The sequence below is a fragment of the Cetorhinus maximus genome, chromosome 35, assembly GCF_964194155.1.
Source record: "Cetorhinus maximus chromosome 35, sCetMax3.hap1.1, whole genome shotgun sequence".
Taxonomy (NCBI): Eukaryota; Metazoa; Chordata; class Chondrichthyes; order Lamniformes; family Cetorhinidae; genus Cetorhinus; species Cetorhinus maximus.
The window spans coordinates 11,135,725-11,207,813 of record NC_135913.1 but is presented as its reverse complement, the minus strand read 5'-3'; the positions used below and the strand labels follow the sequence as shown (position 1 = coordinate 11,207,813).

Genomic DNA, 72,089 nt, shown 5'->3' with positions numbered 1-72,089 from the left:
CCATCGTCGATCATCTTTGTCACTTCCTTGAAAAATTCGATCAAGTTAGTGAGACACGACCTCCCCTTCACAAAACCATGCTGTCTCTCACTAATAAACCCATTTGCTTCCAAAAATAAGTAAATCCTGTCACGAAGATTCTTCTCCAATAATTTCCCTACCACTGACGGAAGGCTCACAGACCTGTAATTTCCTGGATTATCCCTGTTACCCTTCTTAAACATTGGAACAATACTTACCATTCTCCAGTCCTCTGGGACCTCCCCCGTAGCCAGTGAGGATACAATGATTTCTGTCAAGGTCCCAGCAATCTCCCCCTTGCCTCCATCAGTTATCTGTGGTAGATACTATCTGGCTCTGGGTACTTATGCACTTTAATATTCTTCAACACGCCTAACACCCGCTCTGTTTTGGTCTCAATATGATCCAGGCTATCTACACACTCTTCCCTAGACAAATCGCTGGCTAAGTTCTTCTCTTTGGTGAATACTGATGAGAAGTATTCAGTTAGTATTTCTCCGATTTCCTCTGGATTCACACAAACAGATTCCCAGCTCTGCCCCTGAGTGGGCCTACCCTTTCCCTGGCTACCCTCTTGCTTTTTACATATTTAGAAAAGGCCTTGGGATTTTCCTTAATCCTGGTTGCCAGTGACTTATCATGTCCCCTTTTAGCCGTCCTGACTGCTTGCTTAAGTTTCTTCCTACTTTCTTTCAATGCTCCACGGGCTTCATCTGTTCCCAGCCTTCGAGCCCTTACAAATGCTTCCCTTTACTTTATTGACTGATATCAGAATTTCTTTCGTTATGCAAGGTTCCTGAAACTTGCCATGCTTATCCTTCATCCTAGCAGGAGCATGCCGATCCTGAATTCTTATCAACTGACGTTTGTAAGCTCCCCACCCCCCTTCCCGCCACCCCCACCCCCCCCCCCCCCCCCACCCCCACATGTCAGTTGTTGATTTGCCCTCAAACATCCGCCTCCAGTCTAGATACCTCAGTTCCTGCCTAATATTGTTATAATTTGCCTTCCCCCTATTAAGCACCTTAACCCGAGGACTCCTGTTATCCTTACCAACCAGTACCTTGAAACTTACTGAATTATGGTAACTTTGCCCGAAATGTTCCCCGACTGAAACTTCGACCACCTGGCGGGCTCATTCCCGAATACCAGGACCAGTATTGCCCCTTCCATAGTTGGACTATCTACATATTGTCAAGGAGCCCTCCTGGGTGAACCTTACAAATTCTCCACCATCCAAACCCCTCGCACAAAGTGATTCCAAGTCAATATAGGGAAAGTTAAAATCACCTACCACAACAATCCTATTGCTTTTACATCTTTCCAAAATCTGTTTACATAACAGTTGCTCAATCTCCCGCCGGTAATTGGGAGGCCTATAGTAAACCCCCAACATTGTGACTGCACCCTTCCTATTCCGGAGCTATGCCCTTATTGCCTCGCTGCATGAGCGCATTGAGGTGTCCTCCTGTCGTACAGCTGTGATATTCCCCTCTACCAGCAGTGCAACTCCCCCACCTCTTCTACATCCCTCTCTATCCTGCCTGAAACATCTAAATCCTGGATCGTTTACCTGCCAATCCTGTCCGTCCTTCAACCAAGTCTCTGTAATGGCAATAACATCATAGTCCCAAGTACTAATCCATGCTCTAAGCTCATCTGCCTTGCCTGTTATAAATCTCACATTGAAACAAATGTATTTCAGACCCCCAGTCCCACTGTGTTCAGCAATTTCTCCATGCCTGCCCTTCCTCTTAGTCCTATTGGCCATATTCACTGGTTTCTATTTATTTATTTCACCTGCTGACCTATTGCTCTGGTTCCCACCCTCCCCCCCACCCCCCTCCCCCCCTCGCCATACCAGTTTAAAGCCTCCAGAGTGACACGAGCAAACCTCGCAGCCAGGATATTGGTGCCCCTCCAGTTTAGATGCAACCGGTCCTTCTAGTACAGGTCCCACCTGCCACGGAAGGGATCCCACTGATACAGATATCGGAAGCCCTCCCTCCTACGCCATCTGTTCAGCCGCGTGTTCAGCTGCACTATCTTCCTATTAATGAATTCCACTCTTCAAAACCAGCTTAAGCATTTTATTTTGTAGTCATGGCCTTACCATGGAACCGCTTTTTTGAACATTTCAATCATTCTTGGCTCTTCGTGATCATAGTTTCACTTTTGCACTGACACAGATTCCTCAAGATTCTGGACATCAGAATATTCAATAAAGAAAAATGCTCTCCTTTCTGGCCGACTAGGGGAATATATCAGGGGGGGCGGGGTGGGTGGTGGGTTGGGGGCGGTCTGACATTATTTGTTTTGGAATCTTGCCCTCCATTACCCAGATGATTAGGGTGCTGTTCAAGTTATCAAGATAATGTTCGCATTCATCAGAAAACCAATATAATATCCGTCTACAAGACAGAACTATGAATGAACTGTTTTAACACCACTTCTCTTACACTCACTAGTTTGCTTATTGATATCAGGTTGATTTTATGTATCCAGTCGTGCCCATCTGGTTTATATTCAGGAGGACTGGATAAATAGGCGCAGATAGCGCCCGTCAGTTGAGGGGTCAAGAGCTAAGCGCCAGATATAAGATATTCAATGTCGGAACGATTTAGAATTGTTGGTGAATAAACATCTTTCCGTGGAAAACTGGGAGATGGTGGAATTCGCAGATTCAGAAATTATTCCAAATAAAGAGGAAAATGAATAAGCTCGTGATTAAAGATAATCAGGTGATGTTCATACAAGGCGGGAAAAATTATTGGGACTATTTTCTTGGTTGGAGGGTAAACGCCCAAAAGGTTTGGCTGTTTGTAATGATCTGTTTCCTTGTTATAAAACACCGACATGTTCACGACGAATTAAGAGTTTAAGTTGATACGATGATCCAAGTTCTTGCTGCCGTTATAATTAGATACTGATCAGGAGACATGACGCTCGTATCTTACCCCCTGGAAACAATGGATAGTGAAACCTGATTGGGAGTCCAGGATTTGTAACATTCACACCAATATTACAGGAAAACTATAAACAACCAATATTTCAACACACACTTCGTTGCCTCTATTCTAAAGGAATACATCGATTAATATAACAGAGAGTATTATTCCTGTAGCTGGAGTGGAGGGCAGTTAGCGTTGACTCCCACATGTTCGACTCCATATCTGAATCTCAATCATGACTGTTCCCTTTCAATCTGGGGTGGAAAACGGAAGGTTTCAGCTGGAAATTGAGCTGTACAGTCTCGGAGAGCAGTAGACATGAAACACACGGAACTAAATTCATGAAATGTTTTCTGATGCTTGTTAATTTTCAATGACAACAAACTCATTTGATCGAAACGGAAGGTGGCCATTCTACACGGAATCACGGGCTGTAATTGTGCTCTGACTAGCGCAGGACGTTTGGCTTTGATTTTTCAAATTTTTACCCAATGACAAAATAAATTTCCAAGGCGATTTCACCACATTAATGAGCTCTTCACGGAACTTCGTTTGTGTAGCTGCATAAATGCACGTGTTTATACAAGACTTCAACTGGGTGAGCATATCTGCAGTCTCATTGGCAATATATGCAGCATCTGTATATTCTGGTTGGATACGTAGGGCCAGGGCATCAGTCCACTGACTGACCACCGATGTCAGACTCAACAATATAAAATTGGCCGACACAGCGAACAGTAAAATAATGGATTTCCTTCGGTTCTCCATCTCTGGATCGCGCTGATTCCCAGACCTTGAAGCCCGGAGTCTCCTGCGGGCAATATTGGTTACTACAATGCGCCTGACCGTTAAACAATTACACAGCAATATCAATGCAAAAGGAAGCAATGAAAATAGAACACTTTGTAATCTGAAGTAGGCCCTGCCTGCAGGCGATCTGAGAAAGGAAATACTGGGGATGACATCCCACTGAGTATTGTTAATTATTAGTTTATGTTCAAATGCAAACCAGAAAGGAATGTTCTCTAAGCACATTATCACAGAAACAATTATTATGACGATGGACGCAGTTCTAGCTGTACAATACCTGGTTTTCAGTTTCTCACAACATATAGCTACAAACCGGTCAAATGTGAAGCAGACAGTAAACCACACGGACAAGCCGACGTTGGTACAAGTCAGGTACATCATAAGTTTGCAAACGAAAGTGTAGGACAGGAATGAATATGGAAAGCGTTCCCTGAGAATTTGATGCGCAAATCTATAGACGAGCGTGGCCAGTAGATCCACTGCTGCCATGGCCACCATATGGATGGAGATACTTATGGAAAGGTGGCACTTTCCTCTGCAGAGGGTCACTATTGTCAAAAGATTCACTGTAAGAAAGAGGAAAAAGAGTTAAATAAGGCTGGATCGTGGGGGTGGCACTCAGAAACCTCCGGTCACAATTCGTGGGGCAATGTACAGATTTGTTGCTACTTTCAATTGGTAACACGGTTTCCTTTTAGAATATTCGGCCAGCATTGATGACATTTCTTTTGAGTCAAATAAATCCTTGAACACTCAATTACCTTCATACACATTTCATTTCGTTCGGATTCATGATGGGAGTTGGTAAAAGAGAGCGGTCCACACCATCGAGATCCAGACGCTGATAACACATGGCAGGGGTCGGAAGGGGCTGCAATCGTGGGGTTCGGCGGGAGAAGGGGAATGGTTGACTGTGGGGTGGTGGCGGAGGGTTACAGACTTGGGACGATATTGTAAGACATGAATCATCAGTCAATCAACTGTCATTTTTCTGCAATGATTTGTTTTCCATGGTTAACACCATTAAAATGCAACAAAAAAAAGTCCACATATCTTCCATACCTGTGCGATTAAGGAAAGATGGAGTTGAAGTAGCAACAACTACAAAATAAATATTTATATACCGCGTTCAAAGAAGTGCCGTAAAAGCAAACTAGACAGGGAACACGTGGGGAGCATTTAGGGCGGTGGCCGAAAGCTTGGTCAAAGAGTGAAGATTTCAGGAGTATCTTTAAATGTGGACGAGACATAGAGAGGCGGGGACGCTTTGGTGGCAAATTCAGAGAGAAGGGCCTAAGCACCAAAAATAAGGGTACGAATGGTGGAACAATTAAAACTGGGGATGTTCAAGGTGCCAAATTTAGAAGTTCGCAAATGTCGCCGCGGTCTGAGGAGCTGGAGGAGATTTCAGATTTAAAATTGGCCAGGCCATGGGGTAATGGGTGTTGAGGTTGGGGGGCGGAGGGGAGAGGCGTGAAGGTGGCGGTTTACAAACAAGGATTATGATTTTAAAATCGAGGCATTGTTTAACCGGGAGATGATGTAGGCCAGCGAGCACAGGCATGATATGTGAAGACGATTGGCTGCGGATAAGGATTCGGGTACCAGAGATTTTTATGGCCACAAGATAATGGAAGGCAGAATGTAGGAGGCCAGGCGGGTGTGCATTGGAATAGCAAAGTCTGCAGGTAACAAAGGCTGGAATGAGAGTTTCAACAGCAAATCAGCTGAGGCGAGGCCAGGTCGTACAATGTTGCGGAGATGGACAAAGACTGGTCACGAAATACTGTGGACCTGTGGTCAGAAGCTTATCTCACGGTGAAATCTGACACCCAGTTTGCAAACTGTCCTGTTCAGCCCCAGACAACTGCTCAGCAGGGGAAAAGAGTCAAAGTTAGGGAATGGAGTTTTGAAGGGGGCGGAAACAATGGTCTATGGTTTCCCGATATTTAATAGGAGAAAATCTCGGATCATTTAGTACCGAATGTGGGATGAGTAGCCTGATGATTCAGTTGAGGTGGAGCAATCTAGAGGGACGATTGCGAGGCAGAGCTGGGTGTCATCAGCGTGCATCTTCTATTCATTCATGGGATTTGGCCCTCGCTGGATAGGCCAGAAATTGCTGCCCGTCCCTTGTTGTCCTTGAGAAGGTGGTGCTGAGCCGCCTTCTTGTACCGCTGCAGTCCACGTGGTGTAGGTGCATCCACAGTGCTGATAGGGAGGGAGTTCCAAGATTTTGACCGAGTAACAGTGAAGGAATGGCGATACATCTCGAAGTCAGAATGATCAGTGTCTTGGAGGGCAACAAATCAGTTATCCATGTCCTTCCAGATGGTCGTCGATTTGCAAAATGCTGCCGAAGGAGCCTGGGTGAGCTCCTGATTGAGTCCCTGTTCATGTGAAGCCAATTGCTACGTTTGAGGGTGATGTCGATGATTGGCACTGTTGATGGGAAATAGGAAGCGGGCAGGGATATATCCTTGCGGTGGTTTCAATATCAGAGGTAATGGCGCAGAAGAGGGAAGATAGGCCCTTGCAATCGGTAGACTGGCAATGATTAAATGAAAAGGAATCGCATGGAATCACAGAATTGTTATAGTGCAGAAGGGGACCATTCATCCCTTCGTGTCTGCACCAGCTCTACGAATGAGCAACCCATCTATTATCATTCTCCGCACCCCACCTGTGTCCACCCACCCTTCTTCCTGTAACCCTGCACATTCTTCCCTTTCAGTCTAATTCACTTTGAGTGCTTCAATTGACTCGGCCTGCTTCAAAGCCTCAGGCAGTGCACTCCAAACACGAACATTCGCTGCATAAAAAAATTTCTCCTCATGTCACTTCTGATTCTTTTAGTAATTACTTCCAAACTGTTCCCTCTCCTTCTCGATCCTTTCACGAGTGGAACAACTATCTACTCTGTCCAAACGCCTCATGATTTAGAATACCGCAATGAATTCTGTCTCAATATTTATTTCTCTAAGGAAAACAGCCCTTACTAATCTATTCTATCTTCATAACCAAATTTCCTCATCCCTGGAACCATTGTCGTCAATCTATTCTGTACCCTTTCTAATGCCTTCTTATCCTTCCTGAAGCGTGGAGCCCAGGCATGGACGCAATACTGTAGCCGAGGCTGAACTAAGGCCTTGAACAAATGCAACATTAACTCCTTGCTATTGTACCCTTTGATGAAGCCCCAGATACTATTTAGCACTGTCAACATGTCCTGTTTCCTTCAATATTCAGGAACAAACAGTCGCTTAGTCGTAAAGAACCTGAATTTTGTTGTAAAAAGCTATTTTTTCCGAAACTTATCGTGTTGCACTACTGTGGACAATCAGGTGAATACCAATGTCAGGGAAATATTTCAGCAAACGCTATCCAATCGCAGAATCACATCGAATGTCGGACACTTTGTTTTGAGTTCTACAAGCACCGTCTTTAGGGTACAGTCTATACCTTGCCCGTTGCGGCAGCAGAAGTGACGTGCTGTTTGGTACGACCTAATAGGTCTCCTATTGAAAAGCATCTCCCTTCTGCGGTACAAAATGGGCAAGGCACACACCGTACCCAACCAGCCCGTGCTTGCAAAACTCAACACACAGTGTCCAAATTAGATGTGATTCTGCGATTGGACAACATTTCCTAAATATTCATCAGTGAGAAAAATTATGCTGACAACCAATTTAAGAGTGTCAGCTGGGCTCGCAGTGTGGCGCATCTGTGTGAGCGCAGAGCGACATATATCAATACCCAGAGCAGTGTTCTTAGCAGCAGAAAGAAGCTTCATGAACAAACAGTCGCTTTATTGCGCCATTTTCAGCGAAACTAAAGATGTGATAGCCATTCGCTCCCCCTTTTCTCGGGGCAATGCCTCGATGAATTCCAGGGCGCGTTGTTTAAATTTTGAAACAATTCAGTAGCCATCGACTGGTGCTTTATCCACGGCAACTCCTCTGCCATTCAGAGTACACTTGCCAGCAAATCAGCACTCTCTTGTCATACAGGATAAAGTTGATGCTTCCCCAACTTTGGTAGTCTTGCGATTGTCATTATGAGTTGTCTTTGGCAAAATGCCTTTTTTCAGCAATAACCAATTTATGAGCACATACACCCAAGTCCGTCTCTTCCCTCGCACTCTTTAGAATTGTGCACTTTATTTTATCATGATTCTCCATTTTCGTCCTACCAAAATGCAGCAGTTCACATCACTCTGCATTGATCTTAATCTGCCACCTGTCCGGCCATTCCACAAACTTTTCCACGTTCCTTTGATGCTATCCTCCTCACGTTTCAGAATACCACAAGGTTTTATATATTTGCAAGGTTTAAAATTTTGCCCTGTACACAAGGGCCAAGGTCATTAATGCATATCAGGGAAAGTAAGTGCCCCAACGCTGACCCCTGGGGAACTCCAGTTCAAATTTTCATCCATCCTGAAAAGAAATCCATTCACCAAAACTTTTTTTTTCCCTTTGACTCAGCGAGTTCCGAATCCACGTTGTTACTCTCTGATTGCGTGAGCTGCAAACTTGCTCACAAGCCAGTTGTACGACACTGCATTTTGGCTTTTGGAAGTCCATACACACCATTCCAGTATTAGTGCCCTTATCAACCGGCTCTGTTCACTCTTAAAAAAAAAACTCCAGCAAGTTGGTTGAACAAGATTTCCCATTAATGAATCCATCGTAGCAAATTGAACCAAGAGAATGCAGACCCAGTTCAGAACAAGACAATATAAAACGTTGGAGGAGGATGGCTTGGTGAACTGTGTCTGCAGAGAGGCCCTGAAGGATGTGGACAGATTTTCACAGTTACACAAAATGTTATTAGTTACTTTGATAAAAGCCAATTTGGTACTGTAGTTGGGGAGGAATCTTACTCGAGGGACTCAAACATGGAATTATGAAACATGTGCACACAGATTAGGGAGGCAAAAACTTTTGCGGAGGAAATGGACTTCGGAGATGGGGCAGCAGTTTGTCAGGGCCGTGAGTGAAAGTGCTTTTTTGAACAGAGATGTGGCCACGGAAAATATGACCTCACCTGGCGAAACAGAACCTTTAACGAAATTAGCTAACACGCTGGCGAGCCGGTTAGGTTTGGGGGTCAGCAATTTAGTCGGTATAGGATGCAGGAAGCCAGGGAGTGGTTCTGATGGACCAGATAACTTTGGAAAGGAAATGATAGCAAACAGGGATATTACTGTTCTGGAGGAAAACAAATCTTAAAATTAAACCTTGGAAGGTTCTATAACTTTGTTTTAGTTTTAGGCAGAAGGAAACGAAAGATCCGACATATGTTTGAATACATCATACTTTGCTCTCCTGAGCGCTAAAAACATCGTTTCGTGGAGCTTGCACACTCAGACCCACCGCCCCCATTTTCTCAGTTCCCACTGCGGGCCCATTACATTTGGCTCCAGCGATTTATTTGGATGCCAGGGTCGCGAGACCGCAGGAATAGATGCTCATAACGGTCAAAATAAATTCCCAACAAGAAATACAAAACAAAATCAATTCAAATGAAAGATTCAGCAGAGAGAAAAAAATCCATTCAATGTAATTGAAAACGATGCTCTCTTTCTATTTACAATGTCAGGAGGGAGCTGCTCGGGAACTGAGCGGGTGCTGATGGAAACGTAAAAAAACGCTCCAGCCGAAGGTTGGGAACCAGTAAAATATTGATTAAAATATATTTCGATGTCGCTGTCGATTTTGAGAGTTTGCAGTCAGAAGAAGTGTCAACTTAAATTAGTCAAGCACCAACAGACCGACGAAATGATAGAAAGATCACCTAAACACACTCAACCAACACCGATAGGGATACAAATGAGGTGCTTGCCAGCAGCGCCCACATCCCAGGAATGAATAAATCAATACACTTGATTTTATGATCTGCTAAATTGTTGGAGTGGCGCCAATCAGCCTCGGCATCTCTTAGCACGGAGGGGAAACCGATTCTCCCAATTTGTCCAGCAGCAGAGACCGTCACCGGCGAGGTGGACTCCTAAATGTCCCGCTTATGTTCATCAAGTGGTCCCGCTGGACAAGTGGCAAGGCAAGGAGGGAATTCACATTCTGTTACATAATCATTAACAGTGAGATATTCAACAGCTATCAGACAGCAAGAAAATACTGACTTACCAAGAGTACCAATGGCTACGAGCACAGGATAGTAAATAGCTTTGATCTGTAGAATTATTGGCCGTTCCATTCTTTAGAAGAATCTTCGCCTCCTGCCCTGTTTTGCAGTTCCCATTGGAATGTATGTGAGATCCTTAAGTGATCGCCTTTATATAACACTCCGTGCCCAGCTTGAGAGAAGCAGCTTGGATAAAGATTGGCGTTACTTCCAGTCACTTAACAAACAAACAGCGCTTCCGCTTCAGTGTATTCAGAACGGCAATGGCAAAATTGAGCAGGTCAGTCTACGAAACACCTGCCATTGAAATTCATCATCAGAAAGAAATCCCAGGGGAGATGTGCCTCAATGTATACATGATAATTTTATGGATCAGTATGTCAACGACCCAACAAAGGTTATGCATCTAGTTTAGATCCATTTTAGACCTAGTATTGTGCAATCAGGACTGTTTAATTAATAATATAATAGAAAATGATTTCTAAGGGAGACTGAAAATAATATGGTAGAAGTTTAGATTTTGCTTTTGTAAGTGATTTGATTTACGCTGAATCTTGGATGATGACTCTCAAGATAGCAAACAAATAGCTGTTATGTTACCCTTTCCACCACACTGTGGGCAGTACTATTCTCCAGTCTCACGTTAACTCTTGCTATGCCGAACACACTTGTACTACCTTTCCCTCCGCTCTTAACCAAACTAAATTGCAGTACAATATTTATTTACAGCTACCATTTGTCCTTATTCAAGCCTCTGAGTTTATAATTTCAGATAATCGGGAGGCCTGACAATTCTTCCAGATCTCGTCCTGGTCACATCTGGACGGTTGTAGGCTCAGTTGTTTTGGGCCAGCTTTGTTGGTTTGGAGCTGAAAAATCATAATATTATTTGTACCTGGCACATTATTTTATTCATTCCTGGGGTTTGGCAGTCGGCTGGCTAGGCCGGTATTTATTGTATATCACCAATTGCCTTTGATAAGGTGAGCTGCTTTCTTGAACGTCTGCAGCGGCTGTGATTTGATTGTCTCTATCTGATTAGCTCAAAGGCATCTGAGGGGGTTCGTCTCAACGGATGAGGAGGATAATCCTGCTCCGCCTGATTGCACATTCTGTGTTATTATGGAACAGGTATGATCTTGCTTGATGATCACGCCCCCAGACAATGATGCCCTCTCCTTCAAGCACCCTGGTCCAAACCTTGTCACTTTTGTATAACTAGTGCAGGTTCTTCGTGCAGAATCTCCTACTGTAGGCAGAGGTCTTTTTGTCTGTAGGACCTTTCTCGGTCCTAAACTTCTTTGAAGTCCCTGGCTGCCAACATAACATAGAGATCCAACCTGCCAGAGCTTCAGCTTCCTTACCTATGGAAGAACACACATCAGTCACAGGAAGGACAATATATCTTACTTCGACTGGTTCCTGGGAGGAGATGATTGTCTGTATAGAGATACTGATAAAGTCAGGCTGATATTCAGGTAACCGGCCTGCTTTCAAAAATTTATTTTCAGTGTAATTTGAATCTCAGAACACTCCAGCTTCGACACTAAGGGAGACCCCAGAGTCAGGAGCTGCAACATGAGACCCATCATCTCAGTGCCTACCAGTAGCTCAATCGGATATCCAGCTGCCAACATTATAACTGCGGCAGCTTTAACTAATTCCAGCGTCCAATACCTCGACTGCAGGTAAGAGACTTACTATCAAATGGCTCCTGATTAATAAATTACTGGCAGATCAGACAGTCACAATAGCATAAGGTGTAGACAGCCAATTAACAGAGCCGCCTGAGTGATGGGTAGACGTGATACTGCCGTGTGCTAAGGCTGAAAGTATAAATGTTTCAGCATGGGGCAGGCAGCGCAATAACCTCACCACCAAACCTTATTACAGATTTGGTGAGGAGCTGGGTGCACGACTTTTCTTTCTAACTCTTCACAAAGATAAGGTGACAATTCATCTGCGGCCTCCATCTTATCCATGCTCCACCAGCCCTATGTTTATTCACCTGCCAAAGTGAATTTATCTGACGTGATACAAGAAATTTATCCGTGGTCATTTTATGAAGGAGCACAGTTTGATGTTGAACTGAATGAGTCACAGACATCAATCCATATTCTCTGAGTTATCCGTTTCCCCCTCCACAGAACACTGTAGCTTCTAGTGTCACAGGGTGAATTGGTAAAATGAAAGAAAAACATAATTATAACACTCTATCTTTCTCTTCCTCCAGCTCTCTCTCCCTCAATATATCTCCACATCTCTCTATCTCTCTCTTTCCATATTTGCACCCTCTGGCTCTCTATATATTACACTTCCGCCACCCCCCCAACATCCCTGCTCCCATTCTACCCGTCTGTCTCTCTCTCACACACACGCGCGCGCGCACACACACACCCACACGGATGCCAACACTCATTCTTCCCATTCTGGCCCAATTGAATTGAAACGAAATATTCTCAGGAAAAATCGCAGTGGAACAAGGGGTTGCCTTCTAAGAGATGGTTTGGGTAAAGTCGTGGTACATTCCCACGATATGGAAAGGATGGTCAGGCAAGACCAAAAGGTTTCGCTGAAGAAATATGTATAGAGCAAAATGAAGGAAGGTAAAGGTCGACATGTTTTGTATTTATTCATTCAAGGGGTGTGGCTTGGCCAGCCTATTTTGCCCATTCCAATTATCCTTGAGAAGTTGATGGTGAGCTGCTGTCTTAAACCGCTGGTCTTCCTGTGCTGTAGGTGCACCCACAGTGCCGTTAGGGAGGGAGTTCCATGATTTTGACCACGCCACAGTCAAGGAACGACGATATATTTCCAAGTTAGGATGTTGAGTGACTTGGACTGGAACGTCCAGATTTTGGTGTACCCATCTATCTGCTGCCCTTATCCTTCTAGACGGTAGTGGTCGTGTGTTTGGAAGGTGTTGCGGAAGGAACCTTGGTGAGTTTATGTAGTGCATCTTGTAGATGGTAAACACTATGCTGCTGCCGCACGTCAGACGTGGAGGGAGTGAATACGTGGGCATGGGGTGTCAATCAAGTGGGCTGCGTTACCTGGACGGTGTCAAACATCTTGAATGCTTTGGGAGAAGCACTCGTCCAGGCAAGTGAGGAGTATCCCATCACACTCCTGACTTGTGCCTTGCAGATTGTAGACAGGCTCTCAGGGAACAGGGGTGAGTTACTCGTCGCGGGGTCCACAGCCTCTGACCTGCTCTTGTAGCCACAATATTTATATAACTAGTCCAGTTCAGTTCAAGGTCAATGTTAATGCCCAGAATGTTGATTGTTGGGATTCAGTGATGGTAATGCCGTCGGACATTTAGGGATGATGATTAGATTTTCACTTGTTGGAGATGGACATTGCCTGTCACTTGTGTGCTGTGAATATTATTTGCCACTTGCTGGCCCAAGCCTGGACATTCTCCAGGTTTTGCTGCATTTGAACATGGACTGAATTGGTATCCGAGGTGTCATGAATGGTGCAGAACATTGTGCAATTATCAATGAACACTCCTACTTCTGACCTTGCGATGGGCGGAAGATCATTGATGAAGCAACTGATGATGGTTCGGCCGAGGACACGACCCTGAGGACACAACGCTGCAAGTGAGAACCATGGAAAATATTGACAGTTCAGAGGGGAAGTGAAAAATAAATACAGGCAAAGAAAGAGCGACTGGGAGAATAGATTAGCAGCAAAAATGTTGCTCTATAGAAATAAATATAAAAGGTTGCCCAAGTAGGTAAGGGTCGATTAGGGACTGAAACGTGGTTACACGCCTGGAGCCAGAGGACTGATATTGTGTTTACCAAGAAAGAAAAATATTGCCAAAGGTAGAATGAAACACGAGGCAGTTGCGACATTGAATGGGTTAATAATGTAGAAAGAGGGGGCATTAGAAACCTGGTTGTGCTGAAATGTTGATAAATCGCCTGCATTGGCTCAGGGACAGGGTATTAAGGAGAGTAAGTGTGGAAATTACCGAGAGCAATGGCCGCAAACTTGCAATCCTTTTTACCTATCACGGACGGTGCTAGAGGATTCTAGAATTACAAATGTTATACCATTGTTCACAAAATGGATTCGATGATCATTTAGTAAACAACATACAAACCAGCTCAACCTCGAGTGGGGGAAGAACTTTTGGAAACGATATCTAGATACAAAATGAATTGCCACATGGATAAGTACGGATTAATTAAAGAAAAAAAGCCTGGATTTGTTAAAAGCAGGTTGCATTCAGTTAACTTTATTGTTTTAGGATGAAGACTGTCAGTGGAGCATGGTCACAAAGTCAACTGAATGATAGGAAACAAAGAGTCGCGGTGAATAATTATATGGTAGGATTCTGCAGACATCAGTATTATCAGCAATGCTGTTTTTCGTCTACATCGGATCTCGGCGTCAGTGTGGAGAGCACAATTTCAAAATTTATGGATGACACAAAACTCAGAAGTGTTGTAAAATTCGGAGGAAAATAATGATATACCAACAGAGGACATTGTCAGGCTGGTGGAACAGATGGCATGAGGTGAAATTTAATGTGGAGAAGAAAGGAGTGGTTCATTTTTTCAGGAAGAGAGAGGAAAGGCGATATAAGGTACACTAATCAATGCTAAATGAGATACAGGAGCCGACGGGCCTGGACAAATCTGAGCACTAACTATTGAAGATGGCAGCGCATGTCGGGAAATTAGTTAAATTAGTGACCGGCGATTCAGCGCAAAATCAAGTGGGTCACCGACTGTGCGTTGGATTTTCAATTCACTCCCAGAATTCGGCGGAGTTGCAGGGAGAGGGAACTGAAATCCCTTTCTAGCTGGCTTTCATTCGGAGATTTGTTGTGTTTATAGCAAATATGGTAACAAGTAGCCTCCAGGAAAAAGAATCCAACTGCAGTCGTCATTTATGCGTTGATCTCAGTGCCAGCTTGTGGCAGCACCTCTTGACAGAGGAGAAGACAACACTGTGGAGAGTTCTCACTGCTTTCCGCTAGTATTTGCGCTGCGCTGAGTGTTCTTCATAAGAATTGAAACCGAGTTAAATTTAATTCAAAAACGTTATACGGGGAAAGCATTGGTTTCTCAGTCAGTGAATTATTTGTCGCCGACAAATTTCTGGGCTATGACCTATATTTAGCAATATTGGTGTTTTGTTTCACTCGGATGTGTTTTATAGCAATTCACAATGAATTATTACCCTGTTGTACGACGCTTGTAAAGCAAATAGAAGCACATGATTTTAGTGCCGTCAGCTGAACAGTCGATGCAGAGCCAGTCATAAAGGATGTGGGGAATACACAAAGAGCAGATATTTCAGGCACCAAATGAGCAATGGGCATATTTCCTAGGTGGTGAGAAACAGAGGAACAAATAGATGCAAAAGGTTTTGGGCCTTCAGGTACATCGCTCACTAAGCGCCAGTGCACATGTACAAACAATCATTTTAAGATCTCAACTTCCAGGTTGTCATGTCCGAGGTACCACTCATTCCAATAGATATTTACACAAGTGTCTTAAATTTGCTGCTACACGGATCTATGTAACAGGCATAAAACCTACAAAGGAGTTTTGTAATGCAATGTCGCGAATTACATACCACCATTTTGCTGTAAACATGATTGTTCACCACTTCTGGCGTCGAAAACTTATTAGGAATTGTTTATATGTGATGACGATGTATGACGGTGCGAATTGAGAATTCTCAGGATGGTACAATTGAGGCAGCAGATCAGGCAGAAAGTTCCTGAATTTTTGTGAAGCCGTGAAACACACAATACATCTGTCCCTATTTCTCATATTCTTACAGGCGCTGCTCAGACGAAGCACCAAGATTACATTGACACTGGATTGGAAGCAGTGCTTATTCCCGAGGTTAGTCAGTCACTTTAGGAGTTCAATTCTGATAATCCTAGATTTGTATAATTACAGGAAGGGTAAAGCAGAGAAGGTGCCCGTCCTGTCTTTGCTGGTTCACTGAAGGGGACATTCACCTAGTGACAATCCCCCGCCGTTTTCTGCATCTTTTTCCCCCCCCTTTCAGGGCTGCTACCTGTTTCTAATCTCTCGAGAAAAGAAGAATGAAGTGTGGTCTGATCGAGGTTTCTACCCTGTTAGAATCTAGTGTTAGATTAAATAGGGAGAAACTGCTTCCGCCGGCGGGACGAATGGAGTTGAATCAGCACATATTGTTGTCACTGATTCACAGCGACAGTCCCTCGGCCAACCAAGGGAAAAGTCCATAAGAACGTATCACACTTAGAGCAGCTGGGAATCTAGAAATAATTCCTAAAAATTATCGAGCACGCCGAAATTTCGAGAAAAAAATCTTTATTTTTTGCAAACCGAATAAACATATCCATCTCTTCTGTTCTCTTGAATAAGTCAGCATTCTTTGTTTTTTTAAACTGTCATTTCACTGGGACTAAGCCGTTTGACCCAAAAGGCTGCACTTGGACTAGGTCTGGAGCCATGGGCCCTCAGAATAAATGCCTGATGCTCTACCGACACCGCTCTCCGGGCTGTATTGAACGTGTTTCCCATCGCTGCCTTCACTGTCTAACAAGAGTCTTCACAATGTTTATATCTTTTCCATTTCCTTCTTTGGTATTTCACTGCCTGCAGCGCATTTCCCCCCCAGACAGACCGGCAGCCTCCCTTTGGCTTCACTTCACAAATCATCTCACTTGCATCAACTATTTGTTTTAACCAGTGGCGTGGGACGTGACAATTGTTGTTATCCTGGTCTGTGCACTGGACCTTCACAGCTTTGAAGGGTGTATTTATTTCAGGGAGCTATTAAGTTGCAGAAATTGAAAACGGAAGCTCCAAAAGCACAGAGATGGATTTCACGAGTGGGTAAACCATTTATTATGGTGTTTGTTTGGGGAAAGTGTGATACCATTACCTTGAAAGAAATACAGCTCACTCGGAGTAACATTTACATTGCGTGAATCAATAAGTGTAGGGATGTAAATGGATCTGCCAGCCCGCGACCATAAACAAAACGATCCACCATTTAACCCTCCCCACTATTGCATAACGTGCAGTAACATAAACCGGTCAATCTCCTCCCTTGGTCTGCTAAACCTGTAATAAATCAAAGTGCTTCCTTAAGTAAACACCTCTAAATGTAATATTGGTCCTTTCGGGCTTCATAATATCGGTACGTAAACGCAAATGTTTTTTGCGGACATTGTTACGTTGATGTAACCTTCATATCATCTGCCTCCATGTTATTTCTTACTGGGCTTAACAGGTTTAGTTTCGTCACGTTTCTATCTTTGCCCCTTCATGTTACATTCGGACTGTTGCTATGCAGCCATTCTCAACCCCATCTGGACATGTCTTTTCATTCTTTACCATAACCATTACAACCCTCGATAGATGTTGCTTCATGAAACATTTTCTCTCCCTCCACCATCACAGACATTCGCCTTTGTACATCCTGCCCTTTCCTGCTCTCCACGTTTTTAAAACTTGGTATGTTGATATATTTCTTCATTTCTGATGATAAGTCATCGACCTGCACAGTTCAATTTGATGCCACCACAGGTGCCCCCTGACCGGCTGAGTATTTCCAGGACTTTTTTTTTAATATTCCCAGCAATCACGCTCCGTTGTTTTACTGTCTGAAAGGTTGGTGGAATGAGATTCAATCTGAATTATGGGAACTAATTTACAGGGTGACGTGGGAAGCTTGATTGTGGAACAAAATTACTCTTTCCAAGAACCGGTGCAGAGTCGACGGGCCGAAAGGCCTCCTTCTGAACTGCAGGATTTGATGAATCGCGGCTTTAATTTCTGCGTTGACCGGGAGATTAGAAAATGGCTGAAGACGGGAAGGTGATGACCGAATGGTTCCAGCTAATTGTCTGATGTTTTGTGCCGAACATGTAATACATGTAAGAGGATTTCTAGCAGAACATAGGTCTATAAATTACTACTATATTAACTCCTAAAACCCCTAATTAACCTCGCTTCCACTTACACTCCCGTTAAGGAAACAGTAAAAACAAATATATTTAAACAGACCCAAGCAAGTCCACACAATACCCTGGGCAGAAGTAATCAAAGTGGCTATTCCAAGCTTCGGTCTGTGGAGACAGCAGGCTTAATACACAAATACTGAAGGCTGTTTGCACATCCAGTCGACCTTAGAATACCTTCCCTGCCATTGTTCTCCTTTATACATGTTTGTCCTTTTTAATGTAAGCCCCATTGTGCTCACATGTCTTTGAAACTTTACCTTCATAATATGAATCATATTGCTAATCATAATGCTAATATTATCAGGAGCATTTGGAAAAAAAAATGCTGATTGCTTGCCTTCTCTGGTTAGGTGTAACATCCAACCATCTCTTTGAAATTCAAACTGCTGTGATTTATCTAAAGCTGCAAATTCTGCTCACCTCACATTCTAAGACTTCAGCCATGTTTTCCCATTTAGCATTTCAAACCGAGCTTCAGTTGATGAGTCAAAGCCTCCAGACTAGCTGTTTTCAATTCAATTAAACCCCACACACACTCAGAGAAACTAATCAAATCCCACTATTACCTACTTCTACAATAAATCACAATAGTGTTATGGGAATTATTGAACGTTCGTGACATCTGGAATTCCCTCCGTTAAGCTATGTCCCCCTTTACCTCTCTCTTCTTCTTTCAAACACTCGTTCAAATCTATCCATTTGGCCAGACAGTTCGTCATTTTCCTAAATACCTCCTTGTGAAACTTCGTTTTAAATGTTGATATATAACGCTCCTTTCAAGCACATTGGCAAGGGGAGGGCTGGGGAGTTTGTGAAATGCAACAGATACATAGAAGATTCTGTTGTGTTGTTCAGTTGAGCGGACTTAATTTGTGTGGATCCGTTAAAAGTTAATATATGCCTCCGGTCAGAGCTTGGGTTGTGGAATATTGATGAGCGTCACTGCTGAATCTCGGATGACGAGTTTTATCTAACGTTGGGTCACATTTTTAGCAGCAGATACCACCGGCTATCCACGTTCATCATGCCGGAGCTCCACCATCGATTTTTAATTTGGTAATTTCCATGAGGTGACCAGGACTGCACACAGTACTCAAATTGTGGCCTTACTAATGATTCATACAGCTCCACCATAACCTCCCTGCCAGTATATTTCAGTCTCGTCTAAGAAACGAAATGATTCTACTTGACACCTCATCTGCCTTTCATGTAACAATCTGGAATCTGTGGAGATTCGCTCCAATGTCCATCACTTCCTCTAAACCTCCCAATACTCTCTTCATTAATTGTGTATTCCCTTCGACCTGTTTGAGCTCCCAAGATGCATTACATCGCTCTCCCCCAGGTTGAATTCCATTTGGCACTTTTCTGACCATCTAACCTGTCAATTGATATCTCTTTGCTATCAAACCTCCTCACTATCAAACACAGCCACTTTTCTCCTTGCGTGAAAACTTCATGAAGATTCCCGCTATATATATTTCCAAATAGTTAATATATGCCATGAAAAGCACGGCTAAATATGCATGTGGCTTTTTTCAGGAGAGAAACCTGGTTGCTACAAACCCATCTCCCAAATACCCTTAACGCTGATGTTTTCAGGATTTACGTCGGTGCTCGGGCGCTGTTTTAAATGTAAGTTCTCCATTCGCTCTGCCATGCAGCCTGATAAACAATTCCCAGTGATGTTTGCAGCAAAACAGTGCAATGGATTTGAAACCTTTGCATTATAGCTGTGCCCCGTTGATTGGTGACACATAACCTCCTGGGCTCAGAAATCAATGCCGCCCAGGCCTAATTCCAACCAATCTCCAACGCTTCATTATGAAGACAGCCAGAAGAGGGTAAACCCGAGGCAAAACAAGAATGAGCTCCCCCCAACAATGTTGTTCTGAGGCTTGTGAAGCGGCGCTGCTGTATGACTGTTAATCAGATAAATACATCAATCACAGCGGCAGTTGGCCTGTTACTTACCGCTTTCCCAACTTGTTCTGATCGCCTCAAGTCATCGATTGAGGGCCAGGCGGAAATTTATTTCAGTTCCCTGACATTGCAACTCCCGCGAATAATAGCACCAAATATAAATTTCAACAGGCACTCGGTAATTTCTTGTTGAAGCCCCCGTCGTGAGTTTTCCCGATTGTGAGCAACTTCCTCCTAATTCGCCATGAAATCCACACGCTGCAATTCCAACATCCTGGAGATACAGCAACATTTCCACACTATTTTTACTTCAGTGTTTGAAGTGCTTATATATTTTATATAATTTAGCATCTTTCCGAAGGCAATTGTGAATGAGCAACTTGCACTGGTCATGCGCGACATGCCCACACCCCATGAAATAAATAGAAAAGAGATTGCATAGATACCAGTCTATTGTTGACGGGAGATTTTGCAGCTTAAGGTTTGCTTTTGACAGGTTATTTTCATCATTGACAAGAAGCAGATCGTATCTGTTGCTGAACAGCTTTGTGAAGATCGGATCATTCAGCAGCTCTGGGAGAAACATACACTCACAGCTCGCTGGTAACCTGAACTTTCAACTGGGCAAATCCGAGATTTCCAGCCTGTGCGCGATCAATCAGCGAGGAAGATTGCGGAATCCGCCACTCACTGCCCCTTAAATTTAAAAAACAGATACTAGGGAAATTGCTCCAGGTGGCCGGTTAGCTCAGATGGTTAGAGCTTGGTGCTAATAACGCCAAGGTTGCGGGTTCGATCCCCGTACGGGCCAACGTATTTTACTCGATTTAGAAGTAATTAAATCCCGGACCCGTTTCAGTTGTTATTCCTAATCTGTCACATTGAAAAAGCGTTTCGAAAAGTTCTTCTGCAGCGTTGCAGGCTGTGTCTTTTTCCATCCATGCTTCTTGCGTCTGGGACATTTCTGCCTCTAGTTCTGACAAATCCGTCCTTTTAACAATTCTGTGCCACAAATTTGTTGGCGACAAGACAACAAAGCTTTGCTACTGTACAACGGAACACATGCAAACGACGCTCTGCTCAGCATCTCTGGGGCAAATATATCCTCACAGCTCCCTGGTAACCTGAAGCTTTGACTGGGCAAATACGAGAGTTCCAGCCTGTGCGGGATCAGTCAGGGAAGGAAGAATGCTGAATTCTCCACTCACTGCTAGACTGAATTTGAAAAGCATTTGATCAAACTAGGAAACGTGCAGCTTGGCGACCAGTTAGCTCCGAGATAAAGGCAAAATGCTGCGGATGCTGGGAATCTGAAACAGAAATAAAACATGCTGGAAAAACCTCTTCAGAGTCATACGGACTCGAAATGTTAACTCTGTCTTTCCCTCCACAGATGTTGTCAGACCTGCTGAGTTTTCCCAGCACTTTCTGTTTTTGATCAGTTCGCTCCAATGGTTAGAGGATGGTGCTAATAGCGTTAAAGCTCACGGGTTCGATCCCCATTGAACAACGAGACATGGGAGATGTATGGTAAGTCGGTGCCTTTTCCAGTTTAGTTGCAGTCCTTCTACTGTTCCATTGTTCGAGGTTCAGTGGTAATTCCTATACTGTCACATCGGAATAGGTTTTCGAATAGGACCGTGTTCTCCTGCGGCATCGCAGATTGAGCCTTTTTCTCTTCCACACTTCTTGCCTTTGGAAAATTTCTGCCTCTTGTCCTGACAAATCCGTCCTTCTTTTCACACTTCTGTGCAATAAACCTGTCAACATCATGGCAACAAATATTTTCTCCTGTACAGCGGAACACTTGCAGACGAGCAGTGACATCGCTGTTAACTGTGCCCATACCTGCCGTTCGCTGCAATGCTGCAGGCAAATTACCTCGAGACAACTTGCAAGCGTCAGTGCGACCAATCATACTAGCCTACCATAAAGTGATTGCATTGAAGCTATCAACAGTCCTCTACACGACAACAATAACTCGCTTCACAACAATTTCACGCAAATTCTGCATCTGTCAGCAAAGTCTATCCATTATCAAATTTCTCAACAGTCAGTCAGTTGCTGGCGAGGCCAAAAAAACATTTGCTGCTTCGAGATGTCTTTTAAAAAAGCAGCACAATATACTCCTAATGTGTTGTTAATTATTCTCCAACATGCCCGGAACGATTTAAAATACTGAACTGCGCAAAGTCTACTTCATTGCTGAGCTACTTGTAAGCGACGGATAAACTAGGTCGCTGAGAAACCAATGTTTTCCCGTCTAACTTGCCGTAATTCCAATCTCAGATTCAGACAATTTAGCCACGAAATCACCCAGCAGAGGGTAAACTCAATGCCAAATAACTGTGAGCTCTCCCCACGGTTTAGTAGTTTTGCTGTATGACTGTTACTGGGATAGATTTATAAATCACCGAGGGCAGTTGGCCTGTTATTTGTTCTCTCATTTACTGGTTCCGCAACTTGCTCCAATCGCCTAAAGCCGCTGATTGAGAGCCAGGTGGAAATATCTTTCAGTTTCCTGCACTTGCAACTTCCCCGGCTTTTACTACCAATTTTAAAATTCAACAGGCACTCGCTCATTTCTCGCTAAAGAACCAGTGAGAAGTTTGCAAAGCTGTGACCGTCTTACTTCTCATTCGCAATTCAGTTCCAATTCCAAGCTTCACTTGAATCAACCTGAGGACAGGGCAACATCTCAAAACTAATTTTACTTCAATGTTTGAAGTGCTTTCACTTTGTAAATTTAGCAATCCTTCCCAAGGCAATTTCGGATGAGCAACTTATACTGGTCGTGGAGGCATATCCATATCTCATGATATAAATAGAAAAAGAGAGATTGGATAAGATATCAGCCTGTTGATGGCGAGAAGTTTTTCAGCTTGAGGTTTGCTTTCGGCGGAATATTTTGAACATTCAGAAGGGGAGCGCTGATGTTGCTGATCAGCTTTGTGAAGATCGGGACAATGAGGCAGCTCTGGGGAAACTCATTCCCTTCCAGCTCGCTGGTAACCTGAAGCTTTGAATTACAAATACGATAGTTCCAACGTTCCGGTTGGTGCGCGGTCAGTCAGCAAGGACTGAGTGTCGATGGTCCTTGGGTCGTTCTTCGGTACCATTCCAGACACAGAATCCGAGTGACCCCCGCCCCCTTGCTGCCTTGATACTGTCTCAAAGAAGTGTACTGGAAGGATATTGAGCGTGTATTGTTTTCATGTTGTGAAAAAGTGTCCGCATGTATGATAGGAAAGAATCAAGGCGCATAATTCTCAGTCGGAGCACATCTGAACATTCCCCCTACATACTGTGATATTTATCTGGCTGTCGCTATCACTGATCTCGTTTCCTTCTTTCTTTTGGCGAACCTATTGACAATCATGATTATCGCCAGAAGAAACTCCGGCCTTTCCAAATGTATCTCTGTCTATATGGTGTCTGGAAACAGCAGATCTACTGATCATGTTTTTCATATATTAGAATAGCAAACTTTCAGCAAAGTCTTTACACATTCATTCCTCTCCAACACTGTCATAGTTATGGCAGTATCAAACTTTAAGTTGAGCCGGCACTCCGTCATTTCGCGCTGAAACACCCGTCATAAGTTGGCACTGAAGTGGCCGCCTTACTTCTCATTCGCAATTTAGCTCCATTTCCAATCTTCAGTTGTCACTCTCATGGCCAGAATTTTAATGCAAAGTATGTCACTGTGAAAACTGCTACAGTGAGCATAACAGCGGTCTCTGTGCTGATCTATTGGGAGAATATGCCATTCTGATTTGCTTAGGAACACAAATGTTCATTTCTCAGCAACTGAACAAACTGCAAAAACGGGTGATCAACAAACTGATCATTAACAATGTTCACTAGTGTTCCCGCCCTGGCGCGGATTTTGTTTCCATCGTCTTCCAGGGTAGCGGACTGTTCCCATGTTTTCAGGTGACGTTCCAGGCAGCAGAATTTTGGATGAGCACAGGTATGTGTAGGGTGGAAGATGGGAGGCCGGCCAGGGGAACACTGGAATAGTCAAGCCGACAGTGAACAAAGGCATGGATGAGGGTTTCAGCAGCAGATGAGCTGAGGCAGGGCCGCAATTGGCCGATGTTTAGGATGTTCAAGTACTGAGTGTTCATCTGATAACAGCCTGCCAGTCTGCCTAATATCATGCAGTTTTATCAGAGTCATTAGGGGTAAAATGGGTACAGCGTCAGCCATTATTGTTCAATATTAGGATTGTTACTGTGTCTGTATCTCTGGAACATTATGTCACTGCGGGACTTTTCACATTTCAATGCAATCAGAAGCTGACCAAAATGTCCCAGACTGTGGCCAAGGACTGAGACCCTTTAAAGCTGAAGTTTGCCCCTTTAGCTCGTCCAATTGGGATAATTCCCTGCAGGATATTTGCTGTTCATGAACCATTAATATCAATAATTCCTGGCACTGAGTTCAGTGAGAGGGATGAAGAGTCAGTGAACAGAGCGGAGTGTCACAGCTGTTCTGTTCCTGACTCTCTCCCTCCCGGTCTTTTAGTGAAGATCCGGTCTCCCAGGGAATGTGTTGTCCCCAATTCCGCCCGATTCCCGTCTTTTAACACTGAGAGAGGTGACAGCTGTCAGTAACTCCAGTATCGGGATCCTGGTGAGTTCATTGTGGTTCAGTGTTTAGACAACACAATAAGAAGGAAAGTTCATGGAAACTATGATAACTCAGATTCAGGAGGGGATCAGACACGGGGGCAATGGGCGCTCTCAACCTTCTGATTCAGGTTCCTGAACGTTACGGAAAAAGACATGATATTTGTTGCATTGTTGATGTTGTGGTCGGAGGGCCTATTAGATGAGGCGTTTTACTTCCCTGTGTCGTGCAAGGTTATCAGAAGATTGTAGGTTGCAGTCCTGCAATTTGTCCTATGATCATTTGACGCAGATAAATTGTCGTGTACAGAAGTTCTCGCACACTTTGTGTGTAGAATTCTTTTTTCTAATTCCCTCGGTAAAAACTCTGGCTTTAACTCTTTGACGGTGGCACTGGGTCCGAGATTCCCAGTCAGCGGGAATAGTTTTGGGCTGATCTTACTTGTTCAAATTTACAAAAAAATGCATCGAATCCCTCCTGCAATCATGAGGAAAGATCTCGGTAAAGGAATAGTCAGTGGGTTAAATGTAGGGACTGAGCTGTGGTTAGGTGCCGGGAATTGAAGAGGGTTAGGAGTGAGTTCAAGAGACAAACAGATTTACAGAGGAAGAAAACTGAAAGATTGGCGACGAGGAAGAGAGAGGAATATGAACGGTCTTCACCATCTTTCAAATTTTATTCAATGAAAGATCAAAAGAGAAAATAATCTCTGTGTCAAGGAGCTGCTGATAGTGCAGTGACCAGAAAATAGAACTGGAATTAGGAGAATCATCGTGTTCACTGAGGGAGAGGCGATGGGATAAGAAAAGAAAAGTTGCGAGGGGGCGGGGATGAATGCCAGGATCCTGAATAGCTGCCGTCCAAAAGCAATGGAAATAAAGGGAAAATACGTTTGATAAATTAATAAATTGGTGGCAGATGTTATAATGTAAGTTATTCTGTCATGTTACACTCACTGTTTACAAGATACTCGTTTACTGTCAGGTTACCAAGATGCGCGTTTACTGACAGATTACTAATGAATTCTGCCTCTTTAGTCATTACTAATTACTAAATCGAGTGTGGCCGGTTCCTCTCGGTTTTAAAATTCCTTCTTTTAGCAAGCTGTCCTGGGTTCAAGCTACCAATTCACTGATTTCACTGAAATTCCGATTCAGCCCAGTTTTAGTGAAAGAGCCAGCGTCGGGTGTTCGGACACATAGGGAACGGTCGACTGACTGTTGGTGTGAAGGGCCTTTCCTCTCGAGGAACTTTAATATTCCAGGATCTCTAAAAACTACCGCTGTTCCTGAATCTCTGAGACGAAATCTGCACTCTCTCCTGTATATAAAACAATGCTCAAGACATTTCCAATTACGTGAGCGCCCTCTTATAAAGGACAACGTTCACTCCCCGTCGGGGAATTGAACCCCGGTCTCCCGCGTGACAGGCGGGGATACTAACCACTATACTAACGAGGAACTGCTGCACTTTGGCACAGAGTAGAGAAACCTGGGGTTAACGTCACTCAGTAACAAATGAAAATGCTGAAGTGGCAAAATGTGGGACTGGAGGGGGCTTCCATCAGTTGTTTCCGATACTTCTGATTGAAGTCGCTGTTGTTCATATGCTGTCAGGAACTTATGATGCTTAATAACCCACAAATTGATAGATTTGTAGAATGAAAGAAATTGAATTATCCTCCGATCAGCACGTTCATATCGTGAAGGATTCCTCTTTTGTGTAATGTCTCGGTTTAGCAATGGGAAAATCTGACGGCCAGTGAGATCCGCGGATGTAACACTCACACCAAACTTCCAGGGAAGTTGCCAATATGGGGAATTGTCAGTAAATACACGGCAGACGCCTGTGCTCAATAATGCGCACGACTGACGAAAAAATGTAAATCCTGTACCTGCAGTGAAAGTCTAGGAGAGTTCAGAGACAATGAAAATGTCATTAATTCAGGTTATCTGTTTTGTGGCAAATCCTGGCAAAATAGCACTTCTTCTGACCCCATTTTGGGACTTATAATAATGATAGGGATTTATTTTTCCTCTTGAAACATTTCCCGACCAAGAACCCAATGAGGGGAAAAATTACCCAAATGTTAAAATGAAAGCTGAGTATATTTATGTTCACCCTGCAGTGACGGGGGAATCCCCCCGACCCCTCTCATTATTGGGTCCAGCCTCCTGCTGGGCCGCCGTCTTGCATTTGTGCAGCAGCTGTTTATTATTCGGTTCAGCTCTGTCTCTCCCGTCACTGGCTCTCCATCCTGTCGATGGTGCTGTCTCATGAACTCCGAGAAGGTAACGCATTCGCTTATTAAAATCACAAGACAGAGGCTCTTTGAGTGAAACATTTGGACCCAGACCGAGTGTTTAGTTCACCACCCAGCAGCTCCTGGGAATTACATGCACTGCATTCAATTGCTTTACAAATAACTGGTTACTGATTGATATATGCACCCATCCTTGACTGTATCAATGACCTTCAAGGGAAAAGGCTTCCTCCCGTCTGCTGTTGAAGCTGCGCCCCTGGAGCTTCAGTTGTGCAGGACATCACTAGTGAAGAGTGCATGCACCAGGCGGCTTATAACCAGGTTTCTCTTTTCTAAATTTTTCAGAGTATCCAATTGTTCCGGTGCTACAAAACACATTTGACGATGTTGCAGTTCCACCTTCTCGTGCCTAGGGTTCTGAAAGTTAGGGAATTAATTTGAGACCCTGATAGTCCGATGGCTGCAAATGTGTGTTGCTGCTAAAATACGATGGGATGTGAAAACTAGACAATGTGATTTCATTTCCTGAGTGAATTGTACTTGCCTCAAATCTCCTTTCCCACTCCCATTCTTCAATCCTGCCTCCAGCAGGTATCCTTTGTGTGAAAATGGATTCTTGAGGGCCCTGCAACTTTGTAATTTGGACATTCATGTGTGGTTGATTGGCAGTGACCCCCTGAAGTCTGCATAATGCTAGGAATAACTGCTGGTCTGTTTGCAAAATATTTTTTTAAATGTTTCAATGATGGACATTGAACCATCATAAAGAGCGAGTCAAAACCTGATCTCTGCGATTTCTCATTTAAATTCCCAACCTGGTGACAAGAATCACTCATTGGCATCGATCAACCTCAAAGCTTCGAGGCTGAACTAGGCAGGCCACTATATGCCTTACAGAGTGGTAGAGCAAGGACTTTCTTCATTCTCTCCAATGTAACATCCCTGCCAAGGCCGGCATCCCCATCCCTTGAGAATGGTTAAGAGACAACCACATTTCTGCAGGCCAGACTGGGAAAAGACAGCAGATTTCCATCCCTAAAGGATGTTTATGAACCTGATGTTTTTTTTTTATAACAACCGATGATAGTCTAATGTGAGTCAGCATTATTTAAATTAGTTTTATATCCCAGAATTTCTCAATTGATTTGAAATTCGATCAGCTGCCGTACTTGGATTTGAACCTGTATCCCCTGAGCATTAGCCTCTCTGGATTACTAATCCAGTGATATGACCAGAGGAAAAGACCAGTTCATTGATGTAGCCCCCATTCTCTCTGATCCATTGCTTGTGAGCATATTCTCGGGAAAGTCGAGGGTGAGAACATGATGTGACCTCTCAGTTTGACCTGAGTTCAGGTAATGGAGGGAGGGTTCCACAAACACTCACCCACTTTCTTAAGTTAGGTAAATATTCTCATTGGACATCTCACTCATGACTTCGGCTCAATGTATTGAATGACTTTCGTTGGCATTGCTCATTGTCTCCTGATCCGGAGTGCACTTGTGTTGTACTATACGATGAGTCTGAGAGTGGAGCAGAATGAGGGACACGTCATGGACAGTGAACAGTGGGGCTTCGCCTGTGGAAATAATGCAGTGAGTTTGGGGGGGGCGGGGGGGGGGGGTGTTTGTGAGGGGGTGGGGTGGTGGGGGGGTGGGGTGGGGGTGGGTTGGTGGGGGTGGAGGGGGAAGGGACGGATTGCAGATCAGGAGATTTTAGAAGTCAATAAGCCGGATTCAGAGAACTGAAAGAAGGAGTGGAGAGGTAAGGACGAGGCAAAAGTAGAAAATGTCAAAATCTAAAACTGTTAAATTAACCATCGCTAACAAAGTTATTACCAATTAAACCTACACTGACATAATGTTTATGAAATCATTTCCTGATGGTCACTTCAGGATCACTTCCTTCTCCTGATTTACACCTATTTCCAGTATGTTAATTGTGCCTTCTCTAGTGAAGACATAAGCAAACTGTCTGGTTAATTCATCTGCCATCTCCCTACTTTTCATTTTCAATTGCCCAGTTTTCATTTGCCCTTCTATAGGACCAAAGCTCATTTTGATCATTCTTCTTATTTCAATAGCTATAGAAACTCCTACCTCATTACGCAATACCAGTATAGCTTGCTGTCTGGTTGGCACCAGAAAGTGCACTTCGAATCAATTATCCTGTAACCATGCTATCAACTCCTCATCTACGCGACAAGTGCTCATCCGATTTTTCCATCATCAGGTTCAGACCCTCCCCGGGTTCAGAAACTTATCAGTTCCGGATCCTCCCCCGTTCCAGGCCTTTACCAGGATCGGACACGCCCCTGGTGCGGAAGCTCACGAGGTTCAGATACTGAACAAGTTGGGACTCTCCCTAGTTTCTGAACCTGATCACTTTCAGATGCTCCCGTATTTCGAACCCTCACCAGGGACGAACGCACCAGATTTGAACGCAGCCAAGGTTCAGACCCTGCCCAGGTTTGGACCAGCCACAGATTCGGACACATCCCGCGTTCAGACGCTCTTTGGCTTTCAGCAGGTTTGGATCTTCCCTGGATTCGTTCCTTCATCAGGGGCGGACTCTCACCAGGTTCAGAACCTCCCAGGTTCGGACCCTTCCCAGTCCAGAATGTTCTCAGTGTTCAGAGGCTCAGTAGATGGCCCTATAAGCTGACGAATAATTAAATAATTTCATTCGCACTGTTGTGGAAAGTAGCATCGTCAGAAAAGATGGAACGCAGGTGGGGATACTGGGAGATATTGTAACAGAGTATTTCCATGAAGTAGGGAGGGAGGAGGTACAATCAAGGGAGCTTTGGGAATCGGTAACATTATCGTTGATATTGGTGAACAACCCATTCTATGAAATGGAGGTAGAGAATGCGAGGAAAGAAAGGGAAGGGAAATGCCAGAGATGTAGTCTGCCAAGAGAACAATTGTTGAAATTAGGAGAAACGTTAATGATTTTTTGAGCTGAAATCTAAGGAAGGAAATGGCAACAACACAGTTATCAAAATACTCAGGAATCTCAGAAGGGTAGCGACAAAAAATGGTCCATGCACCCTACACAACGGCAGCATAGCCAGAACACATAGAGATCCCTCAGTGATACAATTTGAGTTTAACATCCATATGTTTGAACCCGAGGAAGACACACCTACACATTGCAATTGCTCCCCTACCCAGAAATCGTGTTGATGAACGTGCGACTGCTTTCATTCCTAGAACATGAATATTGAGAGACAGAGGAGTTCCAACTGGAATGGAGAGTGTATGAAACTGAACGATTCAATTATAAATGGGATCATTGGAATTTTCCAGATGAAGATGGTGGAGGGGAACTGGCACGAAAATTGCCTCAATATGCCTCTTAGGAAAAATATTGTCCACTTTGCGTTTAAAGAGAACTCGGATTTGTTGCAGAACAAACTCGACTTCCAGAGCATAGTTCCAAATTCAGGACAGAGGAAATCACTCCGGTTATGGGACAGCCGGGACAGAATGAGGAAGTGAATGAGGATTCAGAACCTGAAGAAGGGAGGGAGTTCTGTGATTTAAGGAAATAATCAGCCAATCGGCAGTGAGTAAATTCAACCCAGAAACTTCAACATGTTTAAGGCTGATTTTTCATAAGGTGATGAAAGAGAATGTAAAACCTTCGGGTTGGATGGAATGCATGGATACGTACTGAAAAGAAAACAGGGAGTGGCAGCAGGAATATTATTATATATGCCATAGAGCATGATTAGAGGACGCGAATGCAGCTAATATAATTCATGTATTTAAAACAGAACATAGACCAAGTCGAAAGAACTAAACACCAGTCAGCACAATGTCAGTGGCAGGAAAAATAAGGGAATCAAAAATATAATAGAAACGCATCTAGAATCACACAACATAAGAAAGAGTAGTCAGCATATATTCCAAAAGCAAGGTCATACTTGACTAACTTCATTTGATTACTTGATTTGTCATCAGAAATTGACGATCAGATTAGTACAATAGATGGGAAGCATCTACTTTTATTTTCTCAAGGCCTTCGTTAAGTTACAATAGCACAGAATCACGAGTAATGTTAGAGCAAGTGGGGTTAGGGGACATGTAGCAGAATGGACAGCAAGCTGGGTACAAAATCAGAAAACAGGGAACACGGGCTAAAGGGGTTTACTGAGACTGTTGAAAGTTGGGAAATGGTGTTCCACAAGGAACAGCGCTGGGATCACTACCTTTCACCATTTACATAAACGTTATGGGATCGGGAGCAGAAAAAATAATTTCAAAATTACAGACAAACCCAAACTGAGAGAACATTGAATATAGAGGGTGAATAGAACAAAATACCTGAGCACATTAATGATAATTAATAAACCTGCACAGTGGTCATTTCAATGGGAAATTCATTTCAACATAGCTGAGGGTCAGGTGCAGCATTTTGATAGAAAGGTCCAAAAGGGTCCCAAATGCTCGTTGGAAATTACATATCCCAATCGGGTCGAGTTTCAGTGGTTCAGGGGTTCAGGGTAACCGATTCAAGAATCAATTAAAGTAGCAATATGCGTTGACAAAAAGATCAAAGATCCAACCAAAGCAATGGAGTTCATTTGGAGACGAATGGAAGTGAGAGGGAGAAAACACAAAGAGGACTGGAATACTGTACCGATGCTGTCAAATGTCACTAACTCGAAGAAGCCTGTTTCTGCCCAAGTAGTTCAATGAAAAACAGATAAATATCGAGGGACAAGGCACTCATTACCAACCACGTTCAATGGACAGAAAAACTCTTCCTGTTTTCAATCTATTACATTGATAAAACACAGAGGCTCCATGGAATGGAGAGGTCACTCGCCAAAAAAGGACGGTTTCAAAACAAAACTAACTTATTTCATTCTGGTTGCTGACCCAAATTTCAGGACAATTCCAAAATGACAGATACTCCCGATAATAATATCTCCCCGGGGTCAGGTATTCAGCTCTGATTAGTGACCCAAACCCAGTGTCATTTTTTTCCGTCTTCCACTAATACCTTCCTTCAGAGATCATGACTTCACTGAGGTCTGGTTCAACATTACACAATATTCCACTAAATTCAATAACTTAATAATTCAGAAATTCTGTAAGTTACAAACGGAAGCCTGTTAGCTTTTAAAGAAATGAAGCAAAACTGCACAAAATTCAGGACATTTGACTTAAGCGAATTATATGTCTGATCAGGTGCCTTTTTTGCGGTGACCACTAGATCAGGGTGTAAAATTATCAGTCACAGTGTATAACCAAAGACAAGCTCACACGCACATTACCACAAGTTAAATGTTTGTTGACACTTACCGGGAACACGAATAATGCCAGTGTCAGGTAATTTATTTTATTAGCCATTTGAATTAGACGATGCATTTTCAGAGTGGAGTAATGTGTCCCTTCGTGCTGCAGACAATCTCTGCATTAAACTCATTCACAAAACCTTTAATTTATGCCGTGTGCGACCACCTCTGCGGATATTGAGATTGCAACATCGTTCAATTTTTTTTTGAACAATCAAGAGACAGAATACGACATCGAGTTCGATGATGGAACATGCTAACTTCTGAGATTGAGCTGCCACGTTCCAAAGACTCGACAATAAGGATCACATTGTTTGAATAATAAAGTTAGAAGCTGTATTCTCCCACCAATGGCGCTGTCATCTCAAACACCACATCATTTCCCTCTCATATTTTTTCAGTGATGTCCTTCACTTGGCTGTGACTATTCCATAATTAAATTCCAAATATTCGGGTGTCTCTCCAGTGCTGCTTCATTGCACCCTGAAATGTAGCTGCCCTCTTTCAACGTGGGCATTCTATAAAGTGCTGAAAGTGCGTTTTGTTTTGACTATTCGTTTCAGAATTCGAATAAATTTCTGAAAAAAAATCAACAAAACAAAATGCTTCCAAATCTCAATCTAATAAAGCAGCTCAAACTGGTAAATGTTTAATCCAATAGAACATCAAACAGTACAGTCCCTCCAACAGATTATAAACACGTCAACTGATACAGCAGAAGAACTGGTGAAGGTCCAACAACGGCTGCAAACCGTCCAACGATGACAGTTTTAACTGACTTTTCTGAGATTTCTATCTGAGATTTTCATTCTGATATCTTCTTCTGACTCTTTCCTTGTGGTTCTTCTTTCCTGGAACTTTTTTTTTCTGCAGAAAGCAGTCTCAAGGTGTAAACAAGATTCCTCGCCTTCAATTGCAAAATAAATGTATGATACATAAAGAAAAGTGTCCATATTTGGGGAGTTATAAGTTTTCTGGCTCGTTTTTCTGATTCCTAATTCTTACTTTTTTTTCCCACTTCTTTATTTTCTGTCTTTTTTTCCGACTGTATGGTCCAACTTTGCATTGACTCTCTTGCGTTTATTTTCCGGCATCTATTCGCGATTTTTTTTCTGTCTGACTTTATCAGTCTTTTTATGACTCTTTTTTCTGAACTTTCTCCTGACTTTTCTTTTCATCACAATTTATCCCTTGCCTCAATTTATCGGTGGCCCCTGTCAATATATCTTTTAGTGTGCACAATAATTTTGGACTACTCCCTCAATATTCCTACTCCTTCAATATTTGGTGTGCCGCATCAATTTTGGAGATCCCCTCCTAAACATCCACCAACCACACCCCCACCACCAATTTAGCGCGCCTCACTAAATTCTGTAGCCTTCCCTCTCTGCCCCCCAACTTGAAGCCCCCATTTTATGTGGCCATCCACATTTTTATTGCTCCCTCAATTTAATTGCACCCCCACGCCTTCAATTGTTTACTGACCTATTTTTCTTGTTTACAAATTCCCTCGCCTCAATTTTTCCATATTCCCAGACTCAGTGAAGGGAATCCTCCTCAATTTTGGAGAGCTCTTCCTCAGTACTGCCGTTCCTCTATTTTTGGGTGACCGCCAATGTACAGGGGTTCACCCCAATTTTCGCCATCCTTTTGATTTTGACCTGTCCTCCAATTTGGCCCCGCCCTCAATTTTGCCTCCCCCCCTCCAAGCTAGTGATCCCATTACCTCACCTACCCTTGGGCACGCTCAATATATGCAGCATTTTTCAGGCTTGCTCAATTTAATTCCAACATATTTTTTTGACAATTTATGATGCCCCCACAGTTTTGGGGTGCCCCCATTCATTTTCAGCGTGCCACCTTCATTTATTTTTAGATGCATTGCAATTTTTAGCCATCCTCTCAATTTTGCTCTGCACTCAATATTTGGGGTGCGCACCTGATTTTTTGGGATACAACTCCTCAATAACCCCCTCAATTTGCTGCCTACCTTATGCACCCGACAACCCCACCCTTCATCCCCACAATGTTTGCATTAGTCTGCATTTTTCAGGCTCCCTCAATTTAAGCCAGTCCCCTTAATTTTCTCCTGTCCGCTTTCTTCCAGAATCTTTGCTTTTGATTCTCCTCTGTCTCGATATTATGGTGCCCCCACCCAGCATTGTGCGTCTGGAGGTGATGGCGTAGTGGTATTATCGCTGGATTAGTAACCCAGGATACGCCCTGGGGTTCCAATTCCTCCACGGAAGTTGGTGGAATTTAAATTCACTAAAAACCTGGAACTAAGGACTGATGATGAAACCATTGTCTATTATTGTAAACGCCCATCTAGTTCTCTAACGTCCTTATCTCTCGTCCTTACCTGATCGGGCCTACGTGTGCGTCCAGACCCACGGTAATGTGGTTGACGCTTAAAATTTCCTTTGAAATGTTCTAGCCGGCCACACACAAATAAGTCTTTACAACTCACAAAAAAGCACTGAAACCGGGCGGACTGGCCTCATTCAATCGACAAAGGCTACGGAAACGACAATGGAAATCTCTGAGCTGTCCACCCTGCAAAGCCGTCCTTACTAGCTTCTGGGGGCTAGAACCAACATTGGGGGAGCTATAGTCATACAACATCCTGACATAGCCATCCTCACGTTATCGTAACTTGTCGATAATGTCCCACACACCACCATCACCATTCTTTGATATATCCTGCCCACTGACAGGGAAGGCCTAGCAAAGTTGGCGGCACCGTGCTGTACAATCGGGAAGCATTTCCCCTGGGTGTGCTCAACATCGACTCTGGACCCAATGAAGTTTCATGGCATCAAGTCAATCATGAGCAAGGGAACCTCCTGCTGATTACCACGTGCCGCCAACCCCCAACCCTCACACACTCAGCTGATCAATCATTGCTCCTCCAGGTTGTACACCACTTTGAGGAAGCACCGAAGGTGGCAAGAGCGCAGAAAGTACACAGGGTTGTGCACTTAAATATCTATCAGCAACAGTGTTTCGGTAGCATCACGACTGACCGAACTGTCAGAGTGCCAAATGAAATAAATGCTGGACTGGGTCTGTGGCTAGTGATGAGGGAAACAAGGGGGAAAATATAATTACCTCATCATCACCAACCTACTGCCGCTCAATGTATTTGAACATGATGGTATCTTTAGGAGTGGCACAGTTATTGTGCAGATGAAGCTTCACATTTATGATACACTTCATTGTGTTTTGTGGCACTACCACCATGCTAAATGGAAGAGCTTTTGAACAGATCTAGCAACTCAAGGCTGGGCATCCATGAGGCTCCGTGCAGCAACGAAATTTTACCCGAACACAATATGTAACCTCGTGGCCTGCAATATACGCCGCTCTATCATTACCATCGGCTCAGGGCATCAACCCTGGTTCGATTAACATGCAGGAAGGCATGCCAAGAGCAGCGCCAGGCATCCCTAACAATGAGGTGTCAACCTGGTGAAGCTATAACATTGTATAAATTCTGTGCCAAATAGCATAAGCAGCAAGTGATACACAGAGGTAATCGATCCCACAACCAACGGATCAGATCTAAACTCTGCAGCCCTGTCACAGCCAGAAATGAATAGTGGTGAACAATTAAACTATTCACTGGAAGGGATGTCTCCACAAATATCCCAATCACCAATGCTGGAGGAGCCCAGCACATCAGTGCAAAAGACAAGGCTGTAGCATTCGCCACAATCTTCAGCCAGAAATTTCTAGTGGATGATCCATCTCAGCCTCCTTCGGAGGTCTCCAGCATCAGTGATACCAGTCTTCAGCAAATTCGAATCACTCCACGTGATATCAAGAAACGGCTGAAGGCACTGGTTACTGCAAAGGCTACGGGCCCAAAGAATAACCCGGCAACAATATTGAATGCTCGTACTCCAGAACTTGCTGCGCCCCAAGCCACAGTGTTCCAGTCTAGCTACAACACTGCCATTTGCCTGGATATATGAAATATTGCCCAGAAATGTCCTGTACATAGCATGCAGGACCAATCCAACTCATCCAATTACCGCCCCATCAGTCTACTCTCGATCACCAGTAAAGTAGTGGAAGTGTCATCAACAGTGCTATCAAGCAACACTTGCTTAGCAATGACCCGCTCACTGACGCCCCGTTTGGGTACCCCCAGGACCCCACAGCTCCTGAACTCATTACAGCCTTGGTTCAAACATGGACAGAATATATGAGCTCCCAAGGTGAGATGAGAGTGATTGCCCCTGACATCAACGCCATGTTTTAAACAACGCGTGGCTTCATGCAGCCTCGCAAAACTGGAGTTAATGGCAATCAGACGGAGAGTTCTAGGCTAGTTGGAGTCACACCTAGCACAAGGAAAGATGGTTGTTGGATGTCAGCCATCTCAGCTCCAGGGCATCACTGTAGGTTTTCCTCAGGATAGTGCCCTTGGCCTAACCATCTTCAGCTGCTTCATCAATGACCTTCCTTCCATCCTAAGGTTAGAAGTGGGGATGTTCGCTGATGATTGTGTAATGATCAGCACCATTCACGAATCCTCAGATATTGAAGCAGTCCGTGTCCAAATGCTACAGTACCTAGACAATAACCAGGCTTGTGCTGGCAAGTGGCAAGTGCCATTCGCATCACATAAGTGCCAGGCAATGACGATCTCCAACAGGAGAGAATTCAACCATCGCCTTTTGATGTTAAATGGCATTACCATCGCTGAATCACCCACTATCAACATCCTGTGTGCTACCACTAACCAGAAACTGAACTGGACGAGCCATATAAATACTGTGTTAACAAGAGCATGTCTAAGGCTAGGAATTATGTGACGAGCAACTCACCTCCTGACTGTGCAAAGTCTGTTACCCATCTGTAATGCATAAGACAGAAGTGTGATGGCATACTCCCATTTGCCTGTATGCGTGTAGCTCCCGCAACACTCAAGAGGCTGGACACCATCCAGGACAAAGCAGCCCGCTTGATTTTCATCACAATCAAAACATTCACTTCTTCCACAACCAATGCGCAACAGCAGCAGCCTGCACCATCTACAAGATGCATTGCAGGAATTCACCAACTACCCTTCAGCAGCACCGTGCAAACCCACGACATCTATCATCTAGAAGGACAAGTACAGCAGATCAGTGGGAACGCCACCTCCTGCAAGTTCCTCTCCAAGTCACTCACCATCCTGAGTTGGAAATATTTTGCCGTTCCTTCACTGTCACTGGGTCAAAATCCAGGAATTCCCTTCCTAACACCGATGTGCGTGTGCCTACACCACATGGACTGCAATGGTTCAAGGAGGCAGCTCATCACCACCTTCTCAAGTGCAAACAGCAATCAGCAATAAATGCACGACCAGCTAGGAAAGCCGACATCCCGTGAATGAATAAAACAAGTTCAAGAATCGCAAAAGTCTAGTGCGCAAGCGCAGAATGTAATTACGAATGGTAATAGAGCGTTATCGTTTGTAGGAGGGGAATTGAATACAATGGTAGGTATGCTCCAGTTGTGCATTGCTCTAGTGAAACCAAATTTGGAGTGCTGTAGACAGTAATTCTCACCTTATTTAAGAAAGGATGTAAATGCGTTGGAAGCAGTTCAGAGACTGTTTACCAGTCTAATGCCTGGAATAGGCAGATTGTCTTATGAGGAAAGCTTGGGCAGACTAAGCTTGAGTCCGCTGAATATTAGAAGAGCACGAGGCGACTTCATTGCAACATATAAGATTCCGAAGGGTCTTGAAAGGGTTGATGTGGAGATGATATTTCCCCTTGTGGGAAAATCGAGAACTAGGGGTCAAATTTTATGAGTAAAGGGTCACCCATTTAAAACAGAGGTGAAGCGATTTTTTTCACTCAGACGTCCTTGAGACTTTGGAGCTGTTTTGATTAAAAGTGCTTGAAGCAGAACATTTGAATATTTTTAAGGCAGAGGTGAAGAGATCCTTGATACGCAAATGGATCATGTGTTATCGTCGGTATGTTGGATGCAGATTTCCGGTTACTATCAGATTAGCAGTGTTTTTATTAAATGGTGAAGCAAGTTCGAGGGTTTGAATGGCCAAATCCTGCTCCTTGTTCGTATGCTCGTGTGTCAGGTTAATAGGTGGGCAGTTACCCTCTTCCCCTTTCTTAAATAATGGAGCAAAACTTGCTATCTTCCAATCTGCAGGCCACAGAATCTATAGAATTTTGGCAGATGACATTCAGGACAGCTCTGGAGCCACCTATTTCAAGTCTCTGATGTGTGGGTTATCAGATCCAGGGGAATTATCAGCATTCAGCCCTATTAAGTTGTCATGTCCACATATTCATTTATTTTCCTTCATCATTCTAGCCAGTCTCTTGGTTCTCCACTATACCTGGGAGAATTTCCCCATCTCGCACACACGGGTTTCATGGCAAGCTAGAGCAGAGAATCTAGCGGCAGGCAAAAAGTCACAATTCCGCCGTCATAAATTAGGTTGCAATTCTCCCAATGGGGTACTCATGGTGCGTCTATTATTCCACCAACTAATGGCATGAATTCATTTTGCATTTATTAGCATATCACGAATGTTCATTAAACTAGATTCACACTGGAATCTGGCCACGCCTTCAGCCTTCCCTAACGCCAGTGGGGACGTACGTCGGCGGCAAATCCATTTGTAAAATGGTGGCGTGCACAAATCGGACTTCAGTTCGCTGGTAAAATCAAGGTGAGTGGAGCATAACTGCTGGAAAGCTGTTGCGATGGATGCCACTTTGCTGCGGCTATCGGGTGGGCCGGCTCCTCCTCTTGCCTACATTGTCCGGAGAAACACCACTGCACTGCGATACACATGCATTCTTCCAATTTTAGTGACCGCAACATCAGCCGGGGGTGGGCTGTGAGCCGAGGGCCGGCTTGATGAACAAAAGGGGGGATCGGGGATGGAAGCTCGTGTAATGGCATTCAGCGGCAAGGGCGAACACGAGGGCGACAGTTTGGAAGGAAGGTTGTGCAATGGCCGCCAGGGGAAAGGGTGAATACGAGGGCAACAGGCGGACGGGAAGGCTGTGAAATGGCAGTCAGGGGGAACACGAGTGTGCCCTTTCTGGGATTGCCCTCTAAACTTTTGTTGCCGCAGGAGTGAGCTAAAAAAGAAAGGAGGGAGACTTCCTTGCAAGGAAAGGCACTGAAAGCCAATGGCTTCAGTAGCAATGTTAAAGAGTGACGCAGAACTCAGTGGCTTCAAATCACATTCGCTGCACCTCAATAGTAGCACATAGAAAGAGAATTTGCGAATGCAAGCAATAGTGAAGAAGGAACAGAGGCATCATATATGCAATTTCATCAATGAAGGCCTGCCACGTGTTCACCAGATTTGACTCACCTTATGGGGCAAAGGTCATCCACTCATTGATTGCTTGGTCATTAAATGTGACATCAGAGATTGAAGCACAGAGCTAGGTTGGAACAATCATCTCTCTTAATCTTTAGCGTCCCACCAAGGGCTCAAGACTTACCATATTCTCGATGCCACCTTGGTCACCTCAGTGTGTGTGCTTGTATCTCAGGGGCAAGGTAGCTTCAGCCACCATGAAAGTATGGTAGAAAAATCTATGGACCCTTACATTTCCCAAACGTGTCATCCTCACAGGTTAAATTTGTTGCCCCTTGAAACGTTAATGTCTTCAAAGTTCCCTTTCGGAGAAAAGGCAAACGTTGATAAGGATCCTGGGCTCAATGTTGCCTTTGTCATGGTCCTAATGTAATGGAGGAGGCAGGGGACGGAGAGGCGACACCGCGTGCATCCCGAAGGAGGTAAATGGTCAGGCAGAGCCGGAGCATCATCAGCAGAATCAGTAGCGGAGAGCCAGACAACGGGGTGGCTCGCCAGACCTAGGGTAAATCGTAGAAGAGTATCCTACTTAGAAATCAAGTGAGTGAAATTGCCATGCACGCCTGCCCTTGTCCCGAGCTCTGGTACGTCACATTTGCCACATTCTTGGTGAAGATATGACGCCACGTGCAGTTGGATTCTATGCCCGGCCAGTGGCTTTGGAGGTGACCGCTGCACTCAATTTGTTGGCCTGTGGATCCTTCCAGGGATCAACAAGCAGGCAGTGTGGCAATACTCAGTCCATAGCACATCGTTGCACAAATAAGGTGGCAGATGCCCTTTATTGGAAGGCCCGTCATTAGGTCTGTTTCGTTCTGGACGAAGATTGTCAGGCTGTGAGATTCACCGGCTTCGCCAGCATCTCAGGCTTCGCAAAAGTGCAGCGTGAAATAGACTGCGCTGTTATGGCTATACGGGATCCATGGTAGCAGCCCCTAATATGTATACACCACAAGGACTATCGTTCCATCATTGTACAACTGGCGTGTGATCACCCAAAGCACATACTGCACGTTTGTTAAGGTTACCCAAGGAGTTGCCACAAATCCTACACCCTAAGTCAACCCTGGGTGCCTGAGATTTTCGAGGAGTCATTATATCTGCAGGGATGGATGCTTGGAGATAAGAGGTGCCCACTGAAAAGCTGTCTGATGACATCAGTGCTTCGCCTTCAGACTCGTTCCGAGGAGAGGTGAAACACTGCTCAGAGCTCCACATTGTCCCGATGGAGCAGACCGCACAGCTTCAGAAGATACCTTCAGATCGGTGAACCGTTCAGGTGGCTCACCCTAATGCACTCCCAAGAGGGTTTCCCACAACATCGCAGCGGTTTGCCCTCTTATCAATCAGGCTATGCAAAGAGGTGAATCCCTGCCAGAGGATAACCTGAAGGAGGATGAGACCTCATCGGAAGATGTAGATCCGAAGACCCAGGGGCCTTTGGGGGCTGCTGATGGTCGGTGTGAGTGTGATCACGCCATGTGGGAAGGAGGACTTGGGAAACGTGCCTGTAATACATTAATCGCTGCAAGTTTCCAGCAAGGGTAAAGTCAAGAGAGGGAATATGGCTACATCTGTCCTTGACCTCAATATCATTTTCTTTTAACTGAGGGGATGTCCACCTATTTGCAGCGAGAACGAGGCCCGCATTCACACGTTCGTGTTCTAGCCTCATAAATCACCAGGCTATGACCTATGCTTTGGTCTGCGTCCCCAGTGAGTGAGCCACTCTCGGTAGTGAGAGCCCACTTAAGAACACGATAAATGCGAGAGAAGACTTGAAAACTTCGCTGCTATCCAATCATGTAAACAATGCTGCGACTGAGATGCAGACATGCCTAGGGAACTTATCCTCCCCTGCATGTATATTACCTCCCACCAACACTGAGGAGATACAAATGCCGGTAGAATATCAATGCTGATGAGCTGCCCTCACTCAGTGGTGTTTCTTGAGTAAGAAATGTTGGAAACGTTCACGTCACGCACTTCCAATAAATATTTAAACACAACTCCCTGACAACATATAAGGGCTTTTATACGAGTTGAAATGAGCTTGACATCACATGAACGTGACTCTCACAGTGTGTCAATATCACCGAGTGGGAGGAAGGGTAATCTCGAAATAACAGGATTCCAAAATGGTCATTCTCAGCGCCTTCAGTTGAAAGAAACGTTCACATAAGCATAAAATGTATTCACAAAAGTTCAAACTATTTACATGTATAGCACACTCGTGGCCCAAAATCGACATCAATTTTTCTTAACTTTACGAACTAGACTGCGCCTAGGTGCAGCACCGACATCCGCAGCAGAGGTGGGGGCAGCCTGCTGACTGCTACGTCCTGATGTCTGCGATGACCTTGGCAGACCCCTGGTGCCCCAGGCCTGGACGCCCCGACCTGATAAGTTTCACCTGCTCAGTGGAAGAAGCGCCCTCGGCGGACTGAGAAGCTGGAATGGATGTTGTCACAGGCAATGTGGGCTGTGAGCGGCGGGACACCCTTGGAGAGTCCAGAGAGGAAACCACTGGTTAGTCCAGCTGGCTCCCGTCCTCCTTGTGGGTGTCCGAGGGCCCCACACTGACTCCCGCAGGATGATGCCTCATGTGTAGGGGGGTCAACCTGCCTCCTCGCCATGTTGCCTACATCTTTCTGGTGCCCACCACGGTGTCTGCCCATGTAGTGCAGGGCTGAGCACAAATCTGTAAAGACCTGCTCGACCGAAATCGCCATGGTGATCACCAGCCTACCCATGGTGACCTCGAGGCGCATGTCTGTCGGAACAAGGACTACAAACTGAACGGTGACAGACTCTTCCTCCTGTCGCTCTAGTCTGCTGAGTAACTGCCGAACCTCTGTCTGATGTTCTGCGGCCTATCGCTGAAGCAATGTAGTTCAGGTCAAAAAATCCTCTACAATTTCCAAGCAAGCTATCCTGGCATGTTTTCAGTGCTGATTTGTGACGAAGTAAAGTTCTATCTGCACTGCCTCGTCAAACATTCACATGGCCAGAAACAGCACGTCTGTATATATATATATATATATATAAAGATTAAATGGTCCATCTACATTATCCCATCAAACAATTGCAAGATGAACGCTGCAATAGGTCCAGATTGATGTTAATTTGACACTATGCCCTCATGTACTGCAAAGACAGGAAGGGTACCGGCTTGGACACAGATTAAGCATCCCTGTACAATGTCCATCGAACACTACAATGGCACGTACATCCGAGGGTTAGGTTCAGAAAAAACGTGTATGTATGGTGGGCAAAATTCGCCCCGGGATTATTATGTTGTCTACCATCTGATGTACTCCGGCCCGCCGCTGTGTCCAGCAAATTATGAATTAAAAAATAACTGCTGTATAGGTATCACTAGCGTACATTGAAATAAGAAGCCTTCTCTCTGATGTCCATTATTTCTGGGTGATTTGTTCCTCATTGAGGTTCGGTAATTACTATATGACTTTGGCAGCGTATTGCCAAGTTCGAACAGAAAAATGTTCCAAACCTAAATCAAAGCCAGCAATGACTGCCTTAAAGAAGAGAAAAGCAGGCGTTGAGTGCCGTATATTCAATAAGTGTGGACTTCTACCTGCTTTTCACAAATGCCCTTGAAACATCTGCGTGCTTCATTTGTAAAGAAGATGCAGCAGTCGGCAAATATTACAATTTGAAGTGGAATTAAGTGTATAAACATGCATTAAAATATTAAAAAACAAAGATTGTCTGCCGAAGGGAAAACTAAGAAAACGGGTGATATGTTTGCTTATATGCAAAAAAAAAGCAGATTATTTTATCACAAAATTGTAAGCGGAGCTGGATGGAATTGCAAGCACCAGTTATGTGATGCACATAATCTTGCCAAGGACAACAAACAGTTCTCTGAAATAGAATTTATAAACAAATTGATGGTTGAATCTGCTTCAATTTTGCCCAGATTAAAATGGGCAGTTCGCGAACATTTGCTTGTCGAATCCAAGAATTGTGAGAACTGTCGACGATATCAATGAAGCTCTGGACTTGCAGCTGGAAAGTAAGTCAAATCATTTCTCTTATTTATTCCTCAGACTTTGCATTGGTGCTTGCTGAGAATTGTAATGCCCAAGGCAGTTGTATATTTCCATTTGAAGGATAACAGAAACGTGCTAAGCTCACCGAAGGATTAGTCTCAGTTCTAAAACAAGGAAGGGTTTCATCGAGGCTGTAAATCAGGAAATGTCAAATGAGCAACTGAGTGGAAAACATTGGCAGTTAAATCATCGAGAAAAACGCAAGCCTGACACAGCCAAACATAATGGGGTATTGAAATGCAAATAATGACAAATTCAGAGTAATAAGTCTAGAACAGGTAACTATTTTTATGTATTGCAACATTCACCAAATCTGTTCTAAGATCAAGCCATGGAAACGCTTCTGCACCAAATGAATACCCCAAGGATCTATCCCTTCCCCCTTCCTATTTCCCATCCACATGCTGCCCCTCGTTGACATCATACAAAAAAGGAACAATGTTTTCCCACATACGCTGATGACACCCAAATCTGCCTCCCAATCCGGTCTCTCGTATCCTCCACGGTGGTTAAATTGTCAGACTCCTTATCTGGCATCCAGAACTTGAAGTTATGAAATTTCCTCTCATTAAACATTGGCAAGGTCTGGTCCCTTTTCCAAACAGCCTTCCCTTCCCGTTTCTGAGGAATTGTCAGGAACGAAGTAAGGCTGTAAAATTAGTGTTTAGTGAATAGCTGGGGCACAAGCTTTGAAACTTGCTTTACCCCGCAGGTCAGAGCCTCTCAACCTGAAAATCATCCGTTCATCCCTACGCTCTGTTTTCTGTCCATTAACCAATCGTCAGTGCATGCCAGTATATTTCCCCTACCGCATGGACTTTAATTTTGCTGTCTAACTTCCTTTGTGACAACTTATTGAAAACGTTCTGAAAATCCAAATCCATCGCATCCACTGGTGCTCCCTTATCTCTCTTGCCAGCAACATCCTCGAAAATCCAATGAGGTTTGTCAAACATGATTTCCCTTTCATGAATCCATGTTGACTCTGCCCAATCGCATCAGTTATCACAGACTTTATGATAGGTTCCAACATCTTCCCTCCGCTTGATATAAGGTTAAAAGGCCTGTTAATTTTTTCTCTCCCTGCTTTCTTAATTAGTGGGGACATATATGCTACCTTCCTATCCTCAGGCACCATTTCCAATTCTATCGAATTTTGAAAGATGCTCAACAATGTATCCATTATCTCTAGAGCAATCCCTTCGAACATTGTGGGTTGTAAATCATCAAGCCCAGTCCCTACAATTTCTCCAGCACTACATATTCACAGATGCTAATTCCATTCAGATACACGATCTCACTAGTTCCTTATCTCCCCAATGTTTAAGGAGGATTCCTTTTATCTTCCTCTATGAATACAGACGCAGAGTATTTGTTTACCTACATGTCATTGTCTTAGACTTCATTAATAATTATCAATTCTCTGTCTGTGATGGACACACACTAAGCTTCATCAAACTTTTAAATTTACATACCTGCTGATGATTTGCAGTCTGCTTTTATATCAGTCGCTAATATAATCTCATAATATATTTTCTTTTTCACTATCAATTTCTTTCCACTGTTTTGATGATTTATAAAATCCTCCCAATCTTAAACCTTACGACTTCATTTGGCAAATTGATATGCCTGTTCCTTTTGCCTGATAGATTCCTTAACTTCACTTCTTAGCCATGGTTACATCTGTTTTGCAACTTGCTTTTTTACCTTAAAGGAATGTAAACTGATGGCAAACCGTGTATTATTTGTTTAAATGTTGGCCATTCCCTCTCTGCCATCATAATTTGAATTTACTTCTCCAATCTACTTCAGCCAGATTGCCCCTCATATCTTCACTGTTTCCTATGTTTAGATTAAAGGCCTAGTTTTGGATTGAAATACAACACTTCCAAACCTCATTTAAAATTATATCATATTGTGGTCACTCCTCCCTAAAGCATCCTTTACAGTGAGAATATTAACTAGCCCGTTCTCACTGTACAATACTAGATATAAAATAGCACATTCTTTAGTTTGTTCCTCGACATCCACATGTAGTAATCCATCACGTACACATTCCAGGATTTCATACACCCAGCATTAGTGCTAATTAGGTTCACCAAGTCCATTTGTAGATTGAAACTTCCCACGGTTACTGTGTTAACCTTATTACATGCACATCTAATTTCGTCCTTTATGCAATGCAATACACTACTACTACAATTTAGTGGCATATAAATTACCAACATTTTCTCCCACTTGCTTTATTTTAAGTCCAACCAAACTGGATCTACATTTTGATTTTCAGATCTAAGGCCTCATCTTTCTAATGTACTGATCCCATCTTTTATCAATAGTGCGACCCCACTTCCTTTTCTTTTTTGCCTATCGTCCCAAAATGCGGAATACCCTTGACTGTTCAGCATTGGCAGCCCAGTTGCCACGTCTGCATAATGGCAATTTGATCTTACGTTTGTTTCTATTGGTGCCATTGTGATTCCTAATTTAACACAGATCCGCCCATACTGTCCAAGCAGAACCTTCTTCTTAGTCATCCTCATGCCGTTGATACCAACGTGGACCACAAACATTGGATCCTCCCACTCCCCTGAAAGTTCCTCTCTAGCCTAGAATATATGCACTTAATGCTGGAACCAGGCAGGCATCACAGCCATCTGGACTCACGCTCTCGACAGAATAGCCCCAGTACATATCTCCTTGACTATGCTGTCCCATATCAGTACGGTATTCGTTTTAATTCTCGCCATTTGAATGGCATCCTTCACATGCTACCATGTTGACTTTGCTCATTCACTTTGGGGTCCTTATCCTCACCCACCCAGATAGAAAGCAATTGATTCCTATTGGGTAAAGTCAGGGGCCGAGGCTCCACCATAAATACAGGCTGGTTCACCTTACCAGCCTGACTCGCATTCACACTCACCTGCCCCTGAACACTGACCACTTTCTGGAACAAAATGTCCGGGTAGCTCTCCCTCTCCCTGATGTCAGCATCTCCGAATGCAGCTCATCAACTCGGAGCTGTAGCTGCCTGGGCTGCAGGTATGGTTGTCCGGGATTGCTGCGCATTCCACAGATTCCCACTTGCTGTATTAATTGCATACCTTCAGACCTGCCATTTCTGTCCAACCATATTTATTTCATTAGTCAATAATTTACACAAGTATAGGAAGAGAAAGTTGCACTCACTAAGCTTTTGGACAAGGGAGCAAATCCACCAACTGTCGAAGGCACATGAACGAAATTCCCCACTTATGACTCAAGCATGGTCTTGTGTCCGTGCGCTCCACTCTCCCTTAAATAGTGCCATTAGGTCTTTTATATCCACCATTTAAGGCAGTTGGGGCCTCGGTTTAATGTCCCACCTGAAAGTTGGTAGCACAGACTTTGCAGAATTCCCTCAGTACTCGGCGGGATGGTCAGCTTTGACTCTTCTGTGCTCAAACCCTGTTTTTGGACTTGCACCCAGAACCTTTCGGTTTTGAAATAAGATTCCTCCCAGCTAATCTATGACTGAAGACCATAACATAAAATATAAAAGGCATAAAATAAGTTATAATAAAATAAAAACAGATCATTGATGGATCTGAAAATATATAATAATCTGGAAGATTCAAGTATGAAACTATAGCCTGTGGCTTTGAGCAGTCCGGACTGTTAAATACAGAAACTGGCGTAAGTACCAGACTGCATGAGATTGTACTTATAACAACCAGGTATCTGGAATTGTACTTTAATTCGAGTATTAGTAATAGTTTTATTAATTCACACGGTGCACTTACACTGATCCCTGGTGTTTTCTCCCTCTAACCCCCAGCCTGGAAAGCAAACATCTCACTGATTCTTGTGCCAAGTATCTCGCCACCGCTCTCAGTACAAACTGGTCACAAACGGACCTGAACTTAGCAACAAAGTTCACAGGCCGATCCATCCCCACTCTGCGCCGCCTCACACTGAAATACAGGGCTCTGGAGCAGATCAAGTGAGCGTTTGTCTTCATTTTAATCTAATAAATAAAATCTAAAGAGTGGCGAGTTATATATTTTTTTAATATGTTCCTGCAATTATTATTGAAATATTAGCATTAGCCTCATCTTACTTACAATGATAATCAATCTCTTTGTTTCATGTTTAATCTTTAACCTGTTTCAAGATGTGGGAGAATCAGTTCAGGATGGCAGGATACCTTATCTAAGTGATCTGACTTAATTTCGAATCCAATCTGGAATTTATAATGCTTATGAACCCACATATTAACAGATTTGTTGAGTTGTAGAAATTCAATTGTCCTATGATCAATGCTGTGCCATGTTCAAAATGTTCCTCGTTAGTGTAGTGGTTAGTATCTCCACATATCACGCGAGAGACGGGCGTTCAACTCCCGCTGGGGCGGAACTTGATTATAATCAAATAGAGAACACATAATTGGAAAAAGGCATTAGAATTTGATATCGGTTGTTATGAAGAAGACAGTGAGTGGAGATTAAGATTATATATCCGTGACAAGAACAGCCAGTAAGCACTTTTTAAATATGTTAGTTTCAGAATCGGAGACCTCCTGGAGTTAGAAACCTGAACGGGACTGCAATCCGAAAGCAGGGAAGATATACTGAACCTTACTGAATGACTGGTCAGAAGCCAGCTGGCGTATTATCACCCATTCTTGGCAGCACGTTTTAGGAAAGATGACAAGGTGCTAAAGATAGAGCAGAGGAGATATACGAGAATAGTACAGAGACGCGGGACTACAGTTATATGGAAAGAGTAGGAAAATGGAATCTTCTCCTTCCAGCAGGAGTTAAGAGGAGGTTTAATGGAGCTGATCAAACTGCTGAAGTAAATCAGAACAACCTGTTTCCAGTGAGAGAAGAGGCGGTAACCAGAGGCTAGATAATGGACAAAATGATAAGAGGGGGAAATGAGAAGACTTCTTTGATGCAGCAGATTGTTTTAATCTGGATTTCACAGCCTGAAAGGGTAGTGGAAACAGCTTCAGTAATAGCTTTCATAGTGGATTTCAATAAATCCGTGATGTTGGGAGGTTATGGGGTTATGAAGGATGGAAGGAGCAGTGAAGATAATTGGATAGCTCCTTCAGAGTGCCCGCACAGGCATGATGGCCGAATGGCCTCCCTCTGTGCTGCATCATTCTAATACTGTATGATATATTGAGGTTCAGAAATCTCCTGATCGATGCAAAGAGCCGCATTAATCCCCCTGTTTGAGATATGAAAGTTACTGATCTGCACTCAATGTTTAATCATTATTGCATCCTTCACTTTGGGCGCAAAATCCAGCTGTGTCCTCACCAGGAGCCAGATACTTGAGCTTGGATCATCAGCGTTCGGTTCATCCAGTGTTAATCGGGCGGAATTTGGGACAGCACATTTCCTGCGAGACAGTTTCCTCAATAGCTGGAGAGTCAGGAACAGAACAACTGTGACACTCCTTTCACTGACTCTTCATTTCTCTCAGTGAAACCTGTGCCAGGAATTATTGATAGTAATGTTCTTATATGCAGCAATTGTCCTGCAGGAATTGATCCCAACTTGAACATTATCAGTGGAAACCCTAAAGCGTCTCACTCTATTGTTCAAATTCAGCTTCAGGTTACATTGAAATGTGAAAGGCCCTTCAAGGGCTTTACAATCTTAATCTCCACTCACTGTGTCCTACATAACAACTGACATCAAATTCTAATGCCTCATTCCAATTATGTATTCTTTATTTAATTATAATCACGTTCCAGAAGTACAGTTGTAGCGAAAATCGTAATGTTAGACAATGGGGACTGTGACTGTGCGAATTTCACCACTTCCTAAATCTGGCAACGAAAACTGGGCACAATACTGTACCTGAGGTCAAAGCAGTGTTTCACACAGGTTGCTCATACTTTTCTAGTTTTTTGCACCCTTTGCCCCGATATTGTTTGAAATTTTAAAATCTGCCACACGTGTGTCATTTTTAGGAATGGGGAGAGTGGGGTTGGTGGAGGGGGCGGACAGAATAAGAGTTCCATAATGGAGCATGCGCCATTATTCGGTGAGTGGAGATGTAAAGGTGCTAGGTCTGAAGCTGGTGAACAACAACTGATCTTATCAATTATCTCGACTGAATGACTGATGTGAGCTTCAGGAAAAGTCATCTGTGAATCTCATCAGATATTGCAGGTATTAGCTATACCTTTAGTCTAAGAAAAGGTGCATAATTATTAGCGCATCCTTAATATTTGATGGTGGTTGAAAAAAATAGCATTTACCAAAAAGGAACGGTTCAGTAATAAAATCTGGAAAAAAAATCGCCAAAGCTCCTCACCAGTCAACGATGGTGATATAATGGCCAGCATGGTTAGTTCCAAAGCAGTTAATCCGATTTCGATTCTCGTCCATCCTAGCCTGCAAACTCTAAATTCGTTGAAGCCGTTAACTTTAAGTGTGCAAGTACACTTCAAGCGGTTCGGCGGCATTTTACTTGGAAAATACATGCGGGTCTAATTCGAATAAAAACCTATTTAAATTTTCACTCAGGATTTTTTCGCAATTTTAATAATTATGATTTTCCGTGAGCTGCACCGTGGAACGGAAACGAAATTACTCGGATTAAGTGAAATTCACTCATTCTCGGAGCATTTTCCTCTGATGCTCCCTATTTCTTATTTAAATATCGATTGCCGCCCAAGGGTTCTTTTGGTCTTCAAAAAGCGAGATGCATTACTGCACACACTGGGATTCGTAGATAATAACATAAGTTGCTAGAAAGACTCAGCTGGTACGGTAATATCTGTGGAGAGAGAAAGGGACGATTAACATTTCAGGTCTATACAAGGACCGCAGAGCTGGTCCCCGAGATTCCCCACTGCACAGAATCTGCCGGCCCGAAAATTGACTCTTTCAATTGTCCGCCTTTCTTTCAGATTTATTCTTCCGGAATTTCATTCCCCTCCCATTTGATTGTTTCCTGTGAAAGTCTCAGCATTGCGCTTCCTTCTTTGTTTAATTGTGTTTTGGTTTTGTTTAAAAAAATGTAGATGGTATTCTGGGAAATCGCACAGAACTGCTGTTGAACCCACAGTAAATATGTAATGGAGCAAGTTTGCAAATATTGAAACAAAAAAGGCGAACTATTTTTAATAAGAATTGGTTCATTTCATATTTACATATTAATTGTGAAAGATTACGAGCGTACAGAATCTATTCCCTGACAGACTGTGAAGTTTTGCGCTTATGCTGCAGTTCTTGCTTCCGGCCAGCAGTGGTCACTAATCTGTGACACAGTTCACAGGTCAGAGAGAAGGACACAACAGTGGTTCAACTTATGTGGGATTTAGACATGGACCCAGATCTTCCAAGGAGCAGTGAAGCGGAGGCAGACACCGCTGACCACTTTTGAAATTGCGCCGATATCCGTTTCCATTGACTGCAGCCGGAACTGCCTCGACCGGCTGCAGCACTGAGTAATTGTTGAAGGAATTCGTGAGGCGAAGTTGCGACCGCATCAGTGAGCATTTTGTTGTTGTGCAAGCGATGCTTGATAGCTCTGTCAACAGCACCTCCCGTCAATTTGCTGATAATCGAGCGGCGTCTGATAGGCGTCGAAGATAAATCAATGAAGCACACGAACTGTGCTCCAACTCGGACAGGAAGCTTTGGATAGATTTTTCAAACTTTTTACCAATGACATAATAAGTATTCAAGGAGGATTCACATCGTTAATTAGCTCTCCTCTGATATTCGCTTGCGTTGAGTAACACACGAGCTGTCTAGATAGAAATGGAATGAAAGGACGTATCGGGGGAAGGCGATATGTATTTATTTTGAAGTAGTGGACGCAAGTTACAGTAATGGCTTAATTATTGATACAAGGGATAGCAATGTCGGGGATACTCCGTGGCTCTTAATTAGAAAAAGAGCAATCTAAGGGAAAATAAGAAGTCTACACGTACAAACAGGGTTATGGAATTACATTCATATGTAAATGAATGTGACACCGTAGTGTAAAGGGTTAAACATTCCATTACTTATTTTAGGTGCAGTTGACTAGACATTGATATTGATTGTAGATAGTTGCTGATTAATCGCTGCCTGACATAATTAAACCATTTATCTGCTGCCCGACGCCTGCATTAAATGGTGCTTCACGTCTGAATACAGATAAAGTAAAATGCAAATGTTGCACAGAAACAAAAGCAGTTGATCACCAGTTTCAGAAAGCAGTTGCAGAAAGCAATTAAAAGGTGTTGATATGTGTACCCCCATTGACCCCAGTTATGCCTGTCTCTTTATGGGGTAGGTGGGACATTACTTGTTCCAGTACTACTCAGACCCCCTCCCACAACTCTTCCTCCAGTCCATCGATGCCTGTTTCGGTGCCACTTCATGCTCTCGTCTGGATCTGGAAAAAAATATTAATTTTGCTTCCAATTTCTACCCCTCCATCATTTTCACGTGGTCCAACACTGACACTTGCCTTCCTTTCTTTGACCTCTTAGTCTCAATTTCTGGTGACAGGTTGTCCACCAATATTCATTACAGGCGTACCGACTCCCACAGCTACCTCGACTACAGCTCCTCACACCCCGCCTCCTGTAAGGACCCTCCCATTCTCTCAATTCCTTCGCCTCCGTGGCATCTGTTCTGATGATACCACTTGCCAAAACAGTTCCTCTGACATGTCTGCCTTCTTCCTTAACTGATGTTTTCCACACACGGTTGTTGAAAGAGCCCTCAACTGTGTCCGGCCCATCTCCCGCGCATTCGCCCTCACACCTTTCTCTCCCTCCCAGGACAATTACTGCGTCCCCCTTGTCCTCACTTATCAGCCCACCAGCCTCCACATTGAAAGGATCATCCTCCCCCATTTCTGCCAACTCCAGCATGCTGCCACCACGAAAAAGGTTTTGCCTTCACCCCTTCCTCCCACCTCGCTCCCAGCGGCTTTTCGCACGGATCATTCCTCCGGGACACACTGGTCCACTTCGCCATCACCACCTACACCTCAACCCCCTCCAACTGAAACTTCCCATCCAACCGCACATCATGCAACACCGGCCCTGTTATTCCCTCCTCCTCCTCTCTGCCCAAGGGCCAAAACACTCCTTTCAAGTGAAGCAGAGATTCACTTGCACTTCCATCAATTTAGTCAACTGCATTCGCTGCTCCCAATGCGATTTCCTCTACATTGGAGAGACCAAACGCAGACTGTGTGACCGCTTTGCGGAACACCTTCGGTCTGTCCGTAATCATGATTCAGACCTCCCTGACACTTGCCATTTCAACACATCAACCTGCTCTCATGCCCATATGTCCGTCCTTGGCTTGCTATAATTGCACCTCATCTTCCGACTAGGCACTTTACAGCCTTCAGGACTAAATATTGAGTTCAACAATTTCAGATCATGAACTCTCCACAAACCCCACCCCTCTTCCGACCCCCCTTTTCCAATAATTTATAATTTAAAAAAATATTTTTGTTTTCCAACTTATTTTTAAAATTTATTTCGATCTATTTTTTTATCTCCACCTTTCGATGCCTTCCCCCAACCCCAACCCCACTAGGGCTATCTGCGTCTAGCATGTCCTGCTTGCTACCCTTAATGTCCCCATTATCATATTCCTTAGATAATATCACCACCGTCAACACCACTTTTTCCTTTTGTCTATGACATCTTTGGCAATCTCTTATGTGCCTACACCTATCACTGGCCCTCTATCCATCATTACCTGTCCCACTCCCCTCTATCAGCTTATATTTCACCTCATTTCTCTATTTCCTTAGTTCTGATGAAGAATCATACGGACTCGAAACGTCGACTGTATTCTTCTCCACAGATGCTGTAAGACCTGCTGAGTTTTTTCAGGTATTTTTGTATTTGTTTCAGAAAGCTGACTGCCAGCCGGATTGGCAGAGCCTGGTCACTACGGAACCCTACAACAATTTAGATGTTGACTTTCCATGAGCCTCACGAAGATCTGGACGACGCTGGACGAATGAAGCTCTTTCACAATTGAAGTTCGAAGTCCATTGTACATGTAAGGTTTACAATAATATTCTTGAACACTGACGTGATGCTTCATAGGTTTATTAAGGATGGAAACAAATAAATAACAACAAGCGAGAAGTTGAAATTACACTCAGACCTGGCTACTGTTCGTTGGTGACCAAAACATAGCAGAATGCTGAGTTCAGTATCAGAGGCCGAATGGACAAAAAAGCGTTGAGTCAGCATACGCGTGTCCTTGTGCAACAGGCTATGCGCCCAATATGCATTGCATGATTGCATTAAAGTTAATATATTCATTTTATGGATAATTTCACTCTTGAAAAATATCCCATCAATGTAACATTGTAACAGCACGTCTGTTCTTGTTTTTTTGTATCTATCATATTAAATAAAATGGTGCACGTTCAGAGGTTTCCTTGGCAGAACGACACAACACCGTGATCAAGTTAGTTTTTATTTTTAATTCGTTCTCTGGGTCTAGGCCAGCATTTATTGCCAATCCCTAATTACCCTTATTAAGGGGGAATTTAAGAATCAACAACAGTGTCTCGGGTCACATGTAGGCCAGGCCAGGTTAAAACGGAAAATTCCTTCCCTAAAGGACATTAGTGAAAAATGCCAATAGGCAGTGGATTCAAGCCAATCATCACAATTTTGCATTCAAATGTCGACACCTGCCATGGCGGGTATCGAACCCGGGTTCCTAGAACATTGACCATGGGTCTCTGAATGCTATTCCCTGAGCATTGGCTTGGGTCTCTGAAGACTAATCAAGTAAAAATACCACTATGCCATCATTAAAATAGTGACAAGGTAAGCAATGGGTGGATAAAATATAATCCCTTATTATTTCATTCCAGAACTGACCATTTGTGCAAGGTAGGCTGAGTTATTCAAAGAGTATTTTCCAAAGGCTGTTACTTCCCCGTTGAAAGGGCAAAGATTAAGGGTAATATTACCGCAAAAGAAAGGAAAAGCACTAAGGCTTGAATGCGTGATAGGATAGCCTAATCAACTGTTTTTTTTTACAGTGCCTGTTATTAAGGTTACTATATTTAAAGTCAACACTAAACCTGACCTCCTTAAGATGATATATTTACCACAATCTCTATTATGTCTCCGTCCCCCATGCGCTCCTTTAATGTATTACACTCTTCAGAACCAGGTAAAGCATCTCATTTAGTAGTTTTGGCCTTCCTTTGAAACCGCTCAATTGAACAACTTAATCATTGTTGGCATTTCGTGACCATAGTTTCGTGTTTGCACGTACACAGACGCCTCGAGATTATGCAATGCGTTATATTCAGTGCAGAAAAATACTCTCCTTTCTGTTTGGCTAGGAAAATATATGGGGGTGGGGTGGGTAGGGTGGGGTGGGTGGAGGCGGGGATCGGCCTGTTGTTATTTGTTTGGAATCTGCCCCTCCATTACCCGTTATTTAGGGGACTGGACATGTGATCAAAGCTAATCTTATCATTAATCAGTATAACTAAGGAAACAACCAACTACAAACGGGACTATTATTTAGATGTCTGAACTGCACTCCCCTGACGCTCAGGAGTTTGGTTACTGAAGCCAGATTGATTTTATTTGTTGAGTCGTGCCCACCTGGTTAACATTCAGGAGGACGGGACAAATGGATGCCGATAGCTTCCGTTAGTTGAGGGGTCAAGAACTAAACGTCAGATATAAAATATTCAATGTCAGAACCATTTAGAATTGATGGTGAACAAAGATCTTTACCTGGCAACTGGGAGATGGTGGAATTCGCAGAGACAGAAAGTATTCCAAAATAAAGATGAAAATAAATATGTTGGTGAAGAGAAATAGGCAGGTGATGTTCATACATGCCGGTTTAAATTGTTGGGACTATTTACTTGGGTGGAGGCTAAAGGTCCACAAGTTTTGGGTGGTTGGAATGGTCCATTCCCCTTTTTTAAAATACCGACATTTTCACGACCAATTGAGAGTTTAAGTGAATACGTTGAGCCAAGTTCTTCTTGCCTAATAGTTTGATACAGATCACGGACATGACGCTCTTCTTTTACCCCTGGAAACAATGGAGGGCGGAATCTGATGGAGGCACCAGGGTTTGTAACATTCACACCAAAATTACAGGTAACCGATAAACAATCGAGTTTTCAACACCCGTTTCATTGCTTCTATCCTAAAGGATGCGATAAATTAATTTAACAGAGAGTATTATTCCTGTAGCTGAAGTGTATTGCAGTAAATGCTGATTCCCACATGTTCGACTCCATATTTGAACCTCAATCTCGACTGTTCCCTTTGAATCTGGGATGTAAAGTGGAAGGATTCATCAGGGAATTGAGCGGTACAGTCTCGGAGAGCAGTAGCTATGAAACACACGGCACTAAATTCAGGAAATTCTGATTCCTGTTGATTTTCAATGACAACAAACCCCTTTAATCCAAACGGAAAGTTGGCCATTCTATACGGAATCACGGGCTGTAATTGTGCTCTAACCAGGCAGGACGTTTGGCTTTGTTTTTTTCATATATTTACCCAACGACAAAACAAATTTCCAAGGAGATTTCACCACATTAACGAGCTCTTCCTGGAACTTCGTTTGTGTCGCTGCATAAATGCATGTGTTTATACAAGACTTCAACTGGGTGAGCATATATCCGGTCTCATTGACAATATATGCAGGATTTGTATATTCTCGTCGGAATATTAGAACCAGGGCATCAGTCCACTGACTCACTACCGATATCAGACTTAACAATATAAAATTTGCCGACAGAGCGAACAATAAAATAATGGATTTCCTGCGGTTCTCCATCTCTGGATCACGCTGATTCCCAGTCCTGGGAGCCCGAAGTCTCCTGTGGGTAATATTGGTTATGATAATGCGTCTGACTGTTAAACAATTTAACAGTAATATCAAAGCAAAAGGAATCAATGAAAATAGAAAACTTTGTAATCTGAAGTAGGCTCCGCCAGCAGGCGACCTGAGAAAGGACATACTGGGGGTGAAACCCCACTGAATATTGTTAATTATTATTTTATGTTCAAATGCAAACCAAAAAGGGATGCTCTCTAAACAAATTAGCACAGAAACAATTATTATGATGATGGACGCAGTTCTCACTGTGCAATACCTGGTTTTCAGCTTCTCACAACATATAGCTACAAACCGGTCACATGTGAAGGAGACTGTAAACCAGACGGACAAACCGACGTTCGTAGAAGTCATGTACAACATAAGTTTACAAATAAATGTATAGGAGAGGAATGAATATGGAAAACGTTCCCTGATAATTTGATGCCCAATTCTATTGACGAGCGTGGCCAGTAAATCCACTGCAGCCATGGACACCATGTATATAGAGATACTTTTGGAAAGGTGGCAATTTCCTCTGCAGAGAGTCACTATTGTCAGTAGGTTCACTGTAAGAAAGAGGGAGAAGAGTTAAATAATGGGGGGACACTCAGGAACACCTGGCCACAAATTGCGGGGAAATTTACAGATGTCCTTCTACTTACAATTGAGAGCACGGTTTCCTTCCAGAATATTAGGCAAGCAAAAATGGCATTTTTTTCCCAATCAAATAAACAATTTAACACTGAATGCCCTTCATACATATTTCATTCAAAAGGTAACAGGTTCATTCGGAATCAGGTAGGGGAACGATAAAAGTGAGCGACCCACATCTAAGAGACCCAGGCGCTAATAACGCAAGACAGGAGTCGGGAACAGGGGTGGTGGGGTGCAGCGGGTGTAGGAGAATGGTGCATAGTAGGGTGATGATTGTGGAGGGCTTGCAATTTCCAATGATATTTTAATACATGAGTCGTCAGTCAACTATCTGTAATTCTACTACAGCAGTTTGTTTTCCATGATTAACAACGTTAAAATGCAGCCTATTCCAATGTTTTTGCGATTAAGGAAGGATGGGATGTAAGTAGCAACAACTAGAGCTTATATTTATATAGTGCCATTAACTTAATAAAAGGTCTCGAGGCTCTTCAAAGAAGTGCCATAATAGTAAAATAGACAGGGAGCACGTGAGGAAGATTTAGGACGGTGGCAAAAATCTTGGCCAAAGAATGAAACTTTAAGGAGCATCTTGAAAGGCGGAAGAGACGTAGAGAGGCGAGAATGTTTGTGGCAGGAAATTCAGGGAGCAAGTCCAAAGCAGGGTCCGAATGGAGGAACAATTAAAACTGGGAATGTCCAAGATGCCCGATTTAGAAGGTTGGAAATGTCGCCGCGGTCTGTGGGGTTGGAGGAGATTTCAGACTTAAAATGGGCGAGACCTTGGGGTAATGGGTGTTGGGGCTGGGACGGAGGAGGGAGCCTGGGTGTGGAAATCTGCGGATTGTCACAGTCTCAAAATGATACTCATGGGTTAATATAGTATAAACTGTCTAATACTTGCAAACAACAGATGGCTGTGACTAACTCGAGAAAGAACGAAGCAAACAAGATAAGTCCTTTGTTTATACCATTCTATAAAGGCGGGGACTTTCCAGTCGAATTCCGACTTCACCTATGTACTGGGTTCGCGACCGGTGGCTAGGAACTTGAAGATATCTCTCGACAAGCCGCCGCCGCGGGGTCCACAATTTGTAGAAGGATGTGAGATTATTGCTACAACAATTGTGCCTTCACCTGTGGACCGGGTTCATGACCGGTGCCAAGGAACATGAGGTATCTCTCGAACAGCCGTCGCCGCGGTGTCCCCGACGGGCAGAAGGACGTGATGTTATTGCGTGTGGTTGTGTAAATGTAATAAAGTAACACTTCTAATCAGTTGTCTCCTTTAATTCCACTAATATCGATCAGATCCGAACAAAGTGTTAAACTTTATAACGTAACAGTGGGGAAGTTGGCGTTTGCAAACAAAGGTGAGGATTTTAAAGTCAACGAATTGTTTGATCGGGAGATCATGTAGGCCAGCGAGCATAGGCACGATAAGATTTGGATGACCACAAGTTTAAGAGAGGCAGAATGTAGGAGGAGGGGCAGGTGTGCATTGGAGCTGCAAAGTCTGCAGTTAACAAAGGCTAGAATGAAAGTTTGCACAGCGGATCAGCTGAGATGTGGCAAAGTTGGGCAATGTTGCGGAGATGGATAAATACCGGTTACGAGATGGAAGGGATATATGGTCAAAAGTTAATCTCAATATTAACTCCCACACGCAGTTTGCAAGCAGTCGTGTTTAGCCCCAGACAATTTCTCAGCAGGGGAAAAGAGTCAAAGTTAGGAAATGGAGCTTTAAAAGGACCGGAAACAATAGCTTCCACCTTTCCGATATTTAATGAGAGGAAATTTCTGATCATTCAGTACTGAATGTGGGTGGGGTAAGCAGCCTGATAATTTAGTTGAGGTGGAGGAATCGAGACGTTGGATTGCGAGGCAGAGCTGGGTGTCATCAGTGTACTTTTTAAACTCATTCATAGTATGTGGGATTCGCTGGCTATGCCAGCATTTATTGCGCATCGCTAAATGCTGATGATGATGAGCCGCCTTCTTGTACCGCTGCGTCCAATGTGGTGTAGGTACAACCACAATGCTGTTAGGGAGGGAGTTCCAGGATTTTGACTTAGCGACATTGAAGGAATGGCGATATATTTAAAAGTCAGGACGATCAGTGGCTTGGAGGTGAAATTCTAGGTGGTAGTGTTCACACGTGTCTGTTGTCCCTGTCCTTCTAGATGGCCATTGATTAGGAAGATGTTGCTGAAGGAGCCTTGGTGAGCTCCTGATGGAGTCCCTGTACATTTGAAAACAATTGTTACGTTCTAGGGTTTTTTCGACGAGGGGCAGCATGTTGATGTGACATAGGAAGCCGGCAGTTAGAAATCCTTGGAGTGCTTTCGATATCAGAAGTATGGACGCAGATGCGGGAAGAGAAACCATTGCAACCTATACTCTGGCTATAATTAAATGAAAAAGAATCACATTGAATCACGGGATTGTTAGGGCCCATCGTGGTTGCACCAGCTCTCCGAATGAGCAGCTCACCTAGTATCATTCTCCCCTCCTCCATTCTTCCCGTAACACTGCACGTTCTTCCTGTTCAGATAAATCACATTGAGTCCTTCAGTGGAATCACATTCACCAAAGTCTCGGGCAGTGCACTCCAAACCCGAACACAGGCTGCATCAAAATGTTTCTCTTCATATCACTTTTGCTTCTTTAACAGTTACATCAAAACTGTTCCCTCTCGTTCTCGATCCTTTCACAAATGGAACAAATTATCTCTATCTATTCCGCCCAGGCTTCTCATGATTTAGAATTCCTCCGTCAAACTTGCTGTCAATCTATTTTTCTCTATGGAAAACAATCCTAAAGTCTGTAATCTCTCTTCAGAATTGAATTCCCTCATCACTGGAACCATTCTCTTGAATCTATTCAGCAGCCTTTGTAATGCCTTCTCATCCTTCCTGAAGCGCCCAGAGCTGGATGCAATCCTGTCTTTGACGCCGAACTGAGGCCTTTTACAAGTGCAACATTAACCCCTCGCTCTTGTACTCTATCAATAATGCCCAGGATACTGTACGCTTTTATCACTGCACTGTCAACATGTCCTGCCACCTTCAATAATTCATGAACAAATATTCGTTTGATAGGACAGAATTTGAGTATTGTTGAAAAAGACATTTTGTGAAGCTTTTCGTCTTGCACTCTTGAGGGCATTCGCATGAATACCAATGTCAGGGTAAATTTTCGCAAACGCTGTCCAATTGCAGAATCAAATCTCATGTTGGACACTGTGTTAGGAGTTCTTCAAACACTGGCTGGTTGGGTGCAGTCTGCACCTTGCCGGAGCGCACAGCAGAATCAACATGCTGTTTGATACGATCCGGCAGGCCCCGTATCAAACAATATGTTCCTTCTGCTGTTCGCAAGGCGAAAATGCTGACGTTACGAAACAGCCTGTTTTTCAAAACTCAAAACACAGTGTTAGAATAAGATGTGATTCTGCGATTGGACAGCATTTGGTAAATATTTCTCACCGTGTTAAGTATAAGGCTGAAAACCAAATTAAGATTGTCAGTCGGGATTGCAGTGTATCAATACACAGGACCCTGTTCTTTTCACACAGAAAGAACAAGTGCACGCATAGCGCCTGTTTCAGCTAAACAAAATAAGTCATTGCCATTCGCTCGTCCTTTCCGCGGGGTAATGCCTTGAAGAATGAGAGCCAAGCTGCGTGTTTTATAATTTTAAATAATGCTTCGCAGGTAACCATCAGTCACCATTAGCTGGTGCATTTTCCAAGCAACGCCTCTACCATTCAGACTCTACCTGTCAACCATTCAGGACTCTCGTATCGTACAGTATCAATTGTTGCTCCCTTGACTTTGGTATTCTTGCGATTGTCCTGATGATTGCAAGGCAAAAATCTTCGACAACATGTCCTTTATCAGCAATACTAATTTATTCTGAACATATACACCCAAGTCCCTCTGCCCCTCCACACCCTTTAGAGCTGTACATTTTTATTGTATATCACCCTTCTCCCTATCAAAATGAATCAATGCACAATTTTCTGCATTGAACATAATCTGCCACCTGTATGGATATTCCACCAACTATTCTACTCCCTTTGATGTTCTAACTATCCTCCTCACATTTCAAAATACCGCAAGGTTTTATATATCTGCAACGTTTGGAATTTTGTCATGTACACAAAGGTCGTTAACACATATCAGGGAAACCAAGTGTCCCCATACTGATATAAAAGCAAAAAAACTGCGGATGCTGAAAATCAAAAACAAAAATTAAAATTAAAATACCCGGAAAAACTCAGCAGGTCTTGCAGCATCTGCGAAGAGTAACACAGTTAACGTTTCGAGTTCTGTTCAAGAGTCATACGTACTTGAAACGTAAACTGTGTTCCTCTCCGCAGATGCTGCCAGACCTGCTGAGTTTTTCCTGGTATTTTTATTTTTGTCCCCTTGCTGATCCCTAGGGATCTCCAATACAAACCTTCCTCCAGACCGAAAAAAACACATGCAGCAAAACATTCTGTTTCCTTTCCCTCAGCCAATTCTGTATCTACAATTCGACTGTCCCTTTTATTGCATGAGCTGCTACCTTTCCCACAAGTCTGTTTGATGAGATAGCATCAAATGCCTTTTTGAAGTCCATGCTCACCATATCAACAGCATTGTCGTCATCAACCGTCTCTGTTAGCTCTTTGGAAAAAAAACCTCCAAATTATTTGAACAAAATTTTCCCGTAATCAATCCGTCCATTCCCATGGAACCAAGAGAGTGCAGTGCAGTTCACCACAAGACAATGTAGAATGTTGGATCAGGATGGCTTGGTCAACTGTGTCTGAAGGTAGGACCAGGAAGCTTGGCATAGACTTTTACAGTTACATAGAATGTAATGTGTTACTTTGATAAAAATACATTTTGGTATGTGGTTGGGGTGAAATCTTTCTCGAGGAATTCAAGCATGGCATTCTGAAAAATATATGCTCAAAATTCAAAAGGCAACAATGCATTTCAAAATTTTACAGAGGAAATGGGTTTTGGAGATGGGGCAGGACTCTGGGTAAAAATGACCTTTTTGAGGAGAGGGGTGACCGTGAAAAGTACGACCTCACCTGAAGAAAGAAAACAATATCACCTGGCACAGGCTACAACAGATTAGGGCGTCAGGTATGTAGTCGGAATCGGATTCAGGAAGCTAGGGAGTGGGTCTCATTGACAAGGCAAGTTTGAAAAGGAAACAATGCGATACGAATGCCTAGCAGCAGCATTACAGTTCTGGGGAAAGAAAGTTCTTAATATTAAACATTGGATGGTTCTATAACTTAGTTTTAAATTTAGCCTGTAGTAAAAGAGTTATCTTACATATATATGAATAGACAATTGTTTTGCTAAATTGTGAGCGCTAAAACATCGCTTCCTGGAGCTTGCACAGTAAGGTCTACCACCCCCATTTTCTGAGTTCCCACTTCAGGCCCTCGGTGCAAATGACTGAATTTTACATTTCGTTCCGGCCATTTATGTGGAGACTAGCATCGTGCGAGCGGCAATCGATGCTATTAACGTTCAATATAATTTCCAAACAAGAAACAGAAAAAAAAACAGTCCAAATCAAAGATTGAGAAGAGAATAAATATCGTTCAAAATAATTGAAAACGCTGCTCTGTTTCTGTTTACAAGGCGCGGGAGGGAGCTGCTCGGAAACTGAGCGGCTGCTGATCGAAAAGTAAAAATGTTCCAGCCGAAAGTTTGGGAGCAACAAAAATATTGATTAAAAAAATTCAAGGCCTCTGTTGACTGTACAAGTTTACAGTCAGAAGAAGAATCAAGTTAAAATAGCCAGCGATCAACATATCAACCATCACCGATTGTCAAAAAATGCTGAGCTTGCCAGAATTCCAGGGATGAAGAAAAACATACAATTCACTTAATAATCTACCAAATTTTGGAGTGACGCAAATCAGCCTCGACCACTCTTATTAAAGCGAGGAAACCTATTCTCCTAATCTGCCGAGCAGCAGAGCCCCTCAGCTAGAGATGGGCTCCTAAATTTTCCGCGCATATTGACAAAGTTATCACCCCGGATAAATGAGCTAAGGAGGAGAATCTCATTCTGTCACATAATCATATATTCAACAGCTATCAGACAGCAGGATATACTGACTTACCAGGAGTGCCAATGGCTACGAGCACGGGATAGTAAATATCCTTGATCTGTAGAATTATTGGCCGCTCCATTCTTCAGAAGAATCTTCGCGTACAGCCCTGTTTTGCAGTTCCCATTGGAATTTAACTGCGATCCTTATGAGATCACCTTTATAATACAATTCGTTCCCAGATGAGTAAAGCAGCTTGCACAACATTTCGCGTTAGTTACAGGCGCTTAACAAACAAACAGCTGTTTCCGCTTCAGTGCATTCAGAACAGCAGTGTCAAAATTGAACAAGTCAGTCCACGGAACTCCTGCCATTGAAATTCATCAACAGAAGGGAATCCCAGAGGAAATGTGTCTCAACGTATACATGATAATTTTGTGCATCAGTATGTCTACGGCCCAACAAGGGTTCTGGACCTAGTTCAGATCCATTTTAGAACTAGTAGTGTGCAATGAGGAAGGTTTAATTAATAACCTTACAGAAAATGATTTCTAAGGAAGAGTGAAAATAATATGGTCGAACGTAAGATTTTGTTTTCGGAAGTGATGTGATTTACCCTGAATCTCGGATGATGACTCTCAAAATAGCAAACAAATTGCACTGGAACGCGAGCTGTCAAATGTACTTAGGGAATTTAAGCATATGATTCAGGACAAACAACAGTTATAATTAAAATAATGACTACACAATTTTAAACACGTATACATTCCTTTAAGGTTCATCAGCCACACAACAAAAGAGAAGTTGCGTAACCATAAGGAAAATGAGATTTGAAGATAGCATAATGTCGCCTGGCTGAGTGGAATGGAAAGCTTTTAAAGTTCAGCAAAACGGGACCTAAAATTTACAAGGGTCGAGTAAAGAAAATGCGATATTGCACCAACTGCTATCTTTCAAAAAGTTTCTAAACGTTTCTATAAATTGTGCAGATGGAAAAAAGAATCAATTGCGAGATTAAACATTGACCCACAGATTAAATGTGAAATATAATGCGGAATGCGGAGATGCCTCAGAAACGATCCAGAATCAAAATATCAAGTGAATATAAGGAATTTGAGGAAATCTGCATCAGCAAAAACATAGTACTGGAGACATTCATGGCACTAAGTGGCCAACAATCACCCAGACCTTACCGGCTAGAGAGTAGAGTTTTACAGAAGAGGTACTGCAAACATAGCGGATGCATTGGATTCGATCTTTCAGAATTACTTAGAATCCAGAACATTTCCCAAGGCTTGAAAGTTAAGAAACCCGAATATATAGGAAGGGGGCAAGAAAGAAATCGAGGGTCTATTAGCTTAACATCACTGCTAGGCAAAGCGATATTTTTTCTACTCGGATTGTGCAAATAGAACAATTGGAAAATCATAATGTAGTCCAAAAAACTCAACATAGATTCTTGAAGGAGAAATTGAGTGTGGCAATCTTATCAGCATTTTCGAGGGTTCAATTATGTGGAGCATAAGGGCAACACAAGTGAATGTTAAAATTCGATTTTCAGAGAGCATACGTTTTATAATCTTAAAGGTGCTGACACTAATTTAGGACTTATGGGATTTAGCGTAATATATTAGCATGGAAAAATAATTGGTTATTGGGCCGACAACAGAGATTAGGAAGGAAAGAGACATTTTCAACTTGGCAGGCTGCAATTAGTGCGGTGCCAGATGGATGAATATTTGCGTCTCAGCTATGTACAGTCGATATTAATGGCTGACATGATGGAACTAAGTTCAGATGTGAAATATGGTTACATGCCATAGTAAGGTTTCATGTGGGACTGGAAAACAGCGCCACGCACGGTCTGATGTAGAATCACATGACAGTAGTCCTGGGACAGACAGTTTAGGGCATGGGACAGACATGGAAGAGAAACCTGTGTAGAAAAAAAACATGGAGATAGTTCTTAGTTGGTTCTAGTCTGGTGCTTACGTATATGGCGATGCATTCCCAATAACAACTGACTGTTTAACAGCCTGAACTTTCTTCCTGAGGCGAATGTACAGAACCATTACAACATGGTGGCAACTAATTACCGAACCCAGAGCTCAAGAGAAGCTGGGAAAATACCCTGAAATCTAAAACAAATAATAAAGGAGCCCCGTTTTGACCTGCCTGAAGCCAACAGAACTGAAGGGAACATCTGGAGAACGCCTAAGGAGAAACTCTATTGCATACCTGGAGGCTCAAGGGCAAAAGGGAGATCCACTATGCAAATTAAGGATTCCACCAGAGCACGTCTTGGGTCATTGTGTAATCCCATCCATTGCAGAGTCAATGAGCCTCGCCAGTTCGCAAGGGCGAGCAAGCCAAACAATATTTAAAACGCAGTTCAAAGGCTGAACTGGTCTTTAAAAGTATTCAGGGCATCAATTGTGCAGAACAATCGATTTCGTTAATCCCCGCGCCCAGCTGGGGCCCCGAGTCGTCGGCCTAAATCACCTGGAAAAAAAAAACACGTCTAACGCTTCAGTGAAAACCGCAAATCACTTTTGCTCGGGGAAATACGCTCGGAAAGCGTCGAGAAAGACCAAACGGTCGATTCAAAGGCTTGCTGCAAAGATAATAAATCGCTCTGAGATCGGGCCCGCGATCGCGCAGGAACCCGCCAAAACCAGACTAGCGCGGAAGATGTGAAAAAAACCGGTTACTGAACGCCAACTTCTAAAAGTGCGCCAGCAATTAAATCTATACTGCACTCTGCTGAAAAACGAATAGACATGGATAATAAATCAACACTACCAGGCCAATCTTTACTTATCCAAGGGGCAGATCAGGCGCACAATTGGTTGCTTTGGCGGACATTTTTTAAGGCATACACAGCTTCAGGTAAGGACACAGAGGCTGAAGAAGTGAACGCAAAATTGTATTCAGGATGAATGACATTTGACTACGTCATTTTGAGGCAAGAATTAAATGAATCTTCAGGTAAATTTCATGAGGCCCTGAAATCCTTCGATACATATTGTAATTTAAGAAGCAATAAAATTTTAGCGCGAGGAAACTTCAACAAGCAGGTCCAAAAAGCTGGAGAGCCCGTTAACTTTTTAATAAATGAGTTATACAGATGGACTGAAGTCTGTGACGACAGTTATCGTAAGCCAGAGGCCATCACAGACACATAATAGCCAGAGTGGTTGATGTTGTCCCTTCCCATATAGGGAAAATAAGACTAGACGTAGAAAAAGCCATCCAAATAGTTAGGAAAGCTGAAACCTGTCAAAAACACTGCTTCATTTTACATGACAAAGTTAATCTATGAAATAGAGCAAATCCAACTGTCCAGCTTACAAAGAAGCAAAAGGCAGGGAGACTCCAGTCCAAGGAAGGCAACACCCAAAGACACCACAGGCTGTTGGGAGAACATGTCACCATTATGGAGCCAAAAGACCTCACAGGTGAAAACAATGTCCAGAAATCTCTTGCTGGCTGTGCTGGAGCACTTTCGAATGCTGTGTAAAGCTAAGACATTCTGTCATGCGGAGAATCTCAAACAATTGATTTGTCACACCAGGAAGGAGTTCGATTAAGTATCCAAAGGATGCCAGATCCTATTTTAGGAATGCTGACTTCTCTCAAAACATTCACCTCACCAACTTCAAATTGTCCATCGGAGCCAGTGCGATAGTCCTCTAAGATAAGGATCCATAGCTGGTGAAGCAACATCTGAGGCCACATACACTATAGCTGTACAGAACATCCGTAAATGAGCACCCAATTAAAGTTACACTGCACGCAACACTCCAATATCAAACCAAGTAAATACAGCAGAAAATAATTGAACACGACAGTCGAAAAAAACAATAATAATCCCCCTCAGCAGGAAAGCCTTTGTCGACCTTAGCCTCCTTAAAAAATAAGATCAACCAGCAAGAGTTTCGTTCTAATTTTAGGAAAGAGTTTTAGAAAGTTTTCACTGAATTAAGATGACTGAAGATTTTACGCAGCATTATATTGAGAGATGATCCCAATTCCGTGTGCCTGCTCACGCCACGGAATATTCCGAACACGCTTATAAAGCAGTTGAAACAACAACTGAATGAGATGACTAAAATGGGGGCCATCTGGCCCGTCATTCAGCCGACAGAGATCCAAAGCCAAAGGGGTTCATTCATATCTGTGTCAACCTTCCACAACTCAACAAGCTGGTGGTGAGACAAGTCAACCCGATGTCTTTGCTGGGCGGAGCCTGACAAACTATCCAAAAGCACATTTTTTTTGAAGCTCGCTGCTATCAGTGGCTTTTGGGAACTTTCACTAGATGAGGAATCCAATTTTCTGACTAGCCCTATCTCTCCATTTGGCGAAACCTGCTTCAATCGCATGCCCTTCAGTATTACCCCAGCATCGAGGTTTTTCAGCACACAATGTTGGTGATCTTACATGTTCTATAGGATGTTATCTGTCATACGGATGATGTTCTTGTCCACAGTATTACAATTGAGGAACGCGACTTGAGGCTCACATCTGTTTTAGAACGCTTCAGGAAGCAGGGCTGACACTGAATGAGAACTGTCTGTTTTCGATGACCTCTATTCAGTTCTAAGGTCATATTGTGAGCAGCGAAGGCATCGTGGTGAACTCACACAAAACGAAGGAAATTACGGATTTTCCGATACCTCTATCCATTCCAGATCTGGGAAGGTTCCTGGACATGGTGAACCATTTAGCGAAATTTCTGCACCCCCTGACCCAGGTTACAGAGCTCCCCTAACATCTGCTCAAAAAGGCCCAGGCCTTGTGCTGTGGTGCGCACAAGAGCAAGAATGCAGTCACATCAAGAGATGCTGCTTTCACCAGATACCCTGGCTGGCTACGACCCATCTCTGTCAACTAAAATAGCAGTGGATGCCGCGGCGAGAGGCCTAGCAGCAGTTTATTCCAGGTGCAGCTTGATGGATGCCGCCAATAAGTGTATTAATGTCCGACACAGAGACACACTATGCACTTATACAAAAGGAAGCTGTGGCAGCCAAGTGGACTTGCTTGATGTTCCTTGACTCCATTGTTAACCTGAATATCGTGAGAAGGAACCTAAGAAGATGTCCCCAGATTTCAGAAATTCTGCTTGCACCTCAATAATTTTGCATACAATACAGCATCAGTTCAACAGAAACACCAACGACTACAGCCACACTATCAAGAGACACAGGCGACCTACCTTCGGCACACGATGTCAACCGGGTCGACGACCTGGAGTCTGGTTCACAATTGGTCAAAAGACTATTATCAACTACCTCTGGAAAGCTTCAGCAAACATACCAGGAGCAGTTGTGGAAAGATGAGTGTGTCCAAATCCACCATTACAGTCTACAAAGATGGCCACAGCTGAGGACAACTGGCAACATCATGAATGTTCGTTCTGAATAGAAGAAACGATTCGCTGTGATAGATGACCTGCTAGTGTAGAACTGGCCATTCCAGTCTCCCTTCAGCCAGAGGTTCTTCAAAGAATCCACCAAGGCCACCGGGGCATTACAGAGTGGAGAGCACGGGTGCAGTCTGCAGTGTGGTGTCTGAAATGAAGGAATCATCTCAAAGTGCTTGGTTTGTGTGCTGCGGAAACCAGTCCGGAGAGAGAGAGAGAGAGAGAGCCCCTTACCCGCCCACAGTTACCTGCCAGACCGTGCGAATGTTTAGGAATCCATTTCTTCATGTATAAAGACAAGTCCACCTCATCGCGGTGGACGACTTCTCCCAGTGAATCAAAGTGATGCAGTTACACAGGACGACCAGAGAGGTGAGCGTTAAGTCCCTGAAGGAAGAATTTGAAAGACGTCACAGTGTCCACCAGGTTGTGTCCCATAATGGCCGGCAATTATATAAAGAGGTCTTCAATCAATTCTCCATCCATTCCGGTTTTCAAGAACATACCAGCTCTCCAAGGTTTTCATGTTCCAATGGTGAGGAGGACTGAGGCGCCCGCACCATTGAAAACACCTTTGCGCTAAAGCAACTACTTCCCAACGACCCTTTTAACATAGAGATCCAACCTGCCAGTGTCGTTTGGCCTCTGGGCCAAGAAATTTGCACGCAATTCCCTGTGCTGCCAAGGAGGTTCAAGAGACAGTCCTAAAGACAAGGAGAGTCTTCTGCCTACAGCAGGAGCTACTGCACCAAGAACCTACCGTAGTTAGACAAATATGGCAAGCATTCAACCAGGGTCCTTGAAGGATCGTGCATCATTGTCTAGAGAGGTGATGATCAGGCCAAATTTATAACTGCAGCAGCTTTAAGTAAGAATATTCTAGCTTCTACGACCACGGCTGCTGGTAGGAGACTTAACATAAAATCGCTCCTGGTTAAGAATTTACTGTCAGATCAGAGAAGCACAATAGTATAAGATGTAGACAGGGCGGTAGGGCCAGTCACTCTCGTCGCACTCTTGGTCTTCAGCTCTTTTATCATATTTGAAAAAGACTGCGATGTGTTCAGATGCTGAGTAAACTTGGTGGAACACAAACTGCATCCGTGTGCAGGTTATTTCTAAGCAAGCACCGCTTGGCGACACTGTTGGTGACCCCTTCCATTACTTTACTGATGATGGAGCTTGGACTCTTGGGGCAGTAACTGGACTGGTTGAATTCCCCCTGCTTTTTTTGTGCAAGACATGCCTGGGAAATTGTCATCATTGCAGGGTAGAAGCCAGTGTTGTAGCGGTGCTGGAGCAGCTTGACTAGGGGCTCGGCAAGACCTGAAGCAAAAGCTGTCAATACAATTGTTGGAGTCTTGGCAGGGCCCATATAAGAGATTAGCATAATCTTAAATGGTTCCCAAATGCCAGTAATGTTAAGAAGATTTAAAATTGAAAAGATGTGACGTGATTTTTTTCAAACAACTGTGCTAAGCTATTTCTACCAAACCCAAGCCAGCTAGTGCAACTTTACTGACAGGTAAGTCAGGCCATGACTAACTAATCAAATTGCTTTTATTTGATAAGGCAACAAAGAAGATTACTGAGGGCAATGTGCTGTATTTTGGCTGCATGCGTTTTTTAGTTTGACAGTGTACCTTCTAAAAAGCTACTCAATGAAATTGGGGGTCATGACAAAGAAGGGTAATTGCCAGCGTGGATATCATACGTGGAGGTATGGCAGTCAGAAAGCATAGTAACAATCGAAATTAACGGGATCATAATATACTAATAAGATCAAAAGGAAGAGACGCAGAAGCAGGCCATGCGGGCCCTCCACGCTGCTCCAAACCATTCACTGAGCAGATGGCTAATGTAACTTTGGCCTTAACTCCGCTTGCGTTTTTTTCCACCGGAATCTTTGACTCCCTCTAGATCAAAAATCCGTCTGGGCATGGTATGCTGACAGAACGGGTGGAAAAATGTTCAATGTAATTGAATGCACAGGAGGGTGACATGATGGATTTTAGGAGAATGGCTATGGAGACAGCATGCAGCGTGAAATATCAGCGGAATAACACACAACCACAATCTGTAACCACAAAGCCCAGGATATTCCCCAACCTACCATTATCATCAAGCCAGGGGGTCACCCTGGTTCAACGAAGAGTGAAGGAGGGCATGCCAGGAGCAGCAGCTGGCGTCACAAAAAATGAGGTGTCAAACTGATGAAGCAACAAAATATAAGACTTACGTGCCAAGCAGTATAATCAGCCAGCGTTATTTGGAGCGAAGCGATTCCCCAAACGATGGACGAGATTTGTGTTTTGTAGTCCTGCCACATGAAGTCATGAATGGTGGTGGACAATTCAACAACTTACTGGCGAGGAAGCCTCCAAAAATAACCCCATCAAAATGATGGGGGAACCCAACTGATCATTGCAAAATATAAGGCTGAAGCACCTGCAACCATCTCCAGCAGATGTGCCGAAAGACTAATTCATCTCTGCCTCCTCCGGAAGTCCCCAGCATCACAGATATCAGTCTTCAGCCAAATCGATTCGCTCCATGTCATATCAAGAAAAGTCTGAAGGCACTGGATACTAAAATGCGATGGAATCTGACAATATTCTGACAACAGTACAGAAGACTTGTGCACCACCTGCGTCTGTAGCCAAGCTTTTCCAGTACAGATAAAACAATGGCACTGGACCGAAAATTTGGAAAATTGCTCAGGTATGTCATGTACACAAAAGCAGGCCAAATCCAACCCAGAAAATTTCCGCCCTATCTACTCTCCACCATCGATATGGGGATGGAACTAGTCACCAACTTTGCTACCAAGCAGCACTTATTTAGCAATAACCTAGTTACAGAGGATCAGTTTGGGTTCCTCCAATGTCACTCAGCTCATTACCTCCTTACAGCCTTGATTCAAAGATGGAAAAAAAGATTTGAAAAGGAAAGGTGAGGCAAGAGTTAATGCCCTTGACATCAACGCAAAATTTGACAGAGTGTGCCATCAAGGAGCCCTAGCAACATTGGATTCAACAGGATTCAGAGTTAAAAATCTCCACTGTTGGAGTCATATCTAGCTCAAAGGAAGATGCCTATGGTCGTTGGAGGGCAATCATCTCATTTCCAGGACACCACTACAGGAGTTCCTCAGAATAGATTCATAGGCCCGGCCCTCTTCAGTTCATTCATGAACAACCTTCCTTCCATCATAAGTTTATAATTGGGAATGATGACTGATGATTGCACAATTTTCAGCATTATTTACTACTCCTCAAACACTGAAGCCGTCTATACAGCAAGACCTTGATACAACCTAGGCTTGCGCTGACTTGTGGCAAGTAACATTCACACCACACAAGTGCGAGACAATGTCAAGTTCCAACAAGGGAGAATCTAACCAGCGCCCCTTGTCATTTAATGGCATTACCATCGCTAAATCCCCCACCATCAGCATCCTCGTGCTTGTCATTGACCAGAAACTGAACTGGACTAGCCATATACGCACTGTGGCAAAAAGAGCTAACCAGTGGCTAGGAATTCTTCTGCGAGGAAATCGCCTCCTCCCTCGCCAATGCCTGCCCAACATCTGCAAGGTA

The 72,089-nt window shown here is 43.5% G+C and overlaps 2 non-coding genes across 2 annotated transcripts; one reads left to right on the top strand and one right to left on the bottom strand.

Annotated features, from left to right (window-relative positions):
- Positions 1 to 20,582: 20,582 nt before the first annotated feature.
- On the top strand, positions 20,583 to 20,656 carry trnai-aau (transfer RNA isoleucine (anticodon AAU)). Its single transcript has one exon. It is a non-coding gene; the product is annotated as a tRNA-Ile (tRNA).
- Positions 20,657 to 25,868: 5,212 nt separating this feature from the next.
- Positions 25,869 to 25,940, bottom strand: trnad-guc (transfer RNA aspartic acid (anticodon GUC)). The gene has a single exon. It is a non-coding gene; the product is annotated as a tRNA-Asp (tRNA).
- Between the last annotated feature and the right edge of the window lie 46,149 nt (positions 25,941 to 72,089).